Source organism: Leptodactylus fuscus, chromosome 2 (assembly GCF_031893055.1).
Source record: "Leptodactylus fuscus isolate aLepFus1 chromosome 2, aLepFus1.hap2, whole genome shotgun sequence".
NCBI classification, from domain to species: domain Eukaryota; kingdom Metazoa; phylum Chordata; class Amphibia; order Anura; family Leptodactylidae; genus Leptodactylus; species Leptodactylus fuscus.
In genome coordinates this window covers 275,771,200-275,843,288 of record NC_134266.1, presented here as the reverse complement: position 1 = coordinate 275,843,288, position 72,089 = coordinate 275,771,200, and the positions used below count along the sequence as shown (strand labels likewise).

Sequence of the window (72,089 nt, the reverse complement as noted above, 5' to 3'; positions counted from 1 at the left end):
AATAGTCCTGGGAGCCTTTTCTTGCACACCATTAGGTAGGTGGGGATGGCCAGGGCCCGATACCACTATAACAGCAGTCGAGGAAAGCCTAGTTCCCGCTATATGTAATGTCGCATGTCGCCGGCCCCCTTTTCAATAGATAATAGCCCAAGGGAGGTTAAATAGATATACTCACCTCTCCTGGGTTCAGCGTCCTCTCTGGCGTCTTCCGTCATGTGACTGAGGCCTGTGGTTAGGTCCCAGCGGTCACATGGGGTGCAGCGGTGTAATGACGTCAGTGTGTCCCCACGTGACCGCTGAGGACCAATCACAGGCCTCAACAGAGATGTCGGGAAGATGCTGAACAACAGCCGGAGCCTGAGTGCCCAGGAAAGGTGAGTATTAGTGTTTGTTATTTTTATTCACCTTCCCTGGGCCTCTGATTGTTATACTCAGGGGTCTGAGGGGATACTGCTGAGCATGTAATATTGTTTGGGGGCCACCGCTAGGGGGGCGCCATTGGGGAAAGCGAGGAAGGTGGACAAAAGTTTGCACCCGTTCCAGCAAGACACTTGTTACGCCATTGTAGGAGCCTGCCCAGGCCTGTCATTATTAATTTTTTCTCACATGCTGTCACAGGCCTAGACCCCTAAGGGCTAGTTCATGTCAATGTGTCGGCTTACGGGCGTACAACGCGCATAATTTTGCAAGCGTAATTTTGCACCTGCAAAATTACGCGCATTGTACGAAAAAAAAAGCAATTGAACTCAATGGCTTACCACATTTTACACGTGTAATTTGTGGCAAAATGTGCGGAGCGTTACTCCGTGTGAAGGCTAAAAGCCTCCCATTGATTTCAATGTGTAGTGCCCCATCTTTCCCTAGATCAGATATAAAAATAGATTCCAGTTTCCTGCCGTGAGTTATAATGGAAATCTATGGTTGTTCCTAACTGGAGTAGATCTCCATGCCGGGGCGCGGGTCTGCAGCTGATTTATGAAGCGGCACAAGTCATTGCACATTACCCAGATTGGTAAAAATTAAAACTTACCCCGCAGAAAAGACTAGCACAATGTGGTCATTCCGGGGACCTTCCAGTATCCTTGACTTGTCCACAAAAAATCTGGTGCTGATCTTGACACTAATACATGGCAGCCGTAATATTTCCCAATGCTTGCCACTTGGACTGTGCCATTGTTATCTTGTTGCCATGGCCAGTGCAGGCCGCTGGAACGGGGTCATATATGGTAGTATCACATAAGGTGTTCCTCTTTAAGGCTGGGGCCCCAAGGGCCGGAAACACAGTGGGAAATATTGTGGCATTTACAGTAACTGCAAAGTGGGAAGTGTTGTCTCATAGGTCCACCATATATATATATATATATATATATATATATATATATATATAGTAAGCCAATGGCTGGTCAGGTAATGGAGGGGGTGTACATCTCACACAGACTACTCAGGTGGGTGAGATGAGAAAACTCCAGGAATGTTTGTTCTCAGTAGACAACTTTTGTCTGCTGAGCATTTTGGTAAATTCTCAGTACTGGGCTGTATTTTTAGGAATGGCAGGTAGGATGGTAGTGGGACCTGTCATTTCACCCCCCTCCAGTCCACACTTTGGGGATGTTCCGGCAGCGACTCAGCTGCAGAGAGTCTGCTCATCAAGGAGGCTTAAGAAGCCAGCTCCAGCAGCAACACTGTGGCAGAGCTTGGCTGGAGAGCTGACAGAGAGGTCATATTTTTTGGAGCTGTGTCCTGACTGATTCTACTGGCTTTTTTGGGATTTCTGTGATCCTAGGTGAGGTAACCTATTCTATGTTTAGTTAGCGCCCGGCTGGGCAGGGATTTATTTTTGTATTGTTTCCTTTTCTTTCTGCACTACCTTTTTGAGTGATAATAAACTCTACCTTTGTTTTTGGACTAAAAGAATCTGGACTTGTGTGTCTATGCCACCCCAACTAACAACCCCAGACCCTGACAATATACACAGGTGGTGGGTGACAGAAGGACACTGTCCGTGGTGAGCTCCATGCTGGAGAACAAATCCCACCCCATGTATGAGACCGTGATAGCACTGGGCAGTACTGTCAGTGACCGACTACTTCAGCCCATGTGTGAGAAGGAGCTATCGGAGATCCTTCCTCCCAACCGCGGTCAGGCTGTATAATCTACATCAGGCCAAGCGAAGACACTCCGCACAGAGAACTAAATGATCCTGAGGTTGGATGACACTACAGCCTGGTAACCATTGAGCTCCTCATGATGATGATAATGAAATATTCTAAGATAGTAAATAATAACAACAATAATAATAATAATTAGCATTTATTTCAGTTTTTTATATATATTTGTAATAATTTTATAACATGAACAAAATTTGCGAGAGATCCATTATCTAATACAGCTAATATATTCCTCTTAAAGGGATCAGCGTAAAATTTCTATGGGTGGGTTCATACCGTTGTATCGTATTCTTTGCTTCAATTTTGTAAAAAATTAGAACACCAAAAAAAAAAACAAGACAAACCCAGCAGATATGAATAGAGCTAAATATCGAAACAGCTTCAGATCCAACACTAAATATGGGTGAATAAAAGAGCAGGCGAAACATAATATGAACAATAGTAAGTCACGTATGGGAAGAACACAAGTGGGCTGGAGAAGATACAAAGTCTTCATCATGGCGTATAAAATCCCCAGTGGTCACCATAGGTCCATAGGTCTGGCCCCTTGAACCTCAATGCTTCCTTTACAGTAGTGGGAAGGGTTTACTGGATTGGTTTTTGCCAGGGTTCCATTGGGGTTGTAATAATTTTGATGTCAGGGACAATGCTACAGATTGTTCTTGGCATCAAAAATACTCGATAACCCATTTGAGGACAAAAAGGTGGTCATCCTTTGGAGTTGGGTCCATGGTGATTAAATTATCAGGCCTACAGCTCTTAGATTATAGGGTGAGAATTAGACATCTCTGTTACTATGACACAAATTCATCCGGGTCTATCATTTTTGGTGGATTTATGCTAATGAGGAGTTATTTTGTTGCGACAACTCGCTGGCATAGATGAATTTTTTGTGAATGAACAATAATTTTTATTCTAAGAGCCTCTGTCCGGATCCCATATATCAGAGGGTTCAAGATTATAGAAACTATTAGACCTGTTATGGAGATGGCAACATGAGCAATTGTCGAGAGGGAACCACTGCCCAACCGGTACCGGAAAATAACAAAAAGACTGGTGGCCATGAATGTAAAGAAGGTGGCTATGTGGGTGACCAGGGTATGGATGGCCTTCTGGTAGGCCTCGGCAGAGATTTTCAAGCAAACAAGAAATGTCCTTATGTAGCAGTAGATCACCACCAGTATACAACCGATCACCACAGTCATTGTCCAGATGGTGCCAAAGATGTCGTTGATAGTTGTGTCACCGCAAGCCAGACGTAGAAGGGACATGGTCTCGCAGTAGACATTGTTAATATTGACCCCACACATGGATAATCTGGCAGCTAAAACCACAGTTACACCGATACTTAAGAAGACAAAAACGAATATAGCAAATACTATTTGTAAAGCTCTTCCGTTGGTCATCAGGGTTGGGTATCTCAAGGGGTAACAAACAGCTAAATATCGATCATAGGCCATAGCCGTGAAGGTAAACAGCTCAAGAGAACCAAAGCTTTGATAACAGAAGGATTGGATGAGACACCCTGGCAGTGATATGGTGCTCAAACCAAAGAAGAGATCCGTCACCATCTTAGGTAGAACAGCCGAATTTCCAAACATGACGTTGACCACCAGGTTGCCGATAAAGATGTACATCGGTTCATGGAGAGATTCTTCTGACCATACAATATACACGATCATTGTAGATAGCATCATGGTGGCAATATAGATTAGAATGGCCAATGTGGCATACAAATACCGAAGGTGTTCCATCTCAACAATTCCAAGGAGAATAAGATTTGTGTTTATCTTGGACACATTCTCCATCTCCTCAAGACGACCTGATTAAACCATTAGAGGTCTGTGAATTACACAATGCTGTAAAAATTTTAAAGAATTACCAGTGAAAAATAAGTATAAATCAAGATGAGGATGATGATAGTAATAATAACATTGCTTATAATAATAGTCATCTGACTGTATCAGTCAATCTACAAGGAACTTGGTGGTCAAGTGTCTGACAAATGGTGATTAGGCCATAATATCACTCGTATATAGGGTTGAGCCGATCTGGAGATTTCAGGATTGATCTTAAAATCCGATTTCCGATCATTTTCCAGCCGATCCCGATCGTAAAATTTGCTCGATTGCCAATCGGCATCCAATCTTTCCTGATCCCGCTCGCTCAACCCTACTCATATAATGATGTCTTCTTCTACACCATCTATCCCTAACTGTCAGTGTTCCTGAACTCAGTTACAGAACGGACGGCCACTAGCTGCTATAATATCCTCCAAGTTGTGATTTTTCGGTGAGTGCAGAGATCCTGAGCAGCTACAGACAGTGTATTACATAGGTCCCAAACCACCAATCCAGGGAACAGTACCAGGCCGTGGATCACCAGGTATTGGACTACTGCCACTTGTTCCTAGTACTGTCATCACCAGAGACATTAAGGGCAGTGGCAGCCAATGAGGAGTCTAGTTAGTTCCCATCCACCTATCCAATATATTAGTTATTGGCTGCCACTGCCCTCAACTACTCCATTGATGACAGTACTAGGAACAAATGGAAGTAGTCTGAGGCCAGGTCATCATGGCCGGCCTGGTACTTTTCCCCAACCAGGTGGTTTGAGACCTCAGCAATGCAGTGAATGTGGTGTATCTGGACATGGGTAATGCAGTGGATGTGGTGTATCTGGACATGGGTAATGCAGTAGATGTGGTGCATCTGGACAAGGGTGATGCAGTAGACGTGGTGTATCTGGACATGGGTAATGCAGTAGACGTGGTGTATCTGGACATGGGTAATGCAGTAGATGTGGTGCATCTGGACAAGGGTAATGCAGTAGACGTGGTGTATCTGGACATGGGTAATGCAGTAGACGTGGTGTATCTGGACATGGGTAATGCAGTGGATGTGGTGTATCTGGACATGGGTAATGCAGTGGATGTGGTGCATCTGGACAAGGGTAATGCAGTGGATGTGGTGTATCTGGACAAGGGTAATGCAGTAGACGTGGTGTATCTGGACATGGGTAATGCAGTGGATGTGGTGTATCTGGACATGGGTAATGCAGTAGATGTGGTGTATCTGGCCATGGGTAATGCAGTGGACGTGGTGTACCTGGACATGGGTAATGCAGTGGACGTGGTGTATCTGGACATGGGTAATGCAGTGGACGCGGTGTATCTGGACATGGGTAATGCAGTGGACGTGGTGTATCTGGACATGGGTAATGCAGTGGAAGGTGGTGTATCTGGACATGGGTAATGCAGTGGACGTGGTGTATCTGGACATGGGTAATGCAGTGGAAGGTGGTGTATCTGGACATGGGTAATGCAGTGGAAGGTGGTGTATCTGGACATGGGTAATGCAGTGGAAGGTGGTGTATCTGGACATGGGTAATGCAGTGGACGTGGTATATCTGGACATGGGTAATGCAGTGGACGTGGTGTATCTGGACATGGGTAATGCAGTGGACGTGGTGTATCTGGACATGGGTAATGCAGTGGACGTGGTGTATCTGGACATGGGTGATGCAGTGGACGTGGTGTATCTGGACTTTTCAAAGGCTTCCAGGGTTTTTATACTGACTGCCAGATTTGGAGTCGGGAACACATTTTTTCCCTGAATTGGGGCAATTGGCATGAGCCTCATGAGGTTTTTTGCCTTCCCCTGGATCAACACTGTAGGGGTTGTAGGGTTATAGGTTGGACGTGATGGACTGATGTCTTTATCCAACCTCATCTCCTATGTCACTATGTAATATACTCTCTGCACACATTGTACATTGTACGGAATATTAAATGCTGCCATTAGGAAATACAATTTGTCAAACAAAATATAAGCCCTCATACAACTCTGTATGGAAAACTAAGGTGGGGAAACAGTCAAGTCAATGTTTGCTGTAATTGTGTCTCTAATATGTTACATATTTGTGTAATAATTGAGATTACAAGAGGAATTGTCTAAAATGTAACACTTATTCTTAGTAAATCTGTCCCAGGTTCATATAAATAAAGAAATACAATTTTAGGAATTTCAGCAAAACTACAACATTCACCTACCAGGCGTCTCCAGAACCTCGGAGGATACAGACAACGGCAGGTCGTCCTCTGATGTGATATTTATTTGCAGAATTTTTTGTCTTTGCTTCTTGGTTTCAGAACATAAAATTGTGTCCTTGGAGTCTCATTCACAAGGCAAAGCTGTCCGTAACCCTCTGTGCGGATCGGGACTTTTATTCCGTTGTATTTCATCCCTTAGGGGAATTTATTTCTCCATGAAAACCTGGGTCATAACCCACAGGGAGGTCGGCCGTGCAGAGATGGCAGAATTGTGGTATTTATAGGTACGAGCTCATTACCACTAATTAGTAGGAAAGTATTCACACCTTCAGTTCTATGCAACATACAGTGTAGTAAGGTATGTACTTTGGATACCTAGAGCTCAATGGAACATAGCTGCGATATCGAAACCCACTACTACACGTAGTACGGCTGCAAGCGGCGCCACTTCTGACATGTTAACAGTACTGCAGCCACAGTGTTTTGTAACTGCTGATATGCAGGGTCCTGGCTGTCAGACCCCTACTAATAAGGGGAGGCCATCAATATTACAACGTTGGATAACCACATAGTTGAAGGATCCCTCAATGCTATCCTGCACAGGAAATTGGCCCCCATCACTCCATCCATACAGTACAATGGCCCCCATTAGTGCCCCATACAGTATAATGACCCATCAGTGTGCCCATAAAGGATAATGGACCCCATTAGTGTCCCTATACAGTATAATAGCACCATCACTGCCCCACACTGTATAATGGTCCAATCACTGCTTCCATACAGTATAATGGCCCCGATTATTAGACCCATGTAGTGTAATGGATCCAAATATTATTCTCATACCATATAATAGCATAATCACTTCCTCCATACTGTATACCTGTCCCATCACTGCTTCCCTACAGTATAATGGACCCGATTATTAGACAAATGCAGGATAATGGACCCAATAATTATACCCATACACTGGGGTGGCCATTATAGTACATGTGAGGGCCATTATACTACACAGGGGGTCATTATACTACAGATGGAAGCACTGGGGTGGCCATTATAGTACATGTGAGGACCATTATACTACACAGGGGGTCATTATACTACACAAGGGGTCATTATACTACACAGGGGGTCATTATACTACACATGGAAGCACTGGAGAGGCCGTTATAGTACATGTGAGGGCACTGTGAGGGCCATTATACTACACAGGGGGTCATTATACTACATATAGAAGGACTGGAGTGGCCATATTAGTACATGTGAGGCCAATGTGGAGGCCATTATATTGTATGTGGGGCACTAAAGGGCAGTACCTTGCTGTAGGCCTGGTAATTCTCAAACAGGCCCCACCCTAGGCCTCAGTGGTGTGATACAGAGAAGAGATCCAGAGTAAAGAGAATCCAGATGAACATTTCTGAGTGCTGTGTAGACAGATATGGGCTCCACCATGATGTGGCTCTGACCTGGCGGTCACGTGTTCCCCTGAGATCAGAGACTGTTAGGCCGGGTTCAGATGGGGGGGTTTTGGCCGGATTTTGACGCGGAATCCATGTCAGAATCCGGCTCAAAAAAACCGCCTCCCATTGAAATCAATGGGAGCCAGACATGCCCTTTCTACAGGCGGATTTTGTGGCTAATTTCTCGTGACTCCTCTCTCCGAATAGGCCCATTCATTAGGGCCTAATCTGCACCGGCATCCAGTCGCGGCTAGCCAATTCCGGTCTAAAAAAACTCACGTGTGAACGTACCCTTAGAGTTGCTGGGTCCTAGATGACTCAGACCAGCTCTGTAGTTATGGGTGGAAGGCTATATTCCTCCTGCAATTGGGGCAAAATGTATCAGCCCCAGTTACAAGGAAAATCAGCCTCCCCCACCATAAAAATACTGTTAAGATGCCCCCAAAGGTCTATTAGGACCTTATGGGGACACAATGTAAACAGTCAATAAATAAAATGAACAGAAAAGTTAAAAACAATTAAAGTCATTTAAAAAATGAATAAAATAATACACCAATAACTCGCCCTCATCACAGGTTCTAGCCCCGCCACTGACGGCGCGATACAAAATAAAACGGAGAGGAAAAACTACTTTAAAAAGTTTTTTTAGTAGCACTTTGTGCTATTGAATTTAAAAAAAAATGAAAAAGTAAAACACAGACACGTTTTGTTTATATTTTCCTAGATCTAAAAAAACCCCTTTAAAATATGCAAAAATAAAAACAACCTAAAAATAAAGCCGCGCGTCTCGCCGAAAAAAAGACGAAGGAATTATTGGAACACCGCAAATTCTAAAAATGTTATAGCTCTCAAAACTGCACACGCAAAAATCCCAAAAATGTGTCTGGTTCTGAACCTGAAATTGGCCAGGTACTGAAATCTAAACACTGGGCAGCAAGGTGGCTTAATGGTTAGCAATAGTGATGAGCGAACACCGTTCAATCGAGTAGATATTCGATGGAATATCAGGCCGTTCGAGATGATCTATTCTAGTCAAACACCAGGTGGCAAACTCACTAAAAATTCGATTCCCCTCCCACCTTCCCTGGCGTGTTTTTTGCACCAATAACAGAGCAGGGGAGGTGGGACAGGAACTACGACACCGGGGGCAGTGAAAAAAAATTGAAAATTGAATTGGCGGCGAAACAGATACCTCCAATTTATAGGAATGGTGGATTTAATTTCGACTAATTTGGACTGTGAACTATGTGACTGTGAGACAGGGATAGCTGTACAGGCAGGGTTAGCTAGGGATTACCTTTATTTAGGGGGGAATGTCACTCACCCAGCTCTTTGGGGCTCTATCTTGTCGGGATCCCTGTCAGCTTGTGATATGCGGGAGCTGACTTTTTCCCATAGGAATGCATTGGCCAGTGTTGATTGGCCGAATGCCCGTACACTGGCCAGTCAATGCTGGTTAATGCATTTCTATAGTGAGATATAGCAGAGCCCGTGCGGTTAGCCTGGCTACTCCAGACACCAGAGATGAAAGAGCTCTGCACTACACCCAATTATCCCTCCAGCTACTCCTCCTGTACTAACAGGACTAGCTCAGCTTGGCTATTCCTTAGTGTAATAGCCGATCTGAGCGTGTTAGTAGTACTAAGGAATAGCCAAGCTGAGCGTGTTAGTACTACAAGGTAACACAAACTGTACAATTTACATTACCAATGGTAACGCAGCAAATTTCAAAACGGTTGCAATTGAAACCATCATCAAAGAAACCCCACATACCAGAGGACTCTACATATATCCATTTACAATTCCACAACTAGAGTTGCCTAACTAAGGAGATGATCCTTTACCACTTATTGTCCTCTCCATTGTCCTCTCCATTGTCCTCTCCATTGTCCTCTCCATTGTCAACTCCATTGTCCTCTCCATTGTCCTCTCCATTGTCAACTCCATTGTCCTCTCCATTGTCCTCTCCATTGTCAACTCCATTGTCCTCTCCATTGTCCTCTCCATTGTCCTCTCCATTGTCATCTCAGACAAATACTCTCAACTAATGACAGAGGAGCATATTAACCCAACCAGAAAATATATATCCTTACTATGACAACACATTCGTAGCCCCAGGGGACCTATCTATCACTGTCTTTCCCAGGCTATCAGGACCTGCAAAATTTGGATCCAGGTGATCGAATGTGGATGGAATCTTATTGATGTCAGATACGCTACTATGACCTTGTACAAGATATTCTGTAAGCATTGCTCTAACATAAGTCGTTGTTACCTGTAACACAGTGTTTCTTGTTACTCAACAAACCTAAACTTTCGGTGGATTGCACCAATAGAACGTGTGAGTCCTCCAGCATCTGAAACATTGTCCCAAAGAGAGCCGATATGGATTAAACCCTTTGGTGCCCCGTGGTATGTATAATCAGTTGTATATTATGTATGATAACATGTGGAAATTGTAAAAGAAAGCTCAAATGCTCAATATACAAATTTGCACAACAGGGGGCGTAGTTGGTCCCCTATTGTTGTTTCAGTTCACGTTTGAGTCCTAATAATCACCAAGCTATGAGGGTTAGTTGATAAAAATGGCTGAAGTTACTACAAAGATGTTTTATTCTATTTTATTGGATGAAAATTTCCTTGTGTTTTCCATAGACATGCAACATCCTGAGGTTAGCAGTGTGGAAACGGTACAAGGAGATTGGGTTGAAGATGGTTACTCAGGCCTTCACCTGTCATGGAGGCTCCAAATCCTATTTCAGGCCCTCAGGTGGAACACTGATGGTTAGAAGCTCCCCTAGGATCATTCCTTGCTGTATATCTTCCATATGGTGTTGTTTCAGGGTGCCCTTCATGGCGTGTACGTACATGGATGAAAGTGGCTCCTGCTCTTCCCTTCCCTTTTTAAGTCCCTTTACCCTTTCAATCGTAGCAATCTGGGGTGTCCCCTGGTCTTGGACTTCTTTCAATGCCCCTATTGGGAATGGAGGGAACGTTTCAGCCATGCACCTCAAAGAAGAGGAAGTAATGGAAGGTGAGTATCAGTGTTCAATATATTTGAGAACCTCCCCTGTGATTTCCCTTAGTATACCCTGAGGTCACTCCAGACCCCATGACACTTTCATTTTGGGACAAAATTAAGCAAAGGCATAGAAACCTGACAAATATTTGTGAAATTTATATTTTGAGGATCGTTTGAGGATTGTTCATTTCTAGTTGTGTAAGAGAAGAAGTAAGTGTCTGAGCATGGCGGCTCAGTGGTTAGCACTGTGGTCTCGCAACGATGAGCTCCTGGGTATGAATCCTTTAATGTGGTCCTTCTAATATTTTTGATGCTAAGAATCGAGCAGCTCTTGCCAGTAAAAGCATTGTGCCCCCGGAACCCTTCTGGCAACTGTAGCGGAAACGTATCCAGCCTGAGGTTCCATGGCTGATAGAGATCAATGGAGCTTCAAGTTGGATCATTGGTGACCATCAAGGAACCTATTTTTGTTAGACAACCCCTCTAGTACAATAACTTTATACCAGGCCTATTATTTTTACACAACCGGTAGATTTATTTCCATGGGGAGTTACTTTTTTTGGCAACTCCCTGATACAAATGATTTTTTTTTAGGTTGGCGATAATTTTAATTTTAAGGGCTTCCGTCCGGATCCCATACATCAGAGGGTAGAAGATTATAGAGGCAATTAAACCTATTATGCAAAGGACAACATGGGCAACTGTCGAGAGTGAGACTCTGCCCAACCTGTACCGGAAAGTAACAAAAAGACCAGAGACCGTGCACGTAGAGAAGGTGACCATGTGGGTGACCAGGGTGTTGATGGCCTTGTGATAGTTCTCTCCAGACATCTTCAGAAAGACAAGTAATGTCCTGATGTAGCAGTAGATCACCACCAATATACAGCCAATCACCATGGTCAATGTACAGATGGTGCCATAGATATTGCTGACAGTTGTATCATCACAAGCCAAATGTAGAAGAGACAAAGAATCGCAGAAGATACACCCCGCACATAGATAACCTGCCAACTAACACCATACTGACAGTGATAGATAATAAGACCCAAAACAAGAGAGCAAATAACATTCGGAAGACTCTTCCATTGGTCATTATTGTTGAGTATCTCAAGGGATATCCGATGGCTAAATATTGATCATAGGACATGGCCGTAAAGATACAATATTGAAAACAAGCAAAGCCTTGAGTACAGAAGGCTTGGATGATACACCCCGGCAGTGATACGGTGTGGAAACCAAATAACAGGTCAATCACTATCTTGGGTAGAACAGCCGAATTTCCAAACATGGCATTGACCACCAGGTTACCTATAAAGATGTACATCGGTTCATGGAGAGTCTCTTCTGACCACACCGTATACACGATCATCGAGGACAACATCATGGTGAAGATATAGAGTATAAAGCTTGAAGTGGCATACACATACCGGAGACTTTCCATCTCCACAATTCCAAGGAGAACAAGATTGGTGGGTGTCTTGGACACGTTCTCCATCTTCCTAAGACTTTGAAGATTTAATAGAATAAGAAATTTGAAAATTATTTATAAATGAAGAGAAAATTATTAGCTAGTCACATAAATTATTGATAAAACTGGTAATAAAAGACTAATAACAGCAACAACAACATTAATACAGTCCTATGAAAAAGTTTGTGCCCCCCTATTAATCTTAATCATTGTTAGCTGTAAATATTTTGGTGTTTGCCATGTCAGTCTGATCTATCTAATAACTGATGGACACAGTAATATTTCAGGATAGAAATGAGGTTTATTGTACTAACAGAAAATAAACCAAAATGTGACCGGTGCAAAAGTCTGGGCACCTCAACAGAAAAGTGCCAGTAATATTTCGTAGCTCCTCCTTTTGCCTCTAGTCGCTTCCTGTAGCTGTTAATCAGTTCCTGGATCCTGGATGAAGGGATTTTGGACCATTCCTCTTTACAATTCGCGTTCAGTTCAGTTAGATGGTGGCCGAGCATGGACAGCCCGCTTCCAATTACCCCACAGATGTTCAATGATATTCAGGTCTGGGGACTGGGATGGCCATTCCAGAACATTGTCATTGTTCCTCTGCATGAATGCCTGAGTCGATTTGGAGCGATGTTTTGGATCATTGTCTTGCTGAAATATCCATCCCCGGCGTAACTTCAACTTCGTCACTGATTCTTGAACATTATTCTCAAGAATCTGCTAATCCTGAGTGGAATCCATGTGACCCTCAACTTCAACAAGATTCCCGGTGCCGGCATTGGCCACACAGCCCCAAAGCATGATGGAACCTCCACCAAATCTTACAGTGGGTAGCAAGTCTTTTTCTTGGAATGCTGTTTTTTTGGACGCCATGCATAACGCCTTTTTGTATGACCAAACAACTCAATCTTTGTTTCATCAGTCCACAGGACCTTCTTCCAAAATGAAGCTGGCTTGTCCAAATGTGCTTTTGCATAGCTCAGGCGACTCTGTTTGTGGCGTGCTTACAGAAACGGCTTCTTTCTCATCACTCTCCCATACAGCTTCTATTTGTGCAAAGTGCGCTGTATTGTTGACCGATGCACAGTGACACCATCTGCAGCAAGATGATGCTGCAGCTCTTTGGAGGTGGTCTGTGGATTGTCCTTGACTCTTCTCACCATTCTTCTTCTCTGCCTTTCTGATATTTTTCTTGGCCTGCCACTTCTGGGCTTAACAAGAACTGTCCCTGTGGTCTTCCATCTCCTTACTATGTTCCTCAGTGGAAACTGACAGGTTAAATCACTGAGACAACTTTTTGTATCCTTCCCCTGAACAACTATGTTGAACAATCTTTGTTTTCAGATCGTTTGAGAGCGGGCTGTCCATGCTCGGCCACCATCAAACTGAACTGAATGCGAATTGTTTTGTAAAGAGGAATGGTCCAAAATCCCTTCATCCAGGATCCAGGAACTGATTAACAGCTACAGGAAGCGACTAGAGGCAAAAGGAGGAGCTACTAAATATTAATGTCACTTTTCTGTTGAGTTGCCCAGACTTTTGCAGCGGTCACATTTTGGTGTAATGCATATTGCACATTTTCTGTTAGTACAATAAACCTCATTCCAATCCTGAAATATTACTGTGTCCATCAGTTATTAGATAGATCAGACTGACATGGCAAACACCAAAATATTTACAACTAACAATGATTAAGATTAATAGGGGGGCACAAACTTTTTCATAGAACTGTATTATTATTATTATTATTATTATTATTATTATTATTATTATTATTATTATTATTATTAATAGTAAATAATAATAATAGTAATAATAACAACGGCAACAACAATAATAATAATAACAATATTAATAATAATAACAACTATAATAAGTAAAATATAGGGTTGAGCCGATCTTGAGATTTCAGGATCGATTTTAAAATCCGATTTCTAATCATTTTCCAGCCAATCCCGATTGTGAAATTTGCTCGATCGCCAATCGGGATCCGATCTTAGAATTCTAGATTAATAATAAAATTAATAACAATAATAACAACAATAATAAATATAATAATAGCAACAATAATAATGATAATAATGGCAACTATAATATTAATAATTACAATAATATTATCAATAACTATAATAATCGTAATAATAATGACAACTATAATAAATAAAATATTAATCATAATAAAATTAATAACAATAATAATATAAATAATAATAGCAGCAATAATAATGTTAATGAGGACAACTATAATAACAATGCAATAATAATAATGGAAAAAAATAATAACTGTAATAATAACAACAAATAATAACTAGAATAATAATAATAATAATAATAATAATAATAATAATAATAATAATAATGATAGCGTTGAATGTGCAGATTTGCTAACACTGAAATCCTCCAGAGACTCCAACACAGATGTGAACATAGCAATTTTTTTGAGCCAAAGACAAGAATGGTTACATAAGGAATGGGAAATATCTAGGAAGTTCTTACACTTCTCCCTTCCGTCCAATCCACTCCTGGCTTTGGCTCAAAAAATCACAGCAAAATCTGCAACAAAAAAAGCTGCATATCCACAACATGGGAGAAGATTTCTTTTTTCAGATTAGCCAAGGCGGAATCAGCCATTTCTATGTATATAATGGAAAAAATGTAACTTTGACCCCAAAAACAGCATTTAAGAAAAGACTTTTCACTAACAGGATTGGTCAGATTAAACAGATTGTCAGGAAAAACTTTGTTCAAATGCTCGGTATACAGATGAAACTGCTCTACTGGACAAAAGACCTAAACAACTTTAAATTATTGTCAATGAAAGGGTTAACTGTCCTTTGTCTGTGTATTAGTGTATTACGCACATGTACAATATGAGTCTAAAGCTGGGAGTGGTACCTCAACTGTGGAAAACATCTTGTGTGGTACCAGTCTCAAAGAAACCCAACCCGAGGGGCTACAATGACTACCGACCTGTAGCACTGACATCCCACCTGATGAAGGTCCTAGAGAGACTGGTCCTGTCACACCTACGCCCCCTAGTGATCTCCGCTCTGGACGCCCTCCAGTTTGCCTATCAGCCGGGCATTGGGGTAGATGACGCCATCATCCACCTTCTTCATAGAGCTCTCTCTCACCTGGAGAAACCAGGGAACACTGTGAGAATAATGTTCTGTGACTTCTCCAGTGCGTTCAACACCATTCAGCCAGGGCTACTGAGGGAGAAGCTGAACCTTGGTGGGGTGGACCATCACCTGTCCTACTGGATCCTAGACTACCTGACAAACCGCCCTCAGTATGTGAGAGCCCGGGACTGTGTGTCTGACACTGTGATCTGTAGTACGGGGGCACCTCAAGGTACAGTTCTTGCCCCATTTCTCTTCACACTGTACACTGCTGACTTTAGGCACAACTCCTCCAGCTGTTATTTACAGAAGTCCTCCGATGACTCTGCTATAGTCGGCCTTATCACTGATGGTGACGATAGGGAATACAGAGACTTAAACCCTTACTGTGTGTACTGGTGCCAGTGCAACCTCCTCAGGATTCATGCTGGGAAGACCAAGGAGATGGTGGTGGACTTTAGTAAACGGAGAGGTGCTCCGACCCTGGTGGAGATCCAAGGAACATGTATTGAGATAGTCAGGACCTATAAGTATCTGGGTGTGCTCCTCAATAATAAACTAGACTGGGCTGACCACCTGGAGGCGCTGCACAGAAAGGGCCACAGCAGACTCTACCTGCTCAGGAGGCTGAGGGCCTTCGGAGTCCAGGGGACACTTCTTAGGGCCTTTTTCAATTCTGTGGTTGCTTCAGCCATCTTTTTTGGTGTGGCCTGCTGGGGAAGCAGTATATCAACCAGTGACAGAAATAGACTTGACAGGCTGATCAGAAGGGCCAGCTCTGTCCTGGGGAGCCCCTTGGACCCAGTACAGGTGGTGGGTGACAGAAGGATACTGTCCATGGTGACCTCCATGCGGGAGAACAAATCCCACCCCATGTATGGGACCTTGATGGCACTTGGCAGCACTGTAAGTGACCGTCTGCTTCACCCCAAGTGTGAGAAGGAGCTATTGCAAGTCCTTCCTTCCAACCGCGACCAGGCTGTATAATCTACATCAGACCAAGCGAAGACACTCCACACAGAGAACTAATGATTATGATTATGAGGTCTTCCTTCTTTCTCTTCTGTTCCTTAGCTGCTATGGACTCCTAGTATATCTTCTCTTCTCAGCATATGTGTGTTTACGTCTGTATTATATTACTGTGTATTATCCTGTATCTGTATTACTAGGCTGCTGTAACATACTGAATATCCCCACTGTGGGACTATTAAAGGATTATCTTATCTTATCTTAGTGCAGGAGGCGGCTGTCAGGCTCACGTAGCCCAAATATTCCCCCTCATTCCATCCTATCTATTATAACTACCTTGTAGTGTTTCTTATGCACTTCTCAAATATGTCCCTTTATCAAGAAATTTAGAAGAGTTTTCCATGTGCCTATTAGGTGATCTACCTCCCCTAAATCGTTCCCCTCCTTGTGTCTCGGCCTTGACAGATCAGGGCATACGAATAATAAAACAGGAAATTAAGCAATAGAATCACAAATCTTACCTACCGATTCGATTATACGTGAGAAACAGTAAAAATGGCAGAACTTAAGTTGCGATCGTCCTCTTGCCGTGTGATGTTTATTATTGTAATTTTTGCTTTTAGTTGATACTTTTTGTCCTTGGATAATAAATCTGTATCATCTCCGTGCCGCTGGTTTTTATAAGGTTGCTGTTATTTCCCTGCGGGGACTTTGTCCTACATGAAAACCTGGATCGTAACCCACAGGGAGGTCAGTTCTGATGAGGTTACAGAAATATCGTAACCTTTCGCAATCATTACAAAGCTTATTACCGAAAACATCTCATTAATTACCTGCGGAGATGACTCTGAGGAGTTAGCGGCACCTTCACCTGTACTCATCCTATACGTTTGTCAGCTCAAAACCTATAGGACATTCTAAGGCTAAGTCTACAATATAAAACTATAACCTGACCATTGTCCGTATCAGAAATAATAGGCAAGCCATTGTTCTGTTCTTTGTTCATTAGTATACATTGGCCGACTGGCTTCGGTTTTACGGCGTTCACTGTGCAGCCAAAATGACCTGTCCCCTGTATTCTGTGTTTTGGTACGATTCCGGGGATACCAAATTTATATGGTTTTATTTACATTTTGACCCCTTAAAAAAAATCCAAAACTGTTACAAAAAAAAAAAAATTTGTGAAAAGTCGCCATATTCCAACAGCCGTAACTTTTTTATACGTGTGTGTACGGGGATGTATACGGTGTCTTTTTTTGCAGGACCGGGTGAACTTTTTAGTTCTACCATTTTCGGGAAATGTTATTGCTTTGATTACTTTTTATTCAAACTTTAATCAGAATTAAAACAGTGAAAAAAAGGCGGTTTGGCACTTTTGACTATTTTTCCCGCTACGGCGTTGACCGAACAGGAAAAATATTTTTATAGATTTGTAGAGCGGGCGATTTTAGACACGGGGATACCTAACATGTATGTGTTTCACAGTATTTAACTACTTTTATATGTGTTTAGGGAAAGGGGGTGATTTGAATTTTTAATACTTTTTTTAAAAAATTTATATTTTTTTTACTTTTTAAAAAAAAAAAATTATTTGCATTTATTAGACCCCCTAGGGGTGTTGAACCCCAGGGGGTCTGATCACTAATGCAATGCATTGCAAAAAATCATCCTTTCTTTTGCAGGCTGCATAGACCAGCCTGCAAAAGATAGAGATTGCAGACCGGTTGGGAGCCTTTAACAAGGCTCCCGGCTGTCGTGTCAATGTGACGTCGGCCCTGGAGCTTGCTCCAGGCGCCGACGATCACCGGCAAAATGGCGGTGCTCATGCGCTGCCGGGAAAATGGTGCCTCCGGCGCCTTTGACCGTCGGGCCGGAGGAGTTAATGCCTCCGATCGGTCCCCGGACATTAGCGCCGCTTGTCTACTGCTTAAAAGCAGTAGACACCCGGCGGCTATGGCGGCCGCAGGGCTCCCAGGCAGTCGCCATAGTTACACACCCGGCATGCGCCATACTATTACGGCGGATGTCGGGAAGGGGTTAAAGGAGATTTCCTTCCATAGACATTTATGGAATGTCCACGGCATGTTGTGGTACGCCCTACTGATTTCTGGGGATACTGTATCCTCAGGATGACACAATAATTGGTGTACCGAGCAACTCTCCGCTGTCACTTCCTATGGTAGTGGGAAGTTGTTGACAGCCCGACGACTTATAATACTGGAGATAACAGCAGTAGTAGAAACATCCAGCACCCCCTCGGGGAGAAACGACCAGGAAAAACTTGGCCAATGAATGGAAAGGACACTGCGCTACTCCAATGGCGTTGAATCAGCATGCACTTTATTGGAATTTCTTACAGTGCATGTTGATTCAACGCCATTGGAGTAGCGCAGTGTCCTTTCCATCCACTGGTCAAGTTTTTCCTGTATCCTCAGGATGTCCCATTAATATTGTATACCATACAACAGAAAACGGAACAAAGTACAGGGTGCCCCACTCAGGAGTACAACCTTAAAAATGTGACTTATTCTGCAAGGTGTGCATGTATCATCATGCTAACAAGGTTCAAAATATTCCTTTATTGATTCTGTGTCATAAAGAGGTGGGCGCTATAGATGGCGCCTCTACATCTATGAGTGGCAAAAGCAAACACGTAGCATACTCTACCACAAAGAGTGTTCAGTGTGAAGACCTACTGGGTCACCGGGTCAGCAAAACAGTGTCAGAGGGAATATTTGAAGAAATTTGGAGGGAGGAACCAGCCTACCTTCAAAACCATTACAAAATTGGCCAAAAAGTTGGAGGCGATGGGCAGCCTGGTTGATCAGCATTCTGGAGGATGACTTTGGATGTCAGATGATCGTTTGAAAAATTTCCCAACAAAATCATTACGTCGGCGAGCCCAAGAAACCAGGTACTCAAAGTGGAACTGTCAACGAGCCGCCAAGAAAGGGAAAATCAAGCCATACCGCATCACAGATGTTCACGAATTGAAAGCGCCAGATCTTCAGAAACACGTGACATACTGCCAATGGTTTCTTCTATTTTTTTTCCCCAAATGCAATACTGCGGGACATCACTTGGTTCACTGATGAAGCGTGGTTTCATCTCTCTGGTTGTGTAAACTCACAAAACACCCGTATATGGGCCTTGCAAAATCCCCACGGCTTGTACAAGGCTCCCTCACATGATCAGAAGATCGGAGTGTGGAGCGCGATTTCTTGTTCTTGGATCATTGGACAAATTTTCTTAGAAGAGACTGTGAACACCGACCAATACTTGTCCATATTTGACGAATTTTTGAAACAACTGGTCAACTATGAACTTCAAGAAGGTTATTTCCAACCAGACGGGGCAATGTGCCAGTATGGAAGAGATACGATCGTTTTTTGGAGACAGGGTGATCTCGAAACGTTTGGGGCCAGCTTGATCGCCCGATATAACTCCCCCAGATTTATATCTATGGGGATATTGAAAGGGCAAGGTTTATGCAAGCAAACCCAGGACCATCGAACAACAGAAAGCAAACGTTGAGCGTGAAATTGCTGCCATCGACAGTGACCTGTTGCAGAGGACATTCTCAAATATGGAGTGCCGCGTTTCCTTGTGCGCGGACATTGGGGGTGGACATTTTGATCCCCTTTTGTAATGTGGACTTGTTTTCCACTAAATACAGGTATGTTCAGTTCTTACAGCTGCAATGTACGTAAAACTCATAAATTCAATAGTCAGCAACTTGTCCACGTGAATAGGAAGGTTCATTAGGGGAGACATTCCTGCCAGTAATGAGCTTGTTAGTCGCAGTCGGTGACTAGTGTTTGGCTCCACTGGGACAAGGTCTCTGAAGTCCCTCAATGCTGATCTGTCATTCTTACCCCCAATATACTTCTATATAAGGCCTGTAGCTCCAGGTACTGCACACACTTATGTGTATCCGCGCAAAGTTCTTAACTATGGAAAATGTGTCCACAGGCTTCAACATCAATGACTATGTTCTCTTAGGACTCCAGGAGATGCAACACCTGAAATTCTTCTACTCCGCTTTATCCTTGTAATATATCTCGTAACAGTATTTTTATGCACATTAATTGTATATGTTGTATGGACAGAACAATCTCTCCATGAACCTATGTACATCTTCATAAGTAACCTGGTATGGAACATCATGGTTGGCAGCTCAGCCTTCCTCCCCAAGCTGGCCATAGACTTGTTCACTGGATGTTCCACCATCTCCTTGTTTGGATGTCTGTCCCAAGCCTTCATTATTCAGAGCTTTGGTATGGTAGAGATATTAACTTTCACCATCATGGGCTATGATCGATACCTGGCTGTTGGTTTTCCCCTAAGATACCACTCTTTGATGACCAATAGGAAGGTTCTACAGTCATTGGTTATCATCTGGTTGATGTCCATGATTGGCCAGTTTATTGGTGTCATGTTGGTGGTCAGGCTGACACTGTGTGGTAATACCATAAAAAACGTGTACTGTGAAGCGATGTCTCTTGTCCGCTTGGCTTGTGTCAGTACGGCCGTCAGTGACTCTTACGGAACAACTTGTACCTTGTTGTTGGTCGTAGGGTCGTTGATAATTGTCATCTACTGCTACATAAAGACTTTCCTTGTCTGCATGAAGATCTCGATGGAGGCCAGTCAGAAAGCCATCCATACGTTGGTGACCCATATTATCACATTCTCTACTTTTGTGGCAGCAATTGTATTTGTCACCTTCCGGTACAGGTTAAATGGTGGTTCCCTGTCTACTGTGACACACATCGTAATATCGATAAGTGGTCTGATGATTTCTTTCACCCTCAATCCTCTTATCTATGGAATCAGAACAGAAGCTTTAAAGATCAAGATGATTCAGACCTTAAAGGACGTCATTCAGAAGCAGAAATTGGGCATATCCAAGTAATTCTTGGTTTATGACTATTCTAAGATAGCTTGGTGGGCCCGTAACATGCCAACGTTCCACTAACATTTCCAGGTTTCTAGGTTTACTTTTGCAAAATGGGTCATTTTACAACTTTACAATGGTGTGTACAACTCTTACGCTTACCTATGTGTCTTCTCCACGGTTAATTGATCCTACATTCATGTGTAACAAGAGGGGGTGCAACATATCAACATTGTATATAGGGCTCTGTGTGGTCTATAGTCATGGAGATACTGAGGTCGATGTAGCAGCTTTACATATCAAACAAGATTTTATTTTGGATGCACTAAACCAATAAAATGAAGGTTGCATAAGTATACACACCCCTGTATTGGTATATTTCCCAGGTTTGAAGGTAAGATTGTAATTTTCTGCACCATTTTACTACTAAAAGGGATCCCAGCTTGGTCCATTAGACCTATAAATACTGTAGGATGTACTCAATAAGCTCTATTATCGCCATCATATCTCCACTATGTTACTGTCTGACATTGTAATATCATCGGCAACTTGTCTAAATGAATAAGATTGTTCTTTAGTGAAGACATTTCTGTCACTAATGAGGTTATTAGTAGCGATCGGGGTCTGGAGTGCAAGTCCATTGGGAAGACGTCTCTGATGTCCTTGATGTTCATCGATCGAACCTTATTCAGGAGAATTGTCTAACACCAATATACTTCTATATGACCTTGTGTTTGATGGATATGACCTTTAGGTCCAGTTTCAATAGTATCTAGGTGTATCTGGGCAAACTCCTAAGACATGGGTAATATGTCCATGGTCTTCAACATCCACAACTACGTTCTTTTAGGGCTTAAAGAGATGGGGAACCTGAAATACTTCTACTCTGTGGTTGCCCTTGTAATATATCTCACCAAAATATTCTTCTGTACATTAATTGTATTAGTTGTATGGACAGAACAATCTCTTTGGACGTCATCAGCGCAGCACAGAGAGAACTGATTTGGTTGAAGTGAGAGGGTTCAGGGTTGCTTGCTATAGAGGCAGCAAACAGAGGCACTGTCTCCCTGTTTACATCTTGGGAGACAGATTTGCATATTCTTCCCATGTTCCCTTGCAGTGGAGCAACTATGGCTATAAGTCTCCACACATCTGAGAAGGTGGTCTCTCCCTAAGGAGTGACGTTATCCCCACAACATGAACCTATGTACATCTTCATGGTTGGTAGCTTGGTATTTCTCCTCAATCTAGCCATAGACTTCTTGATGTTCCACCATCTCGTTGTTTGGATGTCTGACCCAAGCATTCATCATTCAGGGCTTTACTTCTGTAGAGATGGTAACTTTCACCATGATGAATGATCAGTTTTGACCGAGATGCCAGAGGGGTTAATGCCCACGATCAGTGAAGGACATTGATCGCGGGCATTAGCACCAGATGTCATCTGTATAAAACAGCAAACAGCCAGAGGCTATGGAAGCCACCCAGCTCCGCAGCGGCCGCCATTTTTAAACACCCAGCTTCCACCATACTAGCATGGCGGGAATGCATCGCAGACTTTCTGTTACAATTATATCTACGGGGAAGCAACCGGCGTTTCCGTAGCTATAATTGACATGCTGCGATTTCCAAAACTGCGCTAGTTTTGGAAACCGCGGTGTGTCCACACCATGATTTTTTACCACAAAAGTGGGCATGGGATTCGCGAGAATCCCATCCACTTTGCAGTTATTGAAAAATGCCGCAATTTTTCAGTGGCGCTTCCTGCAAGATGAAGGAACTGAAGCTATGGACTGGCCGCCCGTTCCCCAGACTTGAATGCGACTGAGCACTTCTGGGACATCAGGTCTCGCTCCATCCACCAACGTCACATTGCAAACTCCGAGGCTGGCCTCCCATTGCCATGACGGACAGAAACCTTGTGAAGGCTCCCAGGCCTGTCTGTAATGATTTTCTATTGCAGGCTACTCTATGTAGCCTGCAAAAGAAATGATGTTTTTAGCATTGGCACATCATAACACATTAGCATTGTAATGTATTGCACTGGTGATCAGGCTCCCTGGGAATCAAGACCTCTAGGGGTTTCAATTAAAAGAAAAAAAAAGTTAAAAAAAAAATATTAAAAAAAGTTAAAAAATTTTTTAAAATAAATAAAAAGTATTAAAAATTCAAATCACCCTCCTTTCCCTAGAACACATGTAATCCCCGTACACGGAAGTATAAAAAAGTTACGGGAGTCAGAACATGGCAACTTCTAGAAAAAAAAATAATTCGGCACAGTTTGGGATTTTTGTAAAGGGGTTAAAATGTAAATAAAACCATATAAATTTGATATCCTCGGAATCGTAATGAAACAGAATTCACATGTCATTTTGGCTGCACAGAAACAAATCCCATAAGAGAGTCGCACAAATGCAGTTCCCTGTCGTCCTCAACAGCGGCACAATGTGGGGTATTTCTGCCCCTGTGTGCTGGTAGGACAGGCGGATATTTAATTAGCCAATCAAATGCGTGGCAGGCCCTATAAGAGGGCACAAGAACCTCCCCTCTGCGTGTTTTTTTCTGTCCTGTGTGGACAGAGGACAGGTGGGAGGACTTGTGTCCTCTTTGAGAAGCTCAGCAGGATCACTCACCTCCTGAGCGGTTGTTTTCTTCTTGTCACCTTCTGTGCCCTGCGGGGAGAAGGTGCTTGTTAGCCATGTGTGGCTACCCCCCTCTATCCCCCCTGCCCCCCCTCTCCTCCGCTTCCCCTGCTCCTTGTGACTTACCTGACATTTTGGTGAGAGTCCGGGGACTCCGCATGCCGCCTCTGGTGGCCGCGCGGACTGCCGGCGGGTGGAACCACACTGTTGTGTATCCTGTTCCCCGCCGGCCGCTGTAAGCGCGCACTTCCGGTTTTGCCGGAAGTATCATAGCGCCATGGCAACGGCCTGGCGCTGGCGGCCGCTCACTCAGGGAAGATTCAGGCCTTATTAAAGGCCGGAAAAGACTGAGAGATGTGGGGGTAAGTGCCCGTGTTAAGGGCCTCTTGGTGGGGGGGAATGTATATCTTTGCAGACCCCTGATTACAGGGTTAGTTGTCTGGGCAGGTTGCCTCACCTGCTTTGATTGTGGCTCCGCCCACTTCCAGCCGGCCAGAATTAAGAGGCTGTCTGGCCTGGTGTCAGAGACCTTCCTGCAGTATCTGCTGAAGGCGTGCGATTGTGGTGTTCATTGATCTTGAACTCTTTTCCAGTTTGCAAACTTTATTGGGAACCGGCTGTGATGGCTGAGTGGTTAAGGTTTTGGACTCGAAATCCAATGGGGTCTCCCCGCACAGGTTCAGATCCTGTTCACAGCGCCAGCCCGGCTAGCTCAGTCGGTAGAGCATGAGACTCTTAATCTCAAGGTCGTGGGTTCGGGTCGCACGTTGGGCGCCAAGTCACCTCTCTGTCCGGTCTACAGGACCTGGTAAGATTTACCCTTTTTTTAAAAGCTGGTATGATGTCATGCTGACAGTGTTGCATGGTCTATTATCTCTCTCTGTAGGATATGTCATCCTCTACTACCCCTCCTGGGGATGGTAGGAGGAAAACCTCTTCCAAGAGGAAACATCTTTCCTGCTTCGATTGCGACACACCGCTCCCTGATGGTAGGTAGCGGCTTGAAAGGTTGTGCCCTGCGGGGTACTACTGGTCCTATAACTTGCCTATTTTCAGGCTATGAGTGGGCCCGTTGTCGCGGGTGCAGAGGTCCTCCACCTGTGGAGCCCTCTCCCAGAGATATGATGGCATGGGTCAAGGAGATGGTGAGTTTGGGCATCGCTTGGGTAAATAGTTTTTCCCTTGCTTGTACTCTCCTTTTTGTTTTGCAGGATGATTCCCTCAAAGGGATCCATTGCACCTTGTCTCAGCTCACCAGGAGACCATGCTCTGAGCTCCGTTCCTCGTCTCTCCCCCCCCCTTGTAACACCTGTGGGTGGCAGAGGATGATTCCTCCGAGGACGACTCAGTTATTCCAGCAGAACTGCGTTCCATTATGAACAAACGGGCAGGCTGCTGAAGTCCATCCGGTCTACAGTGGGCCGAGATGTTGACGGGGAAGCCTCCACGTCTGCCTCTGGGGGACATATTGCCTTCCATGCGGACGCCACGCTGACCGACCTTATGGCGCAGCAGTGGAAACAGCCAGAGAAAGGACATTCGCTTTCCAGGATCTTCAAGAGTTGTTTCCTATTAACACTACCCAGTGGGATTCCTGGGGGCCTCCCCCGAAGGTGGATTTGGCCGTAGCAAAGCTGTCCCGCAGAACCCTGGTGCCCTTGGAAGATGGTTCAAATCTTCTGGACCCTCTGGATCGTAGGGCGGACTCCGTTCTGAAGAAGGTCTACTCAGCTTCCTCCGCGCAAGCCTCTGTGGCCATAGCCTCCTCTATGGTTGGTGACTTTTTGCGCAACCGCTTATCCGCTTTGGAGCGGGATATAGACTTGGGCGTAGACAGAGATGAGATTCTGGCCTCTATGAAAAGAGTTCATAGGGCTGCAGATTATTTGGCGGAATCCTCCTGCCATCAATTAAAAATCTCCGCCAAATCTATGGCGTTGTCTACTGCGGCCCGTAGACCCCTTTGGCTAAAGCCTTGGCGGGCAGATTTTGCGTCTAAAGCAGCACTCTGTGCTCTCCCCTTTGAGCCGGGAAGGGTGTCTGGCCAAAGCTTGAACGCCATTATGGAGGGATTAGCTGAAGGTAGGGGAAGGTCCCTACCTCAAGCATCCAGGGGCAGACATGCTCCCTCTAGAGGCAGAGGTTCTTCCTCTAATTATAGACGCCCTTCCCAACAACGGCGTTTTAGATATCGCCCTAGGGGAGCTGGTCGTGGCGCTTCCAAGGAGGACACCAAGAGGAAGCCTGAGTTTTGACGTGGGGCAGCTCCCTGTGGCCCCCCTTCCTGGGAGGACGTCTTTCCTCCTTTTCCAGAGCATGGTTCACCCATATCCAAGACCCATGGGTGTTGAAGATCATACAACACGGGTATCACATCGACTTTCATCTTCCACCTCCAGATCGGTTCGTTTCCACCCAAACTCTTCCACCTTCTCAGCAGGCCAGTCTAGAAGCCTTGGTTGATGAATATGTTACCAAGGGCGCCCTGGAGAAGGTACCAGCCTCAGACCTCGGTCTGGGAGTCTACTCCCCCGTCTTTCTGGTCCCCAAGTTCACCGGGGGCTGGAGGATGATAATAGATCTGAGGTACCTCAATCGGTTTATCAGGAAGAGGTCATTTCGAATGGAAACCGTGGATTCCGTGGCTGTGTTTCTTCAGCCAGGAGAGGTGATGGTTACCCTCGATTTGAAGGACGCCTATCTACATGTCCCCATTGCTCATTTCCACAGGAAGTTCCTCAGGATTGCCGTCGCTATGGCCGGCCACAGGGAGCACTATCAATTCACAGCTCTGCCATTTGGCATCACATCCGCCCCACTGGTATTCACCAAGGTGATTTCTCCGGTCCGCGGCCCTCAGACTTCAGGGTCTTTTCATCGTCCCTTATCTAGACGACTGGCTACTGAAAGCTCAGTCTCCTGCTGCCCTCCTCCAGCAGCTCAACCTTGCCATCAACTTCCTACAGGAGTTAGGATTATCAATTGGGAGAAGTCCGAAATCGTTCCATCCACCTGAAGAAAATTCCTCGGATTTATTGTGGATTCAGAAGCGATGCAGATCTTCCTCTCCAGTCCAAGGAAGGAAAGAATCCAAGCCAGTGCACGATTCCTATTGCGCACTCGGCAGGTAACCATCCGGACCGCCATGAGAGTCCTGGGCCTGATGTCATCCTCGGCCAGGGCGGTGCCTTGGACTTTATGGCATTTGCGTCCCCTGCAGATGGAAGTGTTGAGAACCTGGAACAGGTCTCCACGGGGATTGCACAAGAAGATCTGCCTTTCTCCCGCTACCCGTCTTTCCCTCAGATGGTGGATACACCTGAAAGACGGAAGGTCCACGGTCCCGACAGTGTGGACCCTGTTGACAACAGATGCATCCCAGTGGGGATGGGGAGCCCATTGTCAAGACAAAACTGTACAAGGACGATGGAGATGTCCGGAGCTGGGGTCATCCAATCTCAAGGAACTCAGAGCAGTGTACCTGGCCCTAGTACACTTTGCCCCAGAATTGAAAGGCAAGTCTGTCAAAAACCGGTCAGACAATATGACGGTGGTAGTCTATATAAACAAACAAGGGGGCACCAGGTCACCAACCTTGCTGAGAGAGACGAATCTCATATTTGCCTAAGCGGAGAAGAATCTGGTCCAGTTATCCGCTGTTCACATAAAGGGCTCCCTGAACATAGTAGCGGATCAGCTGAGTCAGGGTATTACCGTATCAGGAGAATGGTCTCTCAATCCAGACGTATTTCAACAGATCGTCCAGAGATGGGGTCTCCCGGAGGTCGATCTTATGGCTACCCGACTCAACGCCAAGGTGGGGACCTTCTGCTCTCTGTACCAGGAGGACAATCCCTTGGCGGTGGATGCCCTGTCCATCCCATGGAGGTTCAGGCTGTTTTACATATTCCCTCCAATTCCAATCATACCGAAGGTATTGATAAAAATAAGACAGGACCAAGCCTCGGGAATAGCCATAATCCCGTTCTGGCCAAAAAGGGCTTGGTTTGCTCAGCTCATACAAATGAGTCAGGGCATATATTGGAGGCTTCCCCAACTCCCAGACCTGGTAACCCAAGGAGAGCTGAGATGCCAGGATCTGAGGAGACTCAACCTGACAGCCTGGAGGTTGACCAGTCCCTATTGAGAAATAGAGGACTGTCACAAGCCGTCTTGAAGACCCTATTTCATGATCGGGATCGGGATCGGCTGGAAAATGATCGGAAATCGGATTTTGAGATCGATCCTGAAATCTCAAGATTGACTCAACCCCAGTTATGGGGTTTGGAAGGCGGGGAGTCAAAAAACGAAAAGTGAAAATCCAAAAATGCCTCCGGCAGGAAGGGGTTAAAAAACCGGGTTCATTACGGGCTGTTTGGCCCATTCACTAGCTAAACCTGTTCCCTTAACTGTCTCTGCATTAACTATGATGATAGAAGTTACTCGTTGTCTCAAAACATGTTACCGCACGTCCCACAAAAATGAGCCCCATGAAGATTTTTTGAAAGTACAAAGTATCAATAAATATTACATATCTCACAAAAAACAAGCTCCATAGCATCCAGCTGTAGCTAGGCATTCCCTCAACTGGGGCAAAGGCGAGGTTCACTCCCCATCAGTATTTGGCTGTGGCTTCCACCACTGAGGCCTAGGTGAATGAGTCTAACCAGTGCGCAGTCTCAGGCCGCGGCCTCCGAATCAGCTGCAGAATCCGCCACCAGATCCAGCAGGCAAATTTTTTTTTACCAGCCTCCCGTTCCAATTAGTTTCAATGAGAGGCAGAATGAGGGAAGAACCTGACGATGACTTAGGGGTGAAATCCACTGCAAAATCATTGCCAGATTCGGTTGTGTGAACAGGGCATGATATTGGTAATAGTGCAATGAACACTTTCTTCTGTATTAATAGAATCGCTCAATGCAGAAACAGAGTGAACTCCGACAGATAGAGATATATATATACAGGCGATAACTAGCACACACTGGGCCCCACACAGAATAGAACCCACACCTTACTGGCCCCACAAAATTTACTGCCCCATTTACACACACTGTAATGTCCAACAGTCGCCCCTCCACACAGTATGAAGTCCCACAGTGGCTCCTGTACATAGTATAATGATCCATAGTGGCCCCTCCGCACAGAATAATGTCCCGTACTGGCCACTGTACACAGTATATACAGGGAACAGGTATTGAGATAGTCAGGACCTATAAGTATCTGGGCGTGCTCCTCAACAATAAACTAGACTGGGCTGATCACCTGGAGGCGTCGCACAGAAAGGGTCACAGCGGACTCTACCTGCTCAGGAGGCTGAGGGCCTTCGGAGTCCAGGGGACACTTCTTAGGGCCTTCTTCCACTCTGTGGTTGCCTCAGCCATCTTTTTCGGGGTGGCCTGCTGGGGGAGCAGTATATCAACCAGGGACAGAAATAGACTTGACAGGCTGATCAGGAGGGCCAGCTCTGTCCTGGGGAGCCCCTTGGACCCAGTACAGGTAGTGGGTGACAGAAGGACACTGTCTGTGGTGACCTCCATGTGGGAGAACAAATCCCACCCCATGTATGAGACCGTGATAGCACTGGGCAGCACTGTAAGTGACCGTCTGCTTCACCTCCTTCACGGTATAATGTCCCATATCATCCTCTGCACGCAATATAGTGGCCCCTTCACACAGTACAATCAGTGGTATAACTAGGAATGGCGGGGCCCTGTGGCGAACTTTTGACATACACCCCCCAAAGAGGGGTACATGGGAGTGCAGGCTGTTTGTGAGCGTGGGGTGTAGGGTGATGTGGGGTGTAGTGTGTGTATAAGCAAGAAAGGAAATGGGGGTGCAAGCAAGAGGAGGGAATGGGGGTGCAAGCTGTGTGCGAGCAAGAGGGTGATGTGGAGGGGGGAACCCCCATTCCACCACACGCTTGCTCACACACAGCCTGCGCCCCCTCATCACCCTCTTTGCTCACACACAGCCTGCATGCCCATTCTCTCCTCTTACTTACATAGAGTGGAATGGGGGGTGCAGACTGTGAACAAGAGGGGTACATGGGTGTACAGGCTGTGTGTGAGAAAGGAAGGAATGGGGGTGCAGACATTCTCACACACAGCCTGCACACGCATGTACCCCTCTTCCTCACAGCCTGCACACCCATTCCCCTTCATTGTACACTGACCTGTACAATCCATTTAGCTCTGCCCACACAATACTTCTATTGATTCTATCAGTTGGTTAAAGGACCTTTGAGGACGTCACGTCACAGGGGCAGGAGATAGAAGTTTCTTCTGCCTACTCTCATTATGCAAGTTCCGGCAGGCAGGAGCCCGGACAGCAGGTGGCCCCTGCTTGGATACAGTAGTGCAGCTGGCAATTGCTGACTTCACTACTGTTAAAAGATGGACTGTGGAGGAGACAGCTCCTCTCCATCTTCAGGCAGCCCCCGGCACTGCAGGACGTAGGGCTTGTTATCTGCTGGAGTTACTCCAGCAGGTAACGGCCTTTTTTGAAAAAAAAAAATCTGCAGCAGTAGCAGCTGTCACCAGGCCTCCTAGTGTCCCGGGCCCTGTGGCAGCTGCTACCACTGCTACCCCCATAATTACGCCCCTGTGTCCCATAACAGCCCTCTGCACACAGTATAATTTATCACACTGTCCCAAAGCAGACCCTTCACACAGTACAATGTCCCACAGTACAGGACCCTGTACACAATATTATGTCCCATAGTGGCCCCTGCACACAGTATTATGCTCCATAGTGGCCCCTCCACACCATATAATGTCCCATAGTGGCCCTTGCACACAGTATAACGTCCCACAGTGGACCCTGTACACAATATTATCTCACATACTGGCCCCTCCACACTGTATAATGGCCCACAGTGGTCCTGTACACAGTATAATGTCCCAAAGCACACCAGAAACACAGTATTATCTCCCATAGTGGCCCCTGTACACAGAAGGGGTACTATGTCTCATCAGGAAGGGACTCATTAGACCATACATGCCCTGCTAAGAATTCTGGGTAAAGGATATGCAAATAAGACCTCCTTGATATAAAAGAGAGATGTGCTCTAGTGCCACCTTTGAAAGGATCTCACAATAGATCAATCTTTGGTTTTCATTAAAAGCAATTGCACAATGTGGGAATAACCAAGCTGGAATAAATCCTCCAAAAACAAAGACCCATGCCTATACAATTGTTTCAAAGTTATTGTATCCATCAGTGCCGAACAGGGGACTTGCTGGTTGGGTAGAGGTGTAAGCCATGGGTCAGAAGGGGTAATATGTCCCAATAAGGAGAGATGGTACAGGGCCTTTATAGACCATGCACACCCTGCTAACAATTCTGGGCAAGGACTATGCATAGTATCCCATGTGACTGGGTGTCAGACACAGACCAATCTGATAGTGATGACCTGTCCTGTGGATATGTCAATGTGGAGTGTCAATTATCTTCAGATCCTGGACAACCCTTTAAAAAAAAAAAGCTTCATACCCTGTGGATCTGCCATAGATATCTTATCAGATGGATAACTAGTTACATAGACCATAGGCTTTGCCCAGTAGGCGCCAAGGCGCAGGAAACATTCTGACTACATTGTTTACTCTGCTATTCTATTGGTTTCTGTATAGAATGATGACGTAATATTATAGACCCCTCCATGGTTCACTAAGCCTAGACATACCCTGCACCTAAGAACTCCCGAGATCCTCCATTATGTTACTTTGTGTCTTTTGTAAATCTCAGCAATTTCTGTAATGTAAACAGATCATTAGTAAATCATTCTTGTCACTAATGAGCTTATTAGTAGCGACCGGTGTCTGGAGGGCGAGTCCATTGGGAAGATGTCTCTGATGTCCCTCACTGCTCATCTGTCTTACTTTATTCACCAGAATATCCTACCTCCAATACAGTATATGTCTATATAAGATTCTGTTTTTGGTAGATCGGGTCAGTGGATCTTTCACTAAATCTATGTGTATTTGAGCAAAGTCTTCAACAATGGACAATGTGTCCTTGGTCTTCAGCATCCATGAATATGTTCTCTTGGGTCTCAAGGAGATGGAGCACCTGAAATACTTCTACTCTACAGTTGCCCTTGTAATATATCTCATCACAATATTCTTATGTTCATTAATTGTATATGTTGTATGGACAGAACAATCTCTCCATGAACCTATGTACATCTTCATATCTAACCTGGTATGGAACGTCATGGTTGGCAGCTCAGCCTTCCTCCCCAAGCTGGCCATAGACTTGTTCACTGGATCTTCCACCATCTCGTTGTCAGGATGTCTGACCCAAGCATTCTGTATTCAGAGCTTTGCTTCTGTAGAAATATTAACTTTCACCATCATGGCCTATGACAGATATCTGGCTGTTGGTTTTCCATTGAGATACCACTCTCTGATGACCTGCAAGAAGGCTCTACTGTCCTTGGTTATCATGTGGTTGGTGGTCTTGATTAGCAGGTTGGTTGGTGTCATGCTGGTGGTCAGGTTAACATTATGTGGTAATAGTATCTGTAATGTGTTCTGTGAAACTATGTCTCTTATACATTTGGCATGTGTCAGTACGGCCGTCAATGACGCATATGGAACGACTTGGACCTTGCTGTTGATCGTGGGGTCATTGGTGATTGTGATCTACTGCTACATAAGGACGTTTCTTATCTGCATGAAGATCTCAGTAGAAGCCAATCAGAAAGCCATCCATACATTGGTGACCCACATTATCACATTCTCTACGTTCATGGTGACCACTCTATTTGTCAGTTTCAGGTACAGGTTAAATGGTGGTACCCTGTCTACAGTCACCCACGTTGTAATCTCAATAGGTGGTCTGACGGTCTCCATCACCCTCAATCCTCTGATCTATGGGATAAGAACAACAGCTTTGAAGACAAAGATGATTCAGACCTTAAAGCAAAAATTGGGTAAATCCAAGTAGTTATTGGTTTCTTCTTGAGATCGTTTCATATTTAAGTGAACCCTTAAAGTGCCAACGTCCCACTAAGTGTTCTGTAACTTGGGTGGTAAAGGTTTGTTTTTTCACTTCTGTGAATCCATGTTCATGGTCAAAGATTACAGATACACCTTCCATAAGCTGATTCCGCAGTCATGTAACACCAGCGATGTGCTCAACCATCATCCACTATTTCTAGGTTTCCCACCAGAGACAACAACAATGGAACATCACATGTCATCATTTACATAGAACTCAGTCTAGTCCATATCCATATCCCATAGATCCAGTCTACAATGTCTGTTACACATGAAGCTAATTTGTTTTATTTTTTTATACACTTAACCCAAGGAACACTGTGAGAATAATGTTCTTTGACTTCTCCAGTGCGTTCACCACCATTCAGCCAGGGCTACTGAGGGAGAAGCTGAACCTTGGTGGTGTGGACCACCACCTGTCCAACTGGATACTAGACTACCTGGCAAACCGCCCTCAGTATGTGAGAGCCCAAGACGGTGTGTCTGACACTGTGATCTGTAGTACGGGGGCACCACAAGGTCCAGTTCTTGCCCCATTCCTCTTCACACTGCACACTGCTGACTTTAGGCACAACTCCTCCAGCTGTTACTTACAGAAGTCCTCCGATGACTCTGCTATAGTCGGCCTTATCACTGATGGTGACGATAGGGAATACAGAGACTTAAACCAGGACTGTGTGTACTGGTGCCAGTGCAACCTCCTCAGGATTAATGCTGGGAAGACCAAGGAGATGGTGGTGGACTTCAGTTAGCGGAGAAGTGCTCCAATCCCGGTGGAGATCCAAGGGACATGTATTGAGATAGTCAGGACCTATAAGTACCTGGGTGTGATCCTCAATAATAAACTAGACTGGGCTGATCACCTGTGGTCTGCTGGGGGAGCAGTATATCAACCAGGGACAGAAATAGACTTGACAGGCTGATCAGGAGGGCCAGCTCTGTCCTGGGGAGCCCCCTGGACCCAGTACAGGTGGTGGGTGACAGAAGGACACTGTCTGTGGTGACCTCCGTGTGGGAGAACAAATCCCACCCCATGTATGGGACCCTGATGGGACTTGGCAGCACTGTAAGTGACCGTCTGCTTCACCCCAAGTGTGAGAAGGAGCTATCGGAGGTCCTTCCTCCCAACCGCGACTGTATAATCTACATCAGACCAAGCGAAGATCTCCCCACACAGAGAACTAAATGATCCTGAAGTCTTGTTTCTTTCTTTTTCTTCCTTAGCTGCTTTTGATTCCTAGTATTTTTTCTCAGCATATGTGTGTCTACGTCTGTAATATATTACTGTGTATTATCCTGTATCTGTATTACTATGCTGCTATAACATCTTTGGGACTATTAAAAGATTATCTTATCTTATCTTATAAGTATCCATATCCCTGCAAATGTTTTAGGCAGGTGTGGAAACAATACTGCACTGGAAGAATGCTTTCAGAAACAGAAGGGTTAATAGTTTATTTTGTCAATTTGCAAAATGAATTGAATGAAAAAAAGAAAAATGGAAATCTCATCAATATTCGGTGTGACCTTTGCCCTTCCTTCAGTTCTTCTCGGTACTTGCAGACAGACTTTGGCATAACTGGGCAGGGAGGTTGTTCTTGCTGCCATCTTGGAGAATTCAAGGCATATTTTTACAGCACAAGATGCAGTTTTAAAATATATTTTTAGCAACATTTTATTTTTATTACTTTACTCTTTTCTTATCCCCTCCTCCCCTAACTAAGGGGCTTAACCCTTCAATCATTACATCACTGCCTCCATAGACTTCAGTACAACTGTATTGCAGTCTATGGTAAAATCCTTACATAACCATTGAGGCCGCAGACAAGACAAAAGGTTCTTTAACCAAAACATTCTGTATTCTATCCTGTGTTACTCTGTACCATAAAGCTCTTAGATTTGTTGCAATTTATTGATTGGGATATTTTAAAGCAAATATTCATTATTTTAAATTAATTATTACATGTAACATTTAAAGGTAGTGTCCCCAAAATTGGTACCAATACAAACCACAACTCGGCCCACAATAAACAAGCCCCAAAAAGATTTATTAATTTTAAGATATGCTACGTTATGATAAGAAGTTTGTGGCTCTTTTAAGGTCCCATCACAGGATTTCAGTCGGGTTGAGGTCTGGACTGTGACTAGGAGTCAATGGTTGACTCAATGAAATGCAATGCAAAGTGATCAGGACTTGTGACTGCAAAATAATCCCAGATGATGCCCCTCCTCCACCGTCCTGAATGAGAGGGGCAAGAAGGGGGACTACAAAAGGGGACAACAGCACAATATGGGGGATTTCTACCCGTGTGCTGGTAGGACAGGTGGAATTTTTATTTAGCATAATTAATTGCAGGAAAACACCCCCTATAAGAAGGCAAAAGCAACCCCCCCCCTTGTGTTTTTTTCTGTCCTGTGTGGTGGGACCGCTGGAGCAGGGGCGTAACTACCATAGAGGCAGCGGAGGCGGCTGCCACAGGGCCCAGGCCATTAGGGGGCCCGGTGACAGCCACTACCGCTGCGTTTTTTTTAAATAGGCTGTTACGGGGCCTATTCACTTGCCGATCCTGGCTGGGCCGGGATCAGCAAGTGACACCGTGGGCCCCACAAGGGCTATCATTATACTCGGGGGTCTTTGCAGACCTCTGAGTATAATGACCGGCGGATCGGGAGAGGTAATAAACATAAAAAACTGTTACTTACCTCTCCGCGATCCTGCCAGGCCTCCGTCCTACTGTTGTCTGACATCTCTGACGTCACATGAACCCGGCATGCTTCCCGGGTCATGTGACGTTCAACGTCATTAACGAAGGACGCGAGCACAGGAGGACATCATAGCACAGGAGTCGGGGAACAGGTAAGAAGCAACAGTGTTTTTTTTTTAAAAAAATGTTTTTATTCCCCAGGTCTCCGATTATTATACTCTGGAGTCTGAAAAGACCCCAGAGTATAATAATTGTTTATGGGTGTCCACAGAGGGACATAATACTGTGTGCAGGGGCCACGATGGGGCATAATACTGTGTGCAGGGAACACTATGGGACATAATACTGTGTGCAGGGACCACTATGGGGGATAATACTGTGTGCAGGGGCCACTATGGGGTATAATACTGTGTGCAGGGGCCACTATAGGACATAATACTGTGTGCAGGGGCCACTATGGGGCATAATACTGTGTGCAGGGGCCACTATGGGGGATAATACTGTGTGCAGGGGCCACTATGGGACATAATACTGTGTGCAGGGGCCACTATGGGGCATAATACTGTGTGCAGGGGCCACTATAGGACATAATACTGTGTGCAGGGGCCACTATGGGGCATAATACTATGTGCAGGGGACACTATGGGACATAATACTGTGTGCAGGGGCCACTATAGGACATAATACTGTGTGCAGGGGCCACTATGGGGCATAATACTGTGTGCAGGGGCCACTATGGGGGATAATACTGTGTGCAGGGGCCACTATGGGACATAATACTGTGTGCAGGGGCCACTATGGGGGATAATACTGTGTGCAGGGGCCACTATGGGGGATAATACTATGTGCAGGGGACACTATGGGGCATAATTCTGTGTGCAGGGGACACTATGGGACATAATACTGTGTGCAGGGGACACTATGGGACATAATACTGTGTGCAGGGGCCACTATGGGACATAATACTGTGTGCAGGGGCCACTATGGGGCATAATACTGTGTGCAGGGGACACTATGGGACATAATACTGTGTGCAGGGGCCACTATGGGACATAATACTGTGTGCAGGGGCCACTATGGGGCATAATACTGTGTGCAGGGAACACTATGGGACATAATACTGTGTGCAGGGACCACTATGGGGGATAATACTGTGTGCAGGGGCCACTATGGGGTATAATACTGTGTGCAGGGGCCACTATGGGGCATAATTCTGTGTGCAGGGGACACTATGGGACATAATACTGTGTGCAGGGACCACTATGGGGGATAATACTGTGTGCAGGGACCACTATGGGGGATAATACTATGTGCAGGGGACACTATGGGGCATAATTCTGTGTGCAGGGGACACTATGGGACATAATACTGTGTGCAGGGGACACTATGGGACATAATACTGTGTGCAGGGGACACTATGGGACATAATACTGTGTGCAGGGGCCACTATGGGGCATAATACTGTGTGCAGGGGACACTATGGGACATAATACTGTGTGCAGGGGCCACTATGGGGCATAATACTGTGTGCAGGGGCCACTATGGGGGATAATACTGTGTGCAGGGGCCACTATGGGACATAATACTGTGTGCAGGGGCCACTATGGGGCATAATACTGTGTGCAGGGGACACTATGGGACATAATACTGTGTGCAGGGGACACTATGGGACATAATACTGTGTGCAGGGGCCACTATGGGACATAATACTGTGTGCAGGGGCCACTATGGGGCATAATACTGTGTGCAGGGGCCACTATGGGACATAATACTGTGTGCAGGAGCCACTATGGGGGATAATACTGTGTGCAGGGGCCACTATGGGACATAATACTGTGTGCAGGGGCCACTATAGGACATAATACTGTGTGCAGGGGCCACTATGGGACATAATACTGTGTGCAGGGGCCACTATGGGACATAATACTGTGTGCAGGGGCCACTATGGGGCATAATACTGTGTGCAGGGGCCACTATGGAACATAATACTGTGTGCAGGGGTCACTATGGGGGATAATACAGTGTGCAGGGGCCACTATGGGGGATAATACTGTGTACAGGGGCCACTATGGGACATAATACTGTGTGCAGAGGTCACTATGGGACATAATACTGTGTGCAGGGCCACTATGGGACATAATACTGTGTGCAGGAGCCACTATGGGGTATAATACCGTGTGCAGGAGCCACTATGGGCTATAATACTGTGTGCAAGGGCCACTATGGGACATAATACTGTGTACAGGGGTCACTATGGGACATAATACTGTGTACAGGGGCCACTATGGGGCATAATACTGTGTGCAGGGGCCACTATGGGGGATAATACTGTGTGCAGGGGCCACTATGGGACATAATACTGTGTGCAGGGGCCACTATGGGACATAATACTGTGTGCAGGGGTCACTATGGGACATAATACTGTGTACAGGGGCCACTATGGGGCATAATACTGTGTGCAGGGGCCACTATGGGGGATAATACTGTGTGTAGGGGCCACTATGGGACATAATACTGTGTGCAGGGGCCACTATGGGACATAATACTGTGTGCAGGAGCCACTATGGGCTATAATACTGTGTGCAAGGGCCACTATGGGACATAATACTGTGTGCAGGGGTCACTATGGGGTATAATACTGTGTGCAGGGGCCACTATGGGACATAATACTGTGTGCAGGGGCCACTATGGGACATAATACTGTGTGCAGGGGCCACTATGGGGCATAATACTGTGTGCAGGGGCCACTATGGGGCATAATACTGTGTGCAGGGGCCACTATAGGACATAATACTGTGTGCAGGGGCCACTATGGGGCATAATACTATGTGCAGGGGACACTATGGGACATAATACTGTGTGCAGGGGCCACTATAGGACATAATACTGTGTGCAGGGGCCACTATGGGGCATAATACTGTGTGCAGGGGCCACTATGGGGGATAATACTGTGTGCAGGGGCCACTATGGGACATAATACTGTGTGCAGGGGCCACTATGGGGGATAATACTGTGTGCAGGGGCCACTATGGGGGATAATACTATGTGCAGGGGACACTATGGGGCATAATTCTGTGTGCAGGGGACACTATGGGACATAATACTGTGTGCAGGGGACACTATGGGACATAATACTGTGTGCAGGGGCCACTATGGGACATAATACTGTGTGCAGGGGCCACTATGGGGCATAATACTGTGTGCAGGGGACACTATGGGACATAATACTGTGTGCAGGGGCCACTATGGGACATAATACTGTGTGCAGGGGCCACTATGGGGCATAATACTGTGTGCAGGGAACACTATGGGACATAATACTGTGTGCAGGGACCACTATGGGGGATAATACTGTGTGCAGGGGCCACTATGGGGTATAATACTGTGTGCAGGGGCCACTATAGGACATAATACTGTGTGCAGGGGCCACTATGGGGCATAATACTGTGTGCAGGGGCCACTATGGGGGATAATACTGTGTGCAGGGGCCACTATGGGACATAATACTGTGTGCAGGGGCCACTATGGGGCATAATACTGTGTGCAGGGGACACTATGGGACATAATACTGTGTGCAGGGGACACTATGGGACATAATACTGTGTGCAGGGGCCACTATGGGACATAATACTGTGTGCAGGGGCCACTATGGGGCATAATACTGTGTGCAGGGGCCACTATGGGACATAATACTGTGTGCAGGAGCCACTATGGGGGATAATACTGTGTGCAGGGGCCACTATGGGACATAATACTGTGTGCAGGGGCCACTATGGGGGATAATACTGTGTGCAGGGGCCACTATGGGGTATAATACTGTGTGCAGGGGCCACTATAGGGGATAATACTGTGTGCAGGGGCCACTATGGGACATAATACTGTGTGCAGGGGCCATTATGGGGGATAATACTGTGTGCAGGGGCCACTATGAGACATAATACTGTGTGCAGGGGCCACTATGGGGGATAATACTGTGTGCAGGGGCCACTATGGGGTATAATACTGTGTGCAGGGGCCACTATAGGGGATAATACTGTGTGCAGGGGCCACTATGGGACATAATACTGTGTGCAGGGGCCACTATGGGGGATAATACTGTGTGCAGGGGCCACTATGGGGGATAATACTGTGTGCAGGGGCCACTATGGGACATAATACTGTGTGCAGGGGCCACTATGGGACATAATACTGTGTGCAGGGGCCACTATGGGGGATAATACTGTGTGCAGGGGACACTATGGGACATAATACTGTGTGCACCGGCCACTATGGGACATAATACTGTGTGCACCGGCCACTATGGGACATAATACTGTGTACAGGGGCCACTATGGGACATAATACTGTGTGCAGGGGCCACTATGGGACATAATACTGTGTGCAGGGGCCACTATGGGACATAATACTGTGTGCAGGGGTCACTATGGGGGATAATACTGTGTGCAGGGGTCACTATGGGGTATAATACTGTGTGCAGGGGCCACTATGGGGGATAATACTGTGTGCAGGGGCCAGTAAGGGATATAATAGAGTGCGGAGGAGGGGGTCGGTCGAGGTCTTCGACGTCAGTTGGGATGGGGGGGGGGGGCATGTCAAAAGTTCGCCACGAGGACCCGCCATTCCTAGTTACGCCACTGCGCTGGAGGGAGACTTTTTTTTATCCTAAAAGGATTTTGAGGGTTAACCACTCACTTTTTAGTAGTTTTCTCCTTTTAGGCTGTTCATCTCTTTTCCTTGGCAGCTAGTTACTCCTGAGGCTTTCTGGTTTTTCCGCAATGCCCTCTGTGTCAGTGGCCGTTCTGGGCTGGGTGTGCCTGCCCTCGTTATATTGCCACCACTAAGCAGCTTCTGGCCTGGCTGAGGACTTCAGTGGAGCTTCAGCTTCAGTGCCACATGCCGTGGAGCCCTATCTGAGGAACCGTCCATACATGATGTGATTGTGTGCGTGAAGGAGATCCAGGACTCAATTTCTCAGATCTCTAAGAAGCCTCTTACTGAGAAATATTCTCAGTCAGTTCCATCAGAGCAGAAATCTCAGGTGCTCAATAACACGTGGTCGCTGATCTTGAAATTTCAGGATCATTTTTAAATACGATTACCTATCCTGATTCCAATTCCGATCCTAATGCAAGTCAATGGGATTTTTTAATGATTGAAAATCACATTTTAAAAACGATCCTGTTCACTACACAGCATGGAGTCCAAAAATTCTCCACATCTTATCTAACCTACAGGACAAAAACTCCCATCCTACTGATACCATCATTTTAGTTTGTTTTGTCTAAACACAGGTAGGCATTTTTAATGTGCGCTGCGAGTGGATATTCTTAGTACAATGCCACTGTGCCCCACTGTCCCCAATAGTGTCCCATTTCACCCACAGTACCCCAACTGTCCGCACAGTTCCCCTTTTCCAAATTTGTTACTTTTTTCCACACAGTTCCACCTGTCCACTAGAGTACCCATCTATCCCAGACTTGCTGCTTGCTCCCCACAGTGCCCTTCTGTCCCCTACATTGCCCCCTGTCCTTCTTAGTACCCCTCTGATTCCCATATTGTCCCCTGTCATCAACATTACTCCTCTGTTCTCCACATTGCCTCCGGTCCTCCACTGTACCCCTCTGTTCCCCACATTGCCTCTGGTCCTCCACAGTAACTCTGTTCCCCACATTGCCTCCTGTTCTACACAGTGTCAGACTGAAGGGCCTACGACCCACCAGAGCAACTTGTTCTAGGACCCACCCAACAGCTTCCTGCTAATAGCCTACACCCTGGCTCCTTCACTGACATCTTACATATGTGCTGACTAACCAGTGTTACCAAGTATGTTCCCAGTATAGTCATCCCAACAGCTCCATGTGCGGACCCCAATAGCTTCAAAGCTAGTTCATGGATGTATGGTGAATGACATGGCCATGTTACCACAGTATAAAGCTCCACAGTGGCCCCATACAGGATATGCTCCCCACATCCCTCCTCAGTATAATGCTCCTCATGGTATATAATGTTCCACATTGCCCTACACAATATAAAATGCTCCCCTCACCCCATACAGTGGCCCTATATGGTATATGCTTCCCTTATTATGTTACTCTCCCCAGATCCCCAATACAGTATAATACCCCTTTGTGGTGACACACAATATAATATGCCACACAGTATAAAAGGCTCTCCACAGCCCCGCCCCCAGTATATTGCTCCACAGAGTATAATATGCTCCTGAAAAGAAAAATGTAAACAGTACAATAGTACTACACAGTATTTCTAGATTCCAAGCAAACTTATTCAGTCCAAAATAAATCTTTTTCTTTTGACTCATCTCTAGTGGGTACGGAGGCATTTCAGCTTCCCCCTCTTTGGCTTCTGTTGCTCCTTCAGTCTGCTTACTACTAGGGGTCTCAGGATGGGGACCCTCTTGAATGTTCCTGTTTGCTTCTATACTTTATGATCTACTAGCTTTTATCCGCGACTTCGTCTGCGGTGATTTGAGAATTGGGCGGACACAGACTTGTGAAAGTAGTTTAAAAATGTTGGTGGGCCAGTAAATGTGATATTGTATATTGTGTATGTAGTAATACCGTGGCTGTGTATAGCCCAGCCGCGATAGCACAGGCGTCGGAGCTTTCAGTATGCTCCCGGTGGGCAGCGGAACAGGTCGGCTCCTGTGAGGTCAGCAGCCAGGAGCCGGCCTGCAACTTGGAAGGTATGGGGAAGGGGTGTTTGAGGGGGGGGGATGTGGGGTTAAATGTTAATGGCTGCAATCCTTTGATTGCAAGTCTCCATAGACGGCAATCCACGTGTATTGCCGTCTATGGGAGATTGTGTGCGGTACTATTATTGTGGCTGTCTATAGCCCAACCACGATAGTAGTATTTTAAGCACAGGCGTCGGAGCTTTCAGTATGCTCCCGGTGGGCAGCGGAACAGATCGGCTCCTGCGAGGTCAGCAGCCAGGAGCCGGCCTGCAACTTGGAAGGTATGGGGAAGGGGTGTTTGAGGGGGAAGGGGGGTTAAATCTTAATGGCTGCAATCAAAGCTGCAAGCATGTGATTGCAAGTACCCATAGACGGCAATATAAGTGTATTGCCGTCTATGGGACATTGGGTGCCGTACTATCGCGGCTAGGAGCAGCCGCGTTGGAATGAGAGGCAGGGGAGCATTAAGCATGCTCCCGGCTGGCAGCGGAACAGGTCGGCTCCTGTGAGGTCAGCAACCAGGAGCCGGCCTGCAACTTTGAAGGTATGGGGGGGGGGGCATTTGTATTGTAAGGCCTCCGGGTGTAGCAGAGAGCCGGTTGCTCCTTGGGGATGTTGTGGAGGGCCAGCCCGTATGGGCTTGCCGGCGGGCTGTGGGGAAACGCTAGGGCGGAGGAGACTGGAGAAAGAGCAGGAGCATGTGTCCAGGGAACTTACCGCTGAGCAGGCAAAGCAAGGTAGGGAAGGCAAGTTTGAGGGTCGGGGATGACTGTGGAATGCCGGCATAGACTTGTGGCGCCGCGGGCCAGGCTTTCTGTGCACTGTAGTGATGTGTAGGCAGGAAGTGTGCGTGTGGCCTCCTCAGTGCAGTGTAGTTCGTCTCACTGCCCAAGCGGTGTCGTGCTGGTGTTCAGCAAACATGGCGGGCTGCTCTGTGTAAGGTGAGCAAGGGGGTGAGCAAATACGTGTAAATGTGAGTGAGTAGAGTGAGGGCTACCCGAGGGGTGACAATAAGGAGTGTGCAGGCAGTTTGTGGCTGGAAATGCGAGGCAGTGTGTGTGAGTCTATACCTGGGGTTAGGAGTCCTGCTTTTGTGAGTGTCCTGCTAGGAAGCCATGTTGCTTAGTGGCACAAAAAGTAGCCTATGACTCAATCCTAAGGGAAAGCTATGTTTGTGGAAATTTTCACGCAAATCCGTCCAGGTGTTTTAGCGTGATTGAGGAACAAACATCCAAACTCACAAACATCCAAACATCCAAACATTTATAATATTAGTAGGATGCACAGACTACTACTATGTGTCATTATAATGTTCACATGATCAAAGAGGTTTTCTCATCATAGATACATATGGGATAGTCACACGAGGTCCATGTCCTGTGGATCTGCCATACATACCTTATCAGATGGATAACTAGTTACAGTCCTATGAAAAAGTTTGGGCACCCCTATTAATCTTAATCATTTTTAGTTCTAAATATTTTGGTATTTGCAGCAGCCATTTCAGTTTGATATATCTAATAACTGATGGACACAGTAATATTTCAGGATTGAAATGAGGTTTATTGTACTAACAGAAAATGTGCAATATGCATTAAACCAAAATTTGACCGGTGCAAAAGTATGGGCACCTCAACAGAAAAGTGACATTAATATTTAGTAGATCCTCCTTTTGCAAAGATAACAGCCTCTAGTCGCTTCCTGTAGCTTTTAATCAGTTCCTGGATCCTGGATGAAGGTATTTTGGACAAACAATTCAAGTTCAGTTAAGTTAGATGGTGGCCGAGCATGGACAGCCCGCTTCAAATCATCCCACAGATGTTCAATGATATTCAGGTCTGGGGACTGGGATGGCCATTCCAGAACATTGTAATTGTTCCTCTGCATGAATGCCTGAGGATTTGGAGCGGTGTTTTGGATCATTGTCTTGCTGAAATATCCATCCCCGGCGTAACTTCAACTTCGTCACTGATTCTTGAACATTATTCTCAAGAATCTGCTGATACTGAGTGGAATCCATACGACCCTCAACTTTAACAAGATTCCCGATGCCGGCATTGGCCACACAGCCCCAAAGCATGATGGAACCTCCACCAAATTTTACAGTGGGTAGCAAGTGTTTTTCTTGGAATGCTGTTTCTTTTTGGACGCCATGCATAACGCCTTTTTTTATAACCAAACAACTCAATCTTTGTTTCCAAAATGAAGCTGCCTTGTCCAAATGTGCTTTTTCATACCTCAGGCAACTCTATTTGTGGCGTACGTGCAGAAACGGCTTCTTTCTCATCACTCTCCCATACAGCTTCTATTTGTGCAAAGTGCGCTGTATAGTTGACCGATGCACAGTGACACCATCTGCAGCAAGATGATGCTGCAGCTCTTTGGAGGTGGTCTGTGGATTGTCCTTGACTCTTCTCACCATTCTTCTTCTCTGCCTTTCTGATATTTTTCTTGGCCTGCCACTTCTGGGCTTAACAAGAACTGTCCCTGTGGTCTTCCATTTCCTTACTATGTTCCTCACAGTGGAAACTGACAGGTTAAATCTCTGAGACAACGTTTTGCATCCTTCCCCTGAACAACTATGTTGAACAATCTTTGTTTTCAGATCATTTGAGAGCGGGCTGTCCATGTTCGGTGACCATCAAACTTAACTGAACTTGAATTGTTTTGTAGAAAGAAATGGTCCAAAATCCCTTCATCCAGGATCCAGGAACTGATTAAAAGCTACAGGAAGCGACTAGAGGCTGTTATCTTTGCAAAAGGAGGATGTACTAAATATTAATGTCACTTTTCTGTTGAGGTGCCCATATTTTTGCACCGGTCAAATTTTGGTTTAATGCATATTGCACATTTTCTGTTAGTACAATAAACCTCATTTCAATCCTGAAATATTACTGTGTCCATCAGTTATTAGATATATCAAACTGAAATGGCTGTTGCAAACACCAAAATATTTAGAACTAAAAATGATTAAGATTAATAGGGGTGCCCAAACTTTTTCATAGGACTGTACATAGACCATAGGCTTTGCCCAGTAGGCCGGCACTGCCAAGGCGCAGGAAACATTCTGACTACATTCTTTTTACTCCACTATTCTATTGGTTTCTGTATATGGACCTTTAGAATGATGAAGTAATATTATAGACCTCTCCATGGTCCACTAAGCCTAGACATACCCTGCACCTAAGAACTCCCGAGATCCTTCATTATGTTACTTTGTGTCTTTTGTCATTCTCAGCAATTTGTACAATGTAAACAGATCATTAGTAAAACATTCCTGTCACTAATGAGCTTATTAGTAGCGACCGGTGTCTGGAGGGCGAGTCCATTGGGAAGACGTCTCTGATGTCCCTCACTGCTCATCTGTCAGATTTCATTCAGGAGACTTTCCTACCTCCAATATATGTCTATATAAGATCCTGTTTTCTTGTTAGATCGGACCAATGAATCTATAACAAACATTGTAATGTTAATCTATTTGGATCTCAGAAAAGTCTTCAACAATGGACAATATGTCCATGGTCTTCAATATCCATGACTATGTTCTCTTAGGTCTCAAGGAGATGGAGCACCTGAAATACTTCTACTCTACAGTTGCCCTTGTAATATATCTCACCACAATATTCTTATGTTCATTAATTGTATATGTTGTATGGACAGAACAATCTCTCCATGAACCTATGTACATCTTCATATCTAACCTGGTATGGAACATCATGGTTGGCAGCTCAGCATTGTTCCCCAAGCTGGCCATAGACTTGTTCACTGGATCTTCCTCCATCTCGTTGTCAGGATGTCTGACCCAAGCATTCTTTATTCAGAACTTTGCTCTTGTAGAGATATTAACTTTCTCCATCATGGCCTATGACAGATACCTGGCTGTTGGTTTTCCATTGAGATACCACTCTCAGATGACCTGCAAGAAGGCTCTACAGTTCTTGGTTTTCACCTGGTTACTGATCATGATAGGCGGGTTGGTAGCTATCATGTTGGTGGTCAGGTTGACATTATGTGGTAACAGTATCTATAATGTGTACTGTGAAACATTGTCTCTTGTCCGATTGTCTTGTGTCAGTACAATCGTCAATAATGCTTACGGAACAACTTATACCTTGCTGTTGGTCGTGGGGTCATTGGTGACTGTGATCTACTGCTACATAAGGACTTTTCTTGTCTGCATGAAGATCTCAGTAGAAGCCAACCAGAAAGCCATCCATACATTGGTGACCCACATTATCACGTTCTCTACATTCATGGTGACCACTCTATTTGTCAGCTTCAGGTACAGGTTAAATGGTGGTTCCCTGTCCACAGTCACGCATGTTGTAATCTCAATGGGTGGTCTGACGGTCTCCATCACCCTCAATCCTCTGATCTATGGGATAAGGACAGAAGCTTTAAGGACAAAAATGATTCAGGCTTTAAGGCAGAAATTGGGCAAATCCAAATAATTCTTGGTTTCTTCTTACTCTGAGATCACTTCATAGCTAAATGAACCTGTAAAGTGCCAACGTTTCTCTAAGTGTTCTGTAATTTGGGTGGTAAATGTTTGTTTTATCACTTCCATGAATCCAAATGGAGCAACTTTATACATAATCTTGATTTAAACTTATAGTCTTGTTTTGTGTCTATGTTCAAGTTCAAAGATTACAGATACACCTTGTATAAGCTGATCCTGCCGTCGTGTAACACCAGTGATGTGCTCAACCATCCTCCAGCATTTCTAGGTTTCCCATCGGAGAAGACAACAATGGAACATCACATGTCATCATTTACATAGAACTCTGTGTAGTGTGCCATCATGGATACCCAGAGGTTTGCTCTACAAAGGAGCTTTACACAAGATTTTTAGAATAGACTTTTTGAAAATTTGCTATTTTTTTATTTACATGTATTGAAACAATAAAAAGGGTATTGCATAAGTATACACACCCCTGTATCACTAAGGCATTGGGAGAACACACTGTCTATCAATAATATTGGTCATCCATAACAATATAATGTAACACATTAAATGTTCCATCTGCAAAGTCTTGAAAAAGCAAAAGTCACCATTGGTCGGGGATTGGCTGCAGTGGTCACAGCAGTGGATGGGACGTTGTGCGTTTATGACTACCTATGTGACCACTGCAGGGAACGGTGGTGCAGGAACGGCTAGATATTAATCTGGGGACTAAAAGGTCTTTAATTATTTTATAGCATTTTCTATTTTTGTCCAAGTACAAGTTTAAAGGGAAAGTGTTCTTATGAGAAACACAATTTGTAAGGATTTTTGATTATTTTATACTTTCCATGTCACTGTCTGTATTCCAAAAAACAATGTCCTGCAATCCTCACCCTGTCCACTAAAGCCTAATAGCAGCCGTGCATTTGCTAATTCTGTAGGAGTTCTATTGCAGCAGTCACCTCATTTACACCAGAAACAAGGCAGGCAGGGTTACAATAGAAGTTCACACCTCTATAGAGTGACTCCATAGTGACCCATCTTTACATCACTACTGACAATAGATGGTTAGAACAAATACAACATTGGTGATGTATCTGGAAACTCCAATGTCTAAGTAACGCTGATGGTGCTGGAGGGAACTGGGTGGTGAAGACCCTTGGACAATCGCTCCTAACGTTGTGTTATGTTTGAGTTTCTTTTTTTTAAAAAATCCCAAAACTTGAAAAATGACAAAACTTATTTCAATCGTAACTTTTTAATGTTTCTGTGTATTGCAGTCTATGGTAAAATCCTCACTAGAGATGAACGAACACTGTTCGGATCAGCCGTTCCGAACAGCATGCTCCCATAGAAATGAATGGAAGCAGCTGGCACGTACACTTTGCTGGCGGACGGTCGCTTAACCCCCCGCATGCCAGCTACGTCCATTCATTTCTATGGGAGCATGCTGTTCGGAACGGCTGTTCCAAACAGTGTTCGCTCATCTCTAATCCTTACATAAACATTGAGGCCACAGACAAGCCAAAAGGTTCTTTAAGCAAAAAAATCTGTGTTCTATCCTGTGTTACTCTGTACAATAAAGCTCTTATATGTGTTGCAATTTATTGATTGTGGTTTTTCTCAAGCAAATATTTAAAGTTTTTAATTAATTATTACATTACTACATGCTAAAGGTAGTCTCCCACAAATGGTACCAATCAAAACTACAACTTGTCCCACCATAAACAAGCCCAACCACCATTAACTTCCTTGGGTTGTTGGAGTGTATGATCCGCCTATATTCAGTAAATTGCTGGCGCCGATGGTTTGCCTGCTCCGGCGTTTCGGAAGCTCTGAAGCTGGCCTTCTGCTGAACTATTTCCTCGCGCTGTGCCCGTGATTGTTGCGGCATCTCAGCAGCTCGCTGGGACGCCATATAATGAGAGTGTTGTTGGTGTTAATGATCCGCCTGCTTCGGCGTTTTGGCAGCTCTCAAGTTGGCCTGGTTGTTCTTCGCACCATGCCTGTAATTGTTTCAGCATCTCAGCTGCTCGCTGCGACGTCATGTAATGCATGTGTTGTTGGTGTCGATGATCCCCCTTAGTTCCACTTGAGGAGAACTCTGATTACTTCGGGCTCCTTCATAGCTGTCGTTGTTTGCGACAAATTAGATTTTCTTTTTCCAGACATGTTTAAAATTGACAAACTGCCAATTTGGATTAAAGGTGTTTGCCCATGTCAAGTTGCCTTCAGTGCCTGGAGCAGTTCAGATAATATGCAAATGCATGTACACAATCCACTGAGGGTTAGCTGAGTGTTTACACAGAGAGATAAAAGCCCTGGCTTTCTCAGAAGCTGAGATAAGAGCAGTGTAATATAGTATGGAACAAAAATTCATAACACTCATGAAGCCATGTCATTTACCAGGATAAAAAGTAGCCTATGTTTTAATTGAGCTTACAAACTATCTATGTGCCAAATTTCATTCAAATACGTTCAGCCGTTTTTATGTGATTGAGGAACAAACATCCAAACTTCCAAACGGTTCTAGAGGGCTATGCACACTGAAGCAAATTTAGCTCCACCCACTTCTACATTGACTCGGCCTATTCTCATCCATTTTTCCATGTGCCCCCACAAAGTATAATCCTCCTATAGTCACCCTAACATTATATGCCCCCACATTATAACGTTCCCCTCCTAATGTCCTACAGTATTAACTCCCTCTCCTCGTGCTCCAGTTTAAACTGGGGGAAACTAGAGGGGACATTAAACTGGGGCAGATGGATGGGGACATTAAACAGTGGGTTAGTTGGAGGGGGACGTTAAACTGGGGGCAACTAGAGGGAGATATGTCCCCCTCCAGCTACTCCCCACATTTTAATATCCTGCCTTCAGTTAAACTGCCCCCTACATCTTCCCCCAGTTCCCCCCTCTTGCTCACACATGCTGTCTCTTCTCTCCTCCTTATATTCCTTCAATCTCCATTCCTGGCAGCTATCTCTCTCTGTGCAACACAACCACATTGTCCTGTGTGGCTCCGCCCACTAAAGAGTCTAATTCTATATTAGTGAGTTAAAGGACATTTGATGACATCATAAAAGGACCTAGGACCTATGTGGGCCGGTCAGAGAGAGGTAGAGGGCCAGATGTGGCCCATGGGCCATACAATGCCCAGGTCTACTGTATGGTTTCCTAAGGCTGCTGCCACCTCCAAACTCTGCCAATGGGTCAGTGTATGGCCTCCAAAGGCTGATGCAACTTGCTCACTCTGCCACTGGGTCACTGTATGGCTCCCTATGGCTGCTGCCTCCTCCACACTTTTCCACTTGGTTACTATATGGCCTACTCATGCTGCTTCTGCCTTCCCACTCTGCCACTGGGTCACTCTATGGACTCCTAAGGCTGCTGCAACCTCCACATTCTGCCACTGAGTAACTATATGGACTCCTATGGCTGCTGCTACCTCGTCACTTTGCCCATGGGTTACTATATGGTCTAGTCATGCAGCTTTCACCTTCCCACTCTGCCACTGGGTCACTTTATGGCTGATGATGGTGAACCTTTTCGAGACTGAGTGCCCAATCTGCAACCCAAAACCTACTAAATTATCACAAAGTACCAACATGGCAATTGAATCTTAACACTGTGCGGATCCACAATTGCAGACAATTACGGACCCACAAAATACGGTCGTGTGAATGGGGCTTTACAGAGCTTTCAATTATACAAACAACTTTGTACTGAATTTGGTATAATTTTGAACAATTAATATTCACTATTTACATCATGCAGATCTGTTTTATAGGACCGTGCAATGTTATTATGACCTGTAATAATATCACGTCTGCTAGAAAACAGATACTGTATGAAAGAAATAGTAAAGGGTCCCCACTCAGATTAATCTGCTCCACAATGGCCCCACACAGTCCAATCTGCTCCACAGTGGCCACCACACAGTATAATCTGCTCCACTGTGGTCACCACACAGTATAATCTGCTCCACAGTGGCCATCACACATTATAATCTGCTCCACAGATGGCTGCCCACAGAGAGGGCTTTGAGTGCCTCCTCTGGCATCCATGACATAGGTTCGCCATTACAGCTCTATGGGCTCCTAAGCCTGCTGCAACCCCCACACTCTGCCACTGGGTCACTGTATGGCCTCCTCATGCAGTTGTGGCCTGCTCACTCTGCTACTTAGTAACTGTATGGCATTTTAAAGCTGCTGACACCTCCATACTCTTCCACTAGGTAACTGTGTGGCCTCCTCACACTGCTGTTACCTCCACCCTCTGCCACTGGGTCACTGTATGGCCTTCTCATGCTGCTGCCACTTGCTCACTCTGGCACTGGGTCCTAAGCCTGCTGAAACCTCCACACTCTGCCACTCACTTTTATGCAGCCTGCTCACTATGGCACTGGGTCACTGTATGGCCTCCTTACGCTGATGGTCTCCTAAGGCTGCTGCAGCATTGTATAACCTTGCCGCTCTGTGGCCTCCTCATGCTGCTGCCACCTCCACACTATGTCTCCATGTCACTATGATGCCCTCTCCACTCTGTCATGAGGGCGCTACTTTTATAAGAATTTACTAGAACAGGTTCTGTAGATATCTGTGTGGAATCAGTAGATGAGGATGTCAAAAATGTGCGCTGTTTCACACTACAGTAGGACCTTGAGCCTCTGCACGGTTGTTTATACCTGGTACTAACATCGATGTGTAAGGCTGAGTTCACACGTGAGTTTTTTGGTCATTTTTGGCCCCACAAATAAAATTGGATAGAATCAATTTTTTTGTCGAAATCCGGCAAAGCATCAGAATCAAATTTTCAAAACTTTGCTTATCTCATCCATAGATCTGCCATAGATATCTTATCTGCCTAGACATACCCTGCACCTCAGAACTCCCGAGATCCTCCATTATGTTACTTTGTGTCTTTTGTCATTCTCAGCAATTTGTACAAAGTAAACAGATCATTAGTAAAACATTCCTGACACTAATGAGCTTATTAGTAGGGACCGGTGTCTGGAGGGCGAGTCCATTGGGAAGACGTCTCTGATGTCCCTCACTGCTCATCTGTCAGATTTCATTCAGGAGACTTTCCTACCTCCAATTTATCTCTATATAAGATCCTGCTTTTTTGTTAGATCGGGCCAATGGATCTGTAACAAACATTGTAATGTTAATCTATGTGGATCTCAGCAAAGTCTTCAACAATGGACAATATGTCCATGGTCTTAAGCATCCGTGACTATGTTCTCTTAGGTCTCAAGGAGATGGAGCACCTGAAATACTTCTACTCTGTGGTTGCCCTTGTAATATATCTCACCACAATATTCTTATGTGCATTAATTGTGTATGTTGTATGGACAGAACAATCTCTCCATGAACCTATGTACATCTTCATATCTAACCTGGTATGGAACATCATGGTTGGCAGCTCAGCCTTCCTCCCCAAGCTGGCCATAGACTTGTTCACTGGATCTTTCACCATCTCATTTCCAGGATGTCTGACCCAAGCATATCTTATTCAGACCTTTGCTACTGTAGAGATATTGACTTTCACCATCATGGCCTATGACAGATACCTGGCTGTTGGTTTTCCATTGAGATACCACTCTCTGATGTCCTGCAAGAAGGCTCTACAGTCCATAGCTATCATCTGGTTGGTGATCTTGATAAGCGGGTTGGTAGCTGGCATGCTGGTGGTCAGGTTGACATTATGTGGCAACAGTATCTATAATGTGTATTGTGAAACATTGTCTCTTGTCCGATTGTCTTGTGTCAGTACAATCGTCAATGATGCTTACGGAACGACTTGGACCTTGCTGTTGGTCGTGGGGTCATTGGTGACTGTGATCTACTGCTACATAAGGACTTTTCTTGTGTGCATGAAGATCTCGATGGAAGCCAACCAGAAAGCCATCCATACATTGGTGACCCACATTATCACGTTCTCTACATTCATGGTGACCACTCTATTTGTCAGCTTCAGGTACAGGTTAAATGGTGGTTCCCTGTCTACAGTCACGCACGTTGTAATCTCAATAGGTGGTCCAACGGTCTCCGTCACCCTCAATCCTCTGATCTATGGGATAAGGACAGAAGCTTTAAAGACCAAGATGATTCAGACCTTAAAGCAAAAATTGGGCAAATCCAAGTAATTCTTGGTTTGTGTTTATTTTAGGATCATTTCATATTTAAGTGAACCTGTAAAGTGCCAACGTCTGTAACTTGGGTGTAAAAAGTTTGTTTTATCGCTTTTGTGCATCCATGTTCCTTGCAGATATTGTCTTTGGTTGAGTTTAAGCCTAAGACTCCAGGGCTGCAAGATTGTTGTGCTAACCGCTGACTGCCTGTAGGAGTGATGCAAATGGAACAAGATTTTTAGAATAGACCTTTAGAAAATGTGCAATATTTTTTTTTTTTGATGTATCAAAACAATAAAAAGAGGATTGCTTAAGCAAAAATAAGAGAGAAACTTGTCACCATTGGTCGGGGAATGGCTGCACGGTCACAGGAGTGGATGGGACATTGTGTGCTTGTGACCACCCATGTGACCACTACAGGGGGCGGCAGTGCTGGAACGTCTGGGGACTAATCCGGGGACTAAAAGCTTTCTTATTTATGGAGTGTTTTTTTACAGCACAAGATTCAGTTTTTATTTCTATTATTTGGGGCTTGACCCTTCAATCATTACATCACTGGTACAATTGATTCCAGTAGAACTCTATTGCAGTCTATGGTAAAATCCTTACATAACCATTGAGGCCACAGACAAGCCAGAAGGTTCCTAGAAGCAAAAAATTCTGTATTCTATCCTGTGTTACTCTGTACAATAAAGCTCTTATATCTGTTGCAATTTATCAATTATGTTTTTTTAAAGCAAATATTTACATGTTTTAATTAATTATTACATTGTTAAGAGCCTAATGCAACAAATAACTCTGTAAGTCCTGGGCGACTAGAAACCCCAAGCGCCAAGGCAAAAACAGTCCTGGGTGTGCTACACCCTCCTAACTGGAGCAGAACCAGGCGCCGGAGTTCTTCACCAAAGCTTCTGATGGTGGAGTTGGACTTGGTAAAAGTCCGAGGCCCGAATCCGCAACTACTAAGAGAGTGAAACACACTCAGTGAACCCCAAGTAGGACACAGAAGGACCCAGAGCAGAGTGAAGTGAAGTGAGCAGGATGGACTGGAGTAGAAGATGAGCAGGAGGGTAATCACGCAGACACCCGAGGAACAAATTTGTGTTCAGGCAAGCCGAGTCGATAACTACATATAACCTTTAAAGGTAGTGTCCCAAAAATGGTACCAATCAAAACTACAACTTGTCTCACAATAAACAAGCCCTACAAAGATTTATTATTGATAAGATGACATTATGTCATCCCACAAAATAAGAGAGAATGCCAGGTTCTTCACTGCAAAGATGTGCTCCTTCTGTCCTCCCAGTTGAAAACATGAGCGCACCCCAATGGCCCAATGGAAGATCCCTCAGCCCTTTGAAAGTCCAGTTACGGTTATGGCAGATGGTTATGTTATGCTCAAGATGGTTCCTGCCATAATGAGTCAAAAAAAAAAAAAAAAGCTATCCCCTACCACAGCTTTCCCAGCTCGATGTCATTTATAGGGCTGCACCAGTCACATGTATAAAGTTGCTCTTTCACGTTTAGGGTCCTCACAACCACTAGGCCACTAATTGTCTCAAGAATCTCCTAAGTACTTCTCTTCAGCACAAAGACAACCATTCTGACAATCTGGTACCTGAAACCTGGTGAATCCCATTTCTTTTCTTGAAACCCAGCACTCCTTTCCCCAGTCCAGACAGTAGAGTCAAAACACATATTTATTTTGGTGCCCTTCTACAGAAATATGCCTCCCCCCCATTGACTGCCTCTGCCTCATAATTTAGAATGCTGTTTCTCCTACGAGACGCTGGGGTACCACTGGTACCCCAGCTCTTACTCTACCACTTACTTTACATTTCTGGGCTCGCTTGTTGATAAGTCACTTTCCTCCAGCTTTATTTCCAGTATTTGTTGTCACCTGGTGTTCTCTAATGGTTGTTTGCTGACCTGACACACTGTAGTTATGGCTGTGCACACATTGGCTTATTCTATCTTCTACCATGATACTTGTATCACATGATGTTCAAGAACAACGAAGGTCTCCATCATTATCTTTCTCGTTATAATAACCATTCAAGAGTCTCACCAATATGTGAGCAACATCAAACTCTGAAACTTCACCCATGGCAGAGGGCAAAGATAATGGGCAAAAATGTCTAGACTTCATGTCTAGCAAACACCTCCAATGGACCAGAAGTGGGTCTTGGAACACAGCTAACAGACACAGAGATGCCAAGAAGCCCTTGTTGACCCAGTGGTAGAGCGTGGAAGTTGCAGCAGCCTTAAGGGGCCTTTCAGTGACCAAATGGCAGAGTAGGGAGGTGGCAGCACTTTGTGGCCCCATCACACTGGTGTTATCTTGACACAAATACAAATACAAAGATGCTTTATTAGCATGACCGAAGAAAAACATTTGGTGTTGCCAAAGCAAAGAATGGTGGGGGAAGGGGATGGGTGAGGGCTGTGTGGGTTGGGGGTTTGTATGTCCTTGGGGTCTCATCGTTCTTGTTTGGGACGTGTGGGTATGAGTGGGCGTGGGGTAGGCGGGTGATGGGGGGGCTTAAAGGTCTTTGGGTGGTGGGTGGTGGTTTAATAGTCTTTGGGGTCTCATCTTCCTCTTGTTTGGTGACAGCTGGACACATATTGGGCAGCGATCTCCACAGTGGCCTCTTCTTCTCCCAGTAGGATGTAGAGTTTCCTCTTCTTGTCTGCAGATATGAAGTCTGGGATGTGGGCAGAGAGTCTTTGGTAGTAGACGGCCCTCACAGCTGAGTATTTGGTGCAGTGTAGCAGGAAGTGGGTCTGGTCTTCTAGGGCCCCCTGGTCACAGTGCTGGCACAGTCTGTTCTCCCGTGGCTTGTAGGATTGCTTGTGCTGCCCCGTTTCAATCTCTAGGTTGTGGGCGCTCAGTCTGTACCGGCTCAGGGTCTGTCTGTATTTGGGGTGGGGTATTTTCTCCAGGTAGGTGGCCATGGTGTAGTCCCTTTGCAGGGATTGGTACACAGTGAGTTTCTTGGAGTTATTTAATTTGTTTCTCCATTATGTGATGTACTGCTCTTTGTTTGCCTCTCTGGTCGCCTTTATTTGAGCCTTGGCCATCGTCTGTTGGTCTTTTTGGTTTTGCGGTTGGCTGTTGTTTGGTTGGGGGGTGTCGGGTTTGTTTCGAGTTATTTGGCTTAGCCATGCTTGGTGGTGGTATATCACCATGTCACTATGACACCCTATGTCAGGGGGGCGCTACTTGTATAAGCATTTGCTAGAACATGTTCTGTAGACATCTGTGTGGGATCAGCAGACAAGGGTGTCAAAGAAGTTTGCTCTTTCACGCTACAGTAGGATCTTGAGCCTCTTCATGGCTGTTTATACCTGGTACTGACATCGTGGTGTAAGGCTGAGTTCACACTTGAGTTATTTGGTCAGTTTTGGCCCCGTAACTAGCCAAATAAGTGAAGTGTGCAGCAGTTCTAAGACTGAAGCCTGTCATGTGCGTGTCATACTCACCATGGCCACCTACCTGGAGAAAATACACCACCCCAAACACAGACAGACCCTGAGCCTGAGCGCCCACAGCCTTGAGAAGGAGACAGGGCGACACAGGAAGATGTACAAGCCACGGGAGAACAGACTGTGCCAGCACTGTGACCAGGGGGCCCTAGAAGACGAGGCCCATTCCCTATTACACTGCACCAAATACTCAACTGTGAGGGCCGTCTACTTCTAAAGACTCTCTGTCCACATCCCAGACTTCACATCTGCAGATGAGAAGAAGAAACTCTACATCCTACTGGGAGAAGAAGAGGCCACTGTGGAGATCGCTGCCCAATAAGTGTCCAGCTGTCACCAACTGAGGAGAAGATGAGACTCCATGGACTGTTATACCCCATTATCACTCCCTCTAATCACCCATCCACTCCTGGACGTCCCATTACTGCCTGTTCTAATCACCAATCCACCCCTACAAGTCCCAACCCAACCCCCTACCCCCCATTGCCATACCAACCACTCTCTTTGGTATCAATAAAGCCCTTCTGAATTGATTTAACTTAATTTAAAGAGAAGAGGAAACTCTACATCCTACTGGGAGAACAGGAGTCCACTGTGGAGATCGCTGCCCAATACGTGTCCAGCTGTCACCAAACCAGAGGAAGGTGAGACCCCAAGGGCTATTATACCCCAAATCACCCATTCATCCATCCTATGCCTGCCCCCCCCTCCCATACCCAATGTATAGCCTTTTAGCAGAGGCGTAACTACTGGGGTAGCAGGGGTAGTGACTGCCACAGGGCCCAGGACATTAGGGGCCTGCCGACAACCGCTAGCTCTGCAGGTTTTTTTTTTCTTAATAGGCTGTTACTGGCTGGAGTTACTCCAGCCTGTAAAGGGCCTTATTTACTTACCGATCCTGGCTGGGGCCGGGATCAGTAAGTGATGCCATGGGCCCCACAAACACTATTATTATACTCGGGGTTCTTTTCAGACCCCTGAGTATAATGATTGGAGGCCCGGGAGAGATAGGCGAACATAACAAACACTGTTACTTACTTCTCCGGGATCCATACAGGCATCAGGCCTAGTTGTGTGACGTCCCTGACATTACTTGACCGGGAACTGTGTCTCGGGTCATGTGACATCCTGACGTCATTGAAGATGGCCGACACCACTGAGGACTGCAGCTGAGACGGGGATAGGTAAGTGACAGTGTTTTTCATGTTTGTATCCCCCCTTCGGTCGCCAATTATTATACTCTTGTCATGTCCCATAATGGCCATTATTTCTATATACATTGGGCCTTCCTGTTCTACTGGCCAATGCTCTGCATAGTGATATTAGTCAGTGCTGTCACCTTATATAATAGTGTGTAATGGCTTCTCATTGGCATTACATTATACCACATTAGGTTTATTGTGCTGCTGCCACCTAATGACCTAAATGACACATTGATCTGTCTGCATAAATATTGGTTTATTCCTTGCTTGTAATGGTACGTGCCATAAATCTGTCACATGATCCTTCCAGCCAATAGCATCTGCTGATGCCTCAGAAGGTTCTAGAATCTGCTAGATGTGCCCCCTCCCTCCCAGGAGAGTGTGCGGTTCCTTCAGTAGTGAGTTGGGGCCTGTCCTGACACCATCTCCTCATCATGTCTCCCCTCAGACGTCTCCTCTGCTCCTCCATTACATTGTTCAGCTGCCAAGTCTTCTCCATAGTCCCGGCTGAGGTGTTTTATGAGGAGGTTGTATCCAGGGGTCAGGCCTGGCCAAATCTGCTGACCCCTGACCCTGAGGACGACCTGTGCCAGATCACTGCTGTGTACAAGAGTCCTTTGTAATTCCTTGTAAGACTTGGGCAAGTGACTCTCCTGTCACCCAGTCCAGGCCAGAAGAACATCTTCTCCTCACAGGTATTCCCGAGCCAGAGGGGATAATCCTATGTCAGGGCCCCTTTACCTGCTCCGGGCCTGTAATGGTTCCTCCAGCCTGGGGACAATACAGTCCACGTGTGTAGCCACATCTCCTCGCTGAGACAAGGTGTGAAGACTCTTTGTAGGCAGAAGACTTGTTACTTGGACTGTGTATTCCTTAAGTCATCACCCCTAGCAACTAAGTATATTGCCTGCTCCGAGCAGAGGTTACTATAGGAGAGTGTGAACAGACTATTACACGTATCTTCCATTTCTGCACCACTGACTGTGCCGACATCTGAAGTGACTTTAACTCTGCACATCAATGTCTGGATTACAGTTGTTTTATGCACAATCCTTCAGTAAAGATCTGTTACCTGGTTTACTCCAACCTTGTATCCACAAGTCATAGACCTGCACATTACACACGGGTATCCCAGAGGAATCTAGGGCTGTTGGACACCAGAAACACCAGGGCTGCATATATTCTGCCACGTGAACCTACAGACCCAGCCAGCCTGAACAGTGTTACCCTACATATCCCTTTCTTGGCGTCACGAACAGGATAGAAGTGTGTGCCTATCCAAAATCTACAAGTTTTCTACTTAAGGAACTGCTATGCACTGGGGTCTGAAAAGACCCCAGAGTATAATAATTGTTCATGGGTGTCCACAGTAGGGCATAATACTGTGTGCAGGGGCCACTATGGGGGATAATACTGTGTGCAGGGGTCACTATGGGGGATAATACTGTGTGCAGGGGCCACTATGGGGGATAATACTGTGTGCAGGGGTCACTATGGGGGATAATACTGTGTGCAGGGGTCACTATGGGGGATAATACTGTGTGCAGGGGTCACTATGGGGGATAATACTGTGTGCAGGGGTCACTATGGGGGATAATACTGTGTGCAGGGGCCACTATGGGACATAATACTGTGTGCAGGGCCACTATGGGGTATAATACTGTGTGCAGGGGCCACTATGGGGGATAATACTGTGTGCAGGGGTCACTATGGGGGATAATACTGTGTGCAGGGGTCACTATGGGGGATAATACTGTGTGCAGGGGCCACTATGGGGTATAATACTGTGTGCAGGGGCCACTATGGGGGATAATACTGTGTGCAGGGGTGACTATGGGGTATAATATTGTGTGCAGGGGCCACTATGGGGGATAATACTGTGTGCAGGGACACTATGGGGCATAATACTGTGTGCAGGGGCCACTATGGGGGATAATACTGTGTGCAGGGGCCACTATGGGACATAATACTGTGTGCAGGGGTCACTATGGGGGATAATACTGTGTGCAGGGGCCACTATGGGGGATAATACTGTGTGCAGGGGTGACTATGGGGTATAATATTGTGTGCAGGGGCCACTATGGGGCATAATACTGTGTGCAGGGGCCACTATGGGGGATAATACTGTGTGCAGGGGCCACTATAGGACATAATACTGTGTGCAGGGGCCACTATGGTACATAATACTGTGTGCAGGGGTCACTATGGGGTATAATACTGTGTGCAGGGGCCACTATGGGGGATAATACTGTGTGCAGGGGCCACTATAGGACATAATACTGTGTGCAGGGGCCACTATGAGACATAATACTGTGTGCAGGGGCCACTATGGGACATAATACTGTGTGCAGGGGCCACTATGGGACATAATACTGTGTGCAGGGGCCACTATGGGACATAATACTGTGTACAGGGGCCACTATGGGGTATAATAGAGCGTGCAGGAATGCAGCGGGGGTTGGTCAGTCATTGGTATCGGTCAGGAAGGGGGGAAGCCATGTCAAAAGTTTGCCACGGGGCCCAGCCATTCCTAGTTAGATAGATATCTTATCAGATGGATAACTAGTTACATAGACCATAGTCTTTGCCCAGTAGGCCGGCACTGCCAAGGCGCAGGAAACATTCTGACTACATTGTTTACTCCACTATTCTATTGGTTTATATATATTGACCTTTAGAATGATGAAGTAATATTATAGACCTCTCCATGGTCCACTAAGCCTAGACATACCCTGCACCTCAGAACTCCGGAGATCCTCCATTATGTTACTTTGTGTCTTTTGTAAATCTCAGCAATTTGTAAAGTAAACAGATCATTAGTAAAACATTCCTGTCACTAATGAGCTTATTAGTAGCGACCGGTGTCTGGAGGGCGAGTCCATTGTGAAGACGTCTCTGATGTCCCTCACTGCTCATCTGTCAGATTTCATTTAGCAGATTGCGCTCTTTCAGATTACAGTAGGGTCTTGAGCCTCTGCATGGTTGTTTATACCTGGAACTAACATTGACATGTAAGGCTGAGTTAATATTTGAGATATTTGATCAGTATTGGCCCTGTAATTGGCCAAATATGTGAACTGTGCTGCTGTTGCCTCCCTACTCTGCCATTGAGTTACTGTATGTCCTCCTAAGGCTGCTGCAACCTACACACTCTTCACTGAGTTACTATATTGTCTACTAAGGCTGCTTCCGCCTTCCCACTCGACCACTGGGTCAGTGTATGGTCTCCTATGGCTGCTGCAACCTCCACACTACACACCATTGGGTCACAGTATGGCATCCTCACTCTTTTGTAGCCTGCTCACTCTACCACTGGGTCACTGTATGGCCTACTCAGTTTGCTCCACCTTCCCACTCTACCACTGGGTCATGACTAGAGATGAGCGAACAGTGTTCTATCGAACTCATGTTCGATCGGATATTAGGCTGTTCGGCATGTTCGAATCGAATCGAACACCGCGTGGTAAAGTGCGCCATTACTCGATTCCCCTCCCACCTTCCCTGGCGCCTTTTTTGCTCCAATAACAGCGCAGGGTAGGTGGGACAGGAACTACGACACTGGTGACGTTGAGAAAAGTAGGCAAAACCCATTGGCTGCCGAAAACATGTGACCTCTAATTTAAAAGAACAGCGCCGCCCAGGTTCGCGTCATTCTGAGCTTGCAATTCACCGGGGATGGAGGTTTCCGTCCAGCTAGCTAGGGCTTAGATTCTGGGTAGGCAGGGACAGGCTAGGATAGGAAGGAGAAGACAACCAACAGCTCTTATAAGAGCTAAATTCCAGGGAGAAGCTTGTCAGTGTAACGTGGCACTGACGGGCTCAATCGCCGCAACCCAGCTTTCCCAGGATCCTGAATGGAACACACTGACAGTGTATTCCCGTATACCCCATATATACACCCCAAATCCCCGTTCCAACGGTGTGCCCCCCCACCTTCACCTCAGAAATACCCTGCAAGTCCCCTAGCAATAGAATTGGGGCTATATACACCCACTATTTTTGCTACTGGTATACAGTGCCATTGTCTGACTGGGAATAAAAAGAATATATTGGGGTTATAAATACCCTCATTTCTTGCTACTGGTATATAGTGCCATTGTCTGACTGGGAATTCAAAGAATATATTGGAGTTACAAATACCCTCATTTCTTGCTACTGCCATATAGTGCCAGTTTCTGACTGGTAATTCAAAGAATATATTGGGGTTACGTGCACCCACAATTTTTGCTACTGCTATACAGTGCCATTGTCTGACTGGGAATTCAAAGAATAGATTGGGGTTACGTGCACCCACAATTTTTGCTACTGGTATATAGTGCCATTGTCTGACTGGTAATTCAAAGAATATATTGGGGTTACAAATACCCTCATTTCTTGCTACTGGTATATAGTGCCATTGTCTGACTGGGAATTCAAAGAATATATTGGGGTTACAAATACCCTCATTTCTTGCTACTGGTATATAGTGCCATTGTCTGACTGGGAATTCAAAGAATATATTGGGGTTACGTGCACCCACAATTTTTGCTACTGGTATATAGTGCCATTGTCTCACTGGGAATTCAAAGAATATATTGGGGTTACGTGCACCCACAATTTTTGCTACTGGTATATAGTGCCATTGTCTGACTGGGAATTCAAAGAATATATTGGGGTTACAAATACCCTCATTTCTTGCTACTGGTATATAGTGCCATTGTCTGACTGGGAATTCAAAGAATATATTGGGGTTATAAATACCCTCATTTCTTGCTACTGGTATATAGTGCCATTGTCTGACTGGGAATTCAAAGAATATATTGGGGTTACGTGCACCCACAATTTTTGCTACTGGTATATAGTGCCATTGTCTGACTGGGAATTCAAAGAATATATTGGGGTTATAAATACCCTCATTTCTTGCTACTGGTATATAGTGCCATTGTCTCACTGGGAATTCAAAGAATATATTGGGGTTACGTGCACCCACAATTTTTGCTACTGGTATATAGTGCCATTGTCTCACTGGGAATTCAAAGAATATATTGGGGTTACGTGCACCCACAATTTTTGCTACTGGTATATAGTGCCATTGTCTGACTGGGAATTCAAAGAATATATTGGGGTTACAAATACCCTCATTTCTTGCTACTGCCATATAGTGCCATTGTCTGACTGGGAATTCAAAGAATATATTGGGGTTACGTGCACCCACAATTTTTGCTACTGGTATATAGTGCCATTGTCTCACTGGGAATTCAAAGAATATATTGGGGTTACGTGCACCCACAATTTTTGCTACTGGTATATAGTGCCATTGTCTGACTGGGAATTCAAAGAATATATTGGGGTTATAAATACCCTCATTTCTTGCTACTGGTATATAGTGCCATTGTCTCACTGGGAATTCAAAGAATATATTGGGGTTACGTGCACCCACAATTTTTGCTACTGGTATATAGTGCCATTGTCTCACTGGGAATTCAAAGAATATATTGGGGTTACAAATACCCTCATTTCTTGCTACTGCCATATAGTGCCAGTTTCTGACTGGTAATTCAAAGACTATATTGGGGTTACGTGCACCCACAATTTTTGCTACTGGTATATAGTGCCATTGTCTCACTGGGAATTCAAAGAATATATTGGGGTTACGTGCACCCACAATTTTTGCTACTGGTATATAGTGCCATTGTCTGACTGGGAATTCAAAGAATATATTGGGGTTATAAATACCCTCATTTCTTGCTACTGGTATATAGTGCCATTGTCTGACTGGGAATTCAAAGAATATATTGGGGTTACGTGCACCCACAATTTTTGCTACTGGTATATAGTGCCATTGTCTCACTGGGAATTCAAAGAATATATTGGGGTTACGTGCACCCACAATTTTTGCTACTGGTATATAGTGCCATTGTCTGACTGGGAATTCAAAGAATATATTGGGGTTACAAATACCCTCATTTCTTGCTACTGCCATATAGTGCCAGTTTCTGACTGGTAATTCAAAGAATATATTGGGGTTATAAATACCCTCATTTCTTGCTACTGGTATATAGTGCCATTGTCTGACTGGGAATTCAAAGAATATATTGGGGTTACGTGCACCCACAATTTTTGCTACTGGTATATAGTGCCATTGTCTGACTGGGAATTCAAAGAATATATTGGGGTTACGTGCACCCACAATTTTTGCTACTGGTATATAGTGCCAATTTCTAACTGGGAATTCAAAATGCGCAAGGCTCCCGGAAAGGGACGTGGGCGAGGTCGGGGGAATGGTTCTGGGGAGCAAGGTAGCAGTGAAGCCACAGGGCGTCCCATGCCTACTCCTGTGGGGCAGCAAGCATTGCGCCACTCCACAGTGCCAGGGTTGCTTGCCACATTAACTAAACTGCAGGGTACAAACCTTAGTAGGCCCGAGAACCAGGAACAGGTCTTGCAATGGCTGTCAGAGAACGCTTACAGCACATTGTCCAGCAGCCAGTCAGACTCTGCCTCCTCTCCTCCTATTACCCAACAGTCTTGTCCTCCTTCCTCCCAAAATTCCCAAGCTTCACAGAACAATAACCCCAACTGTCCCTGCTCCCCAGAGCTGTTCTCCGCTCCTTTCATTGTCCCTCAACCTGCCTCTCCACGTCACGATTCCACGAACCTAACAGAGGAGCATCTGTGTCCAGATGCTCAAACACTAGAGTCTCCTCCATCTCCGTTCGATTTGGTGGTGGATGACCAGCAACCCACCCTCATCGACGATGATGTTACGCAGTTGCCGTCAGGGCATCCAGTTGACCGGCGCATTGTGCGGGAGGAGGAGATGAGACAGGAGTTGGAAGAGGAAGTGGTGGATGATGAGGACACTGACCCGACCTGGACAGGGGGGATGTCAAGCGGGGAAAGTAGTGTGGATGTTGAGGCAGGTGCAGCACCAAAAAGGGTAGCTAGAGGCAGAGGTCAGCAGCTTAGGCGAAGCCAGGCCACACCCGGAATCTCCCAAGATGTTCCAGTTCGTACACAGCCCCGAAAAACTCCCACCTCGAGGGCACGTTTCTCGAAGGTGTGGAGTTTTTTCAAGGAATGCGCCGAGGACAGATATAGTGTTGTCTGCACAATTTGCCTCTCGAAATTGATTAGGGGCTCTGAGAAGAGCAACCTGTCCACCACTTCAATGCGCCGTCATTTGGAATCCAAGCACTGGAATCAGTGGCAGGCAGCAACGGCAGGACAAAGGCCGCCTGCCGTTCACGCCACTGCCACTGCCTCTGCCACTGCCTCTGCCTCTGCCACTGCCACTGCTGACTGTGCTGGCGATGCACTCCAGAGGACGAGCCAGGACACCACTTCATCCGCCTCCGCCACTTTGTTGACTTCTCCCTCATCCTCCCCTGTTCCTGTGTTCTCTCCTTCTCCTGCACCATCAAAGGCACCATCAGGCGCTTCTTTACAACAACCCACCATCTCTCAGACATTGGAGCGGCGGCAGAAATACACTGCTAACCACCCACACGCGCAAGCCTTGAACGCCAACATCGCTAAACTGCTGGCCCAGGAGATGTTGGCGTTCCGGCTTGTTGAAACTCCCGCCTTCCTGGACCTGATGGCAACTGCGGCACCTCGCTATGCCGTCCCTAGCCGTCACTACTTCTCCCGGTGTGCCGTCCCCGCCTTGCACCAGCACGTGTCACTCAACATCAGGCGGGCCCTTAGTTCCGCGCTTTGCACAAAGGTCCACTTGACCACCGACGCGTGGACAAGTGCATGCGGACAGGGACGCTACATTTCACTGACGGCACACTGGGTGAATGTAGTTGAGGCTGGGACTGCTTCCCAAACTGGCCCGGTGTACCTCGTCTCCCCGCCTAACATTCCTGGCAGGGACACGAGAAGAACACCCCCCTCCTCCTCCTCCTCCTCTACCGCCTCCTCCTCCGCCACCGCCTCCTCCTCCGCTGTTAGATTGACCCCAGCTACGAGTTGGAAACGTTGCAGCACTGGCGTTGGTAGACGTCAGCAGGCTGTGCTGAAGCTGATCAGCTTGGGGGACAGACAGCACACTGCCTCCGAGGTGAGGGATGCCCTCCTCGATGAGACGGCAATATGGTTTGAGCCGCTGCACCTGGGCCAAGGCATGGTCGTTTGTGATAACGGCCGGAACCTGGTAGCAGCTCTGGAGCTTGCCGGACTCCAACATGTTCCATGCCTGGCCCACATCTTCAACCTAGTGGTGCAACGTTTCCTAAAGAGCTACCCCAATGTTCCAGAGCTACTGGTGAAAGTGCGGCGCATGTGCGCCCACTTTCGCAAGTCGACAGTAGCCGCTGCTAGCTTAAAATCTCTCCAGCAACGCCTGCATGTGCCACAACACCGGCTTTTGTGCGACGTCCCCACACGCTGGAACTCAACGTTTCAGATGTTGAATAGAGTGGTTGAGCAGCAGAGACCTTTGATGGAATACCAGCTACAAAACCCTAGGGTGCCACAAAGTCAGCTGCCTCAGTTTCACATCCATGAGTGGCCATGGATGAGAGACCTTTGTGACATCCTACGGGTCTTTGAGGAGTCCACAAGGAGGGTGAGCTCTGAGGATGCGATGGTGAGCCTTACAATCCCGCTCTTGTGTGTTCTGAGAGAATCCCTGATTGACATCAGGGATAACTCAGATCACACAGAGGAGTTAGGGATAGCATCCGATCCGTCACAGCTGGAGAGTAGGTCCACACATCTGTCCGCTTCACTGCGTTTAATGGAGGAGGAGGAGGAGGAGGAGGAGGAGGAGGAAGAAGAGTTGTCCGATGATGTGATGGTGATACAGGAGGCTTCCGGGCAACTTCGAATCGTCCCATTGTTGCAGCGCGGATGGGTAGACATGGAGGATGAGGAGGAAATGGAGATTGAACTTTCCGGTGGGGCCAGAGGAGTCATGCCAACTAACACTGTGGCAGACATGGCTGAGTTCATGTTGGGGTGCTTTACAACCGACAAGCGTATTGTCAAAATCATGGAGGACAACCAGTACTGGATCTTTGCTATCCTTGACCCCCGGTATAAAAACAACATCTCCTCTTTTATTCCGGTAGAGGGGAGGGCCAATCGCATCAATGCTTGCCACAAGCAATTGGTGCAGAATATGATGGAGATGTTTCCAGCATGTGACGTTGGCGGCAGGGAGGGCAGTTCCTCCAGTAGGCAACCAAGTTCTCACCGGTCCACACAAACGAGGGGCACACTGTCTAAGGTCTGGGACACCTTGATGGCACCCCCTCGCCAAAGTGCCGCCACGGAGGGTCCTAGTGTCACCAGGCGTGAGAAGTATAGGCGCATGTTGCGGGAATACCTTTCCGACCACAGCCCTGTCCTCTCCGACCCCTCTGCGCCCTACACGTATTGGGTGTCAAAGTTGGACCTGTGGCTTGAACTTGCCCTATACAGTCCTATGAAAAAGTTTGGGCACCCCTATTAATCTTAATCATTTTTAGTTCTAAATATTTTGGTGTTTGCAGCAGCCATTTCAGTTTGATATATCTAATAACTGATGGACACAGTAATATTTCAGGATTGAAATGAGGTTTATTGTACTAACAGAAAATATGCAATATGCATTAAACCAAAATTTGACTGGTGCAAAAGTATGGGCACCTCAACAGGAAAGTGACATTAATATTTAGTAGATCCTCCTTTTGCAAAGATAACAGCCTCTAGTCGCTTCCTGTAGCTTTTAATCAGTTCCTGGATCCTGGATGAAGGTATTTTGGACCATTCCTCTTTACAAAACAATTCAAGTTCAGTTAAGTTTGATGGTCACCGAGCATGGACAGCCCGCTCTCAAATGATCTGAAAACAAAGATTGTTCAACATAGTTGTTCAGGGGAAGGATACAAAAAGTTGTCTCAGAGATTTAACCTGTCAGTTTCCACTGAGGAACATAGTAAGGAAATGGAAGACCACGGGGACAGTTCTTGTTAAGCCCAGAAGTGGCAGGCCAAGAAAAATATCAGAAAGGCAGAGAAGAAGAATAGTGAGAACAGCCAAGGACAATCCACAGACCACCTCCAAAGAGCTGCAGCATCATCTTGCTGCAGATGGTGTCACTGTGCATCGGTCAACTATACAGCGCACTTTGCACAAGGAGAAGCTGTATGGGAGAATGATGAGAAAGAAGCCGTTTCTGCACGTACGCCACAAACAGAGTTGCCTGAGGTATGCAAAAGCACATTTGGACAAGCCAGCTTCATTTTGGAAGAAGGTCCTGTGGACTGATGAAACAAAGATTGAGTTGTTTGGTCATACAAAAAGGCGTTATGCATGGCGTCCAAAAAAACAGCATTCCAAGAAAAACACATGCTACCCACTGTAAGATTTGGTGGCGGTTCCATCATGCTTTGGGGCTGTGTGGCCAATGCCGGCTCCGGGAATCTTGTTAAAGTTGAGGGTCGCATGGATTCCTCAGTATCAGCAGATTCTTGAGAATAATGTTCAAGAATCAGTGACGAAGTTGAAGTTACGCCGGGGATGGATATATCAGTAAGACAATGATCCAAAACACCGCTCCAAATCGACTCAGGCATTCATGCAGAGGAACAATTACAATGTTCTGGAATGGCCATCCCAGTCTCCAGACCTGAATATCATTGAACATCTGTGGGATGATTTGAAGCGGGCTGTCCATGCTCGGCGACATCAAACTTAACTGAACGCGAATTGTTGGTCCAAAATACCTTCATCCAGGATCCAGGAACTGATTAAAAGCTACAGGAAGCGACTAGAGGCTGTTATCTTTGCAAAAGGACGATCTACTAAATATTAATGTCACTTTTCTGTTGAGGTGCCCATACTTTTGCACCGGTCAAATTTTGGTTTAATGCATATTGCACATTTTCTGTTAGTACAATAAACCTCATTTCAATCCTGAAATATTACTGTGTCCATCAGTTATTAGATATATCAAACTGAAATGGCTGCTGCAAACACCAAAATATTTAGAACTAAAAATGATTAAGATTAATAGGGGTGCCCAAACTTTTTCATAGGACTGTATGCCTTGGAGGTGCTGTCCTGTCCTGCCGCCAGCGTCCTATCTGAGAGGGTGTTCAGTGCAGCCGGTGGCATCATCACTGACAAGCACACCCGTCTGTCAGCTGAGAGTGCCGACCGGCTCACTTTGATAAAAATGAACCACCACTGGATAGAGCCTTCATTTTTGTACCCACCTGTGTAAAGCACCCCAACATGAAACTCCATGTCTGTACTCAACCTCTCCAATTCCTCCGCATCCTTATACTCATCCACCATAAGCGTTGCACAATTCTGCTAATACTAGGCTCCCTCCACCCTGCTTTCCCACAACTCTGCTGGTTAGAGGCTCCCTCCACCCTAATTTCCACCAACTCTGCTGGTTAGAGGCTCCCTCCACCATGAATTGGTCCAAACTGGGCTGTTTAGAGGCTCCCTCCACCATGAATTGGTCCAAACTGGGGTTTTTAGAGGCTCCCTCCACCATGAATTGGTCCAAACTGGGGTTTTTAGAGGCTCCCTCCACCATGAATTGGTCCAAACTGGGGTTTTTAGAGGCTCCCTCCACCATGAATTTGCCCAAACTGGGCTAGTTAGAGGCTCCCTCCACCATGAATTGGTCCAAACTGGGGTTTTTAGAGGCTCCCTCCACCATGAATTTGCCCAAACTGGGGGGTTTTAGAGGCTCCCTCCACCATGAATTTGCCCAAACTGGGGGGTTTTAGAGGCTCCCTCCACCATGAATTGGTCCAAACTGGGGTTTTTAGAGGCTCCCTCCACCATGAATTTGCCCAAACTGGGCTAGTTAGAGGCTCCCTCCACCATGAATTGGTCCAAACTGGGGTTTTTAGAGGCTCCCTCCACCATGAATTTGCCCAAACTGGGGGTTTTTAGAGGCTCCCTCCACCATGAATTTGCCCAAACTGGGGGGTTTTAGAGGCTCCCTCCACCATGAATTGGTCCAAACTGGGGGGTTTTAGAGGCTCCCTCCACCATGAATTTGCCCAAACTGGGCTGTTTAGAGGCTCCCTCCATCATGAATTGGTCCAAACTGGGGTTTTTAGAGGCTCCCTCCACCATGAATTGGTCCAAACTGGGGTTTTTAGAGGCTCCCTCCACCATGAATTGGTCCAAACTGGGCTGTTTAGAGGCTCCCTCCACCATGAATTTGCCCAAACTGGGCTGTTTAGAGGCTCCCTCCACCATGAATTTGCCCAAACTGAGCTGTTTAGAGGCTCCCTCCACCATGAATTGGTCCAAACTGGGGTTTTTAGAGGCTCCCTCCACCATGAATTGGTCCAAACTGAGGGTTTTTAGAGGCTCCCTCCACCATGAATTTGCCCAAACTGGGCTGTTTAGAGGCTCCCTCCACCATGAATTGGTCCAAACTGGGCTGGTTAGAGGCTCCCTCCACCATGAATTGGTCCAAACTGGGGTGTTTAGAGGCTCCCTCCATCATGAATTTGCCCAAACTCTGCTGGTTAGAGGCTCCCTCCACCATGAATTGGTCCAAACTGGGCTGGTTAGAGGCTCCCTCCACCATGAATTTGCCCAAACTCTGCTGGTTAGAGGCTCCCTCCACCATGAATTGGTCCAAACTGGGGTGTTTAGAGGCTCCCTCCACCATGAATTGGTCCAAACTGGGGTGTTTAGAGGCTCCCTCCATCATGAATTTGCCCAAACTCTGCTGGTTAGAGGCTCCCTCCACCATGAATTGGTCCAAACTGGGCTGGTTAGAGGCTCCCTCCACCATGAATTGGTCCAAACTGGGGTGTTTAGAGGCTCCCTCCATCATGAATTTGCCCAAACTCTGCTGGTTAGAGGCTCCCTCCACCATGAATTGGTCCAAACTGGGCTGGTTAGAGGCTCCCTCCACCATGAATTGGTCCAAACTGGGCTGGTTAGAGGCTCCCTCCACCATGAATTGGTCCAAACTGGGCTGGTTAGAGGCTCCCTCCACCATGAATTTGCCCAAACTCTGCTGGTTAGAGGCTCCCTCCACCATGAATTTGCCCAAACTGGGGTGTTTAGAGGCTCCCTCCACCATGAATTTGCCCAAACTCTGCTGGTTAGAGGCTCCCTCCACCATGAATTGGTCCAAACTGGGGTGTTTAGAGGCTCCCTCCACCATGAATTTGCCCAAACTCTGCTGGTTAGAGGCTCAATCCACCCTGATTTTCAAAACAAATGTTGGTGCCAACCTCAACTTACTACAAGGGCCAAATTCACTGCTGGTGACAAGCTCTCCTCACTGCAAGTGCCAAATACACATGTTTCAAGGTGTTTTCCTACTGTCAGAGAGGTGGTATTGAGTGTGTAAAGTGTGTAGTTGTTAGGCTGTGATGTTGGGGTAATAGAGGGTCTTTGGTGTGTTAGATGCCCCCAGACATGCGCCCCCTGCTGTCCCAGTGTTATTCCAGAGGTGTTGGCATCATTTCCTGGGTTGTCATAGTGGACTTGGTGACCCTCCAGACACGGATTTGGGTTTCCCCCTTAACGAGTATCTGTTCCCCATAGACTATAATGGGGTTCGAAACCCGTTCGAACACACGAACATTGAGCGGCTGTTCGAATCGAATTTCGAACCTCGAACATTTTAGTGTTCGCTCATCTCTAGTCATGACCTCTTAAGGCTGCTGAAAACTCCACACTCTGCCACTCACTTTTTTTTGCAGCCTGCTGACTCTGATACTGGGTCACTGTATGGCCTTCTCATGCTGCTGCTACTGACACACTCGGTAACTGTATGGCCTCCTCACGCAGTTGCGGCCTGCTCACTCTGCTGCTGGCTCACTGTAAGGCCTTTTAAAGCTGCTTCCACCTCCAAACTCTGCCACTAGGTAAATGTATGGCCTCCTCACACTGCTGCCACCTCCACACTCTGTCATTGGGTCACTGTATGGCCTCCTTATGCTGATGCCACCTCCACACTATGTCACCTCATCCTTAACACTATGTTGTCATGTCACTATGACGCCCTCTCCAGTCTGTCAGGGGGGCGCTACTTGTATAAGCATTTGCTAGAACATGTGTGTTACTGCGAGGCACAGTGTTCTACACCACTATATATATACTATACTATATACACCACTATATATACTATACTATATACACCACTATATATACTATACTATATACACCACTATATATACTATACTATATACACCACTATATATACTATACTATATACACCACTATATATACTATACTATATACACCACTATATATACTATACTATATACACCACTATATATATACTATACTATATACACCACTATATATACTATACTATATACACCACTATATATACTATACTGTACTATAATATACTATATACAACACTATATATACTATACTATACTATATACACCACTATATATACTATACTATATACACCACTATATATACTATACTATATACACCACTATATATACTATACTATATACACCACTATATATACTATACTGTACTATAATATACTATATACAACACTATATATACTATACTATACTATATACACCACTATATATACTATACTATATACACCACTATATATACTATACTATATACACCACTATATATACTATACTGTACTATAATATACTATATACAACACTATATATACTATACTA

The 72,089-nt window shown here is 45.7% G+C and overlaps 4 protein-coding genes and 1 non-coding gene across 5 annotated transcripts in view; 4 read left to right on the top strand and 1 right to left on the bottom strand.

Annotated features, from left to right (window-relative positions):
• LOC142194180 (olfactory receptor 10G3-like) overlaps window positions 1-3,976 on the bottom strand; it is a 5,425-nt gene extending 1,449 nt beyond the window's left edge. The window contains exon 1 of the mRNA XM_075263196.1: window positions 3,145-3,976. Within this exon, the coding sequence (XP_075119297.1) occupies window positions 3,145-3,976 (832 nt within the window). The remainder of the gene's footprint in view (window positions 1-3,144) is intronic.
• Window positions 3,977-20,425: 16,449 nt separating this feature from the next.
• Window positions 20,426-21,175, top strand: LOC142194179 (olfactory receptor 4L1-like). The gene has a single exon (XM_075263195.1). The coding sequence runs from the start codon at window positions 20,426-20,428 to the stop codon at window positions 21,173-21,175; it is 750 nt and encodes a 249-aa protein (XP_075119296.1).
• A 3,240-nt stretch (window positions 21,176-24,415) lies between these two features.
• TRNAS-CGA (transfer RNA serine (anticodon CGA)) lies at window positions 24,416-24,497 on the top strand. The gene has a single exon. It is a non-coding gene; the product is annotated as a tRNA-Ser (tRNA).
• Window positions 24,498-31,797: 7,300 nt separating this feature from the next.
• On the top strand, window positions 31,798-32,745 carry LOC142194178 (olfactory receptor 1496-like). The gene has a single exon (XM_075263194.1). It carries the CDS (start codon window positions 31,798-31,800, stop codon window positions 32,743-32,745), a length of 948 nt encoding a protein of 315 aa, XP_075119295.1.
• Window positions 32,746-45,700: 12,955 nt separating this feature from the next.
• On the top strand, window positions 45,701-46,648 carry LOC142194177 (olfactory receptor 1500-like). The gene has a single exon (XM_075263193.1). It carries the CDS (start codon window positions 45,701-45,703, stop codon window positions 46,646-46,648), a length of 948 nt encoding a protein of 315 aa, XP_075119294.1.
• The last annotated feature ends 25,441 nt before the right edge of the window (window positions 46,649-72,089 follow it).

Bases quoted from the DNA above. Each gene is read 5' to 3' on its own strand.
- LOC142194179 (XM_075263195.1), top strand. From the start codon at position 20,426: ATGGTTGGCAGCTCAGCCTTCCTCCCCAAGCTGGCCATAGACTTGTTC.
- LOC142194178 (XM_075263194.1), top strand. From the start codon at position 31,798: ATGGACAATGTGTCCTTGGTCTTCAGCATCCATGAATATGTTCTCTTG.
- LOC142194177 (XM_075263193.1), top strand. From the start codon at position 45,701: ATGGACAATATGTCCATGGTCTTCAATATCCATGACTATGTTCTCTTA.